Source organism: Perca fluviatilis, chromosome 13, assembly GCF_010015445.1.
Source record: "Perca fluviatilis chromosome 13, GENO_Pfluv_1.0, whole genome shotgun sequence".
NCBI lineage: Eukaryota > Metazoa > Chordata > Actinopteri > Perciformes > Percidae > Perca > Perca fluviatilis.
The window spans coordinates 10,243,035-10,313,713 of NC_053124.1; the positions used below are offsets into that span (position 1 = coordinate 10,243,035).

At 42.0% G+C, this 70,679-nt stretch overlaps 4 protein-coding genes across 11 annotated transcripts; 2 read left to right on the top strand and 2 right to left on the bottom strand.

The window, feature by feature from the left end:
- Nucleotides 1-3,870: 3,870 nt before the first annotated feature.
- Nucleotides 3,871-20,697, bottom strand: ldlrap1a (low density lipoprotein receptor adaptor protein 1a). 3 transcript variants are annotated; one of them, XM_039820098.1, is made up of 10 exons: nucleotides 20,487-20,689; nucleotides 18,503-18,619; nucleotides 15,424-15,566; nucleotides 12,185-12,297; nucleotides 11,412-11,526; nucleotides 10,137-10,209; nucleotides 9,438-9,533; nucleotides 7,775-7,902; nucleotides 6,796-6,830; nucleotides 3,871-4,783 (listed from the first exon to the last, which is right to left on the bottom strand). In XM_039820098.1, exons 3-10 carry the CDS (start codon nucleotides 15,517-15,519, stop codon nucleotides 4,639-4,641), a joined length of 801 nt encoding a protein of 266 aa, XP_039676032.1. In that variant the 5' UTR covers nucleotides 15,520-15,566; nucleotides 18,503-18,619; nucleotides 20,487-20,689; the 3' UTR covers nucleotides 3,871-4,638. The 3 variants fall into 3 exon arrangements, with proteins under 3 accessions (XP_039676032.1, XP_039676031.1, XP_039676033.1); XM_039820099.1 differs by lacking the exon at nucleotides 18,503-18,619 and adding an exon at nucleotides 6,516-6,547 and having other exon boundaries at nucleotides 4,651-4,783; nucleotides 20,487-20,697; XM_039820097.1 differs by lacking the exon at nucleotides 18,503-18,619 and having other exon boundaries at nucleotides 20,487-20,696.
- A 1,554-nt stretch (nucleotides 20,698-22,251) lies between these two features.
- Nucleotides 22,252-35,191, bottom strand: maco1a (macoilin 1a). The gene is made up of 11 exons (XM_039820100.1): nucleotides 34,964-35,191; nucleotides 33,751-33,892; nucleotides 32,499-32,625; nucleotides 32,183-32,306; nucleotides 31,819-31,997; nucleotides 30,147-30,696; nucleotides 29,249-29,407; nucleotides 28,030-28,212; nucleotides 27,795-27,915; nucleotides 27,258-27,432; nucleotides 22,252-24,519 (listed from the first exon to the last, which is right to left on the bottom strand). Exons 1-11 carry the CDS (start codon nucleotides 35,041-35,043, stop codon nucleotides 24,317-24,319), a joined length of 2,043 nt encoding a protein of 680 aa, XP_039676034.1. The 5' UTR covers nucleotides 35,044-35,191; the 3' UTR covers nucleotides 22,252-24,316.
- Nucleotides 35,192-35,215: 24 nt separating this feature from the next.
- Nucleotides 35,216-39,817, top strand: srfbp1 (serum response factor binding protein 1). The gene is made up of 3 exons (XM_039820101.1): nucleotides 35,216-35,349; nucleotides 35,970-36,427; nucleotides 38,117-39,817. Exons 1-3 carry the CDS (start codon nucleotides 35,250-35,252, stop codon nucleotides 39,386-39,388), a joined length of 1,830 nt encoding a protein of 609 aa, XP_039676035.1. The 5' UTR covers nucleotides 35,216-35,249; the 3' UTR covers nucleotides 39,389-39,817.
- Nucleotides 39,818-40,292: 475 nt separating this feature from the next.
- e2f3 (E2F transcription factor 3) lies at nucleotides 40,293-53,003 on the top strand. Of its 6 annotated transcripts, none has more exons than XM_039819490.1 (8): nucleotides 42,084-42,240; nucleotides 42,387-42,517; nucleotides 42,662-42,773; nucleotides 44,111-44,351; nucleotides 44,704-44,835; nucleotides 45,208-45,322; nucleotides 45,582-45,777; nucleotides 48,271-49,037. In XM_039819490.1, exons 2-8 carry the CDS (start codon nucleotides 42,515-42,517, stop codon nucleotides 48,549-48,551), a joined length of 1,080 nt encoding a protein of 359 aa, XP_039675424.1. In that variant the 5' UTR covers nucleotides 42,084-42,240; nucleotides 42,387-42,514; the 3' UTR covers nucleotides 48,552-49,037. The 6 variants fall into 6 exon arrangements, with proteins under 6 accessions (XP_039675422.1, XP_039675421.1, XP_039675423.1 ...); XM_039819493.1 differs by having other exon boundaries at nucleotides 42,086-42,240; nucleotides 42,387-42,506; XM_039819488.1 differs by lacking the exons at nucleotides 42,084-42,240; nucleotides 42,387-42,517; nucleotides 48,271-49,037 and adding exons at nucleotides 40,293-40,771; nucleotides 52,801-53,003.
- Nucleotides 53,004-70,679: the final 17,676 nt, after the last annotated feature.

The window sequence follows — 70,679 nt, forward strand, 5'->3', positions numbered from 1 at the left end:
GAAAAGGGTCTGGGCCCACCTTGCCCAGGGCGTGCTTCAGCTTCCGGTTCCTCTGGCTCCGGAAAAAAATGTGATAGGGATTTTGTACCACTAATAAGAAATCACAAAGACTTACAGAGTAATTGATCATGAAAATGAAAATACTTGTATTGAATCCATTCAAACCTCAAAATTAAACTATCCCAATTTGGTCCAGAGCAGTCCCTTCCCATCGCACTGTTTGCGAGAAGCGTTGAACGCTCCAGGAAAAGCTAAAGCGGACCTTGAGTTAAATATGCAGTTAAACTGCATCATGTCCATTGAATAGGCCCCTCAATGCTTGCCTAGCTCCGATCTTAATTAAAGACCAGTATAGGCCCAATAAATCGGATCACTTCAATGTTTTGGTGAGAGTCAAAGCTGGCCTCCAGCATATGGGGCATGACAAGGATAGATTGCGATGGACGTGGCCCAGGCCTTTAAACTCAAGACTGGTTTATGAGACTGGATTAGCCGCTGCCGTGCATCAATATAACAACACCCCCCCCCCAACACACACACACACACACACTCCACCCATCCTGGGCATCCTGTGGAACCAAAAACATAAATAAGACAGAGAGTGTTCAATCGCAGGTGTTCCCACACTTAGGCCCACACACACACACACACACACACACACACACACACACACACACACACAAGCTAATTGTGTTGTGTCAAATAAAATGGTGAAATTTGCTTTATAATGAATGGGGTAGTGGCAGATGACTCAGTATATTGTCAGAGGAGGCTGATGGAGCCTAATGATGCAAACACTTTGGTTTCTTGGCTCTAGCCTTGGATGGCAGGGAGTGCTGGTGTCTGTCTGATGTGACGTGGACGTCAAAAATGAAGACATGGACACCCACACACACACACACACACACACACACACACATGCATCTCTCTAAGCTCTTCTCCGCTCTATTCCCTATCCAACGCTTTTTTAGTCCCCTGCTTCTCCGTCAGCCTGCACTGCACTCACTGCTGTTATCTGAAAATCTAGAAGAAGGAACAATGCAACATTAATGTCACCATTTCTCCATCCGAATGCAATCCAATACATTACCGTGGCATCTCAGCGTGCATGCTTTTTCATCAAATTTACAAAGAGTGAGACAGAGAGTTGGAGCTGCCTTTGAGAAGAGGCTGTTAAATAATGCAGGTGGTTAAGTAAGCTTGTCGGGACGAATTGTAAAAAAAAAAAAGAAAGAAAAGAAAACCCTGCTTCACTGAGTCAGAGCCTGTTAGGGAGAGAAAGGGGGAGAACCTGCGTGACTTTCAGCCCTCCAGAGTCCTGTTCACATACAGTGAAGTGTGTGTGTGTGTAACGAGGATGCCAGACAGGCTGAAGACCCCTGCCATTATGTCCTCTCGCTGGTGGTTTATAGATCAGTGTGACACAAAGCATCCTGCAGTTTTTACCTCCTCGTGACAACGTTATTGACCGGATGGGCATATTGGACAGAATTAGACGTGTTATAACATCCTCGCCTGGCAATGGAGAATACAAATGACTGACTTGGTCAAGAGCTGAAGATGTGACCAGCATTAGATGCTGCTACAGACTCCAAATAGTGTGGGCTTCACAGGATTGGCTAGTACAGGACTGCCCCCTGCTGCTGGTAAAAACAAACTGCACCCTGATGTCTTAGGACCACATTGTCATTAGTCAGTACAAATACACTACAGTCATTTAATACGGAAAGGATCAAATCGACAAATATAAACATTTGTCAGAAGATGACAGAAGCAAAAACAAGAGCAAACTGAGATTACAGGCCTACACAGTAACCCTCAAACTGTGACTGCAGTGATCCAAACACATGCAGCACTCAGCAGGTGGCCTATCTTCAGAAATCATTTGGGAAGATCCTTTCAGTTAAAAAAAAATAAAAATAAAAGAGGCTCACTCCATGTCACTTTGATGCACTGTTTTCACGTTGACTCCGGATAACCTGAATTCTCACAAATCAAAGTAACCATTCCAACAACAGAGACATCGTATCTTTGAGCAACTTTGCATTGGCTTTCCTTGCTTTAAATGAATTATTTTTATTACTAGTTTACAAGGCTCTGAATGGTTAAGCAGCTGTATACTCAATGGACTGCCTCTCCCTCTTTATCTGCTGCCTTAGGTCATCAAAAACTACAGCATTAAATGTACAAGGAAAGGAGGATGGAGAGGCAGCCTTTGGAGCTTATTTTTTAACCTTGCTTTTATGCAAGTTATGTTTTCTTGCCATTGCTTATATTCTTTTGAAACACATGTTCTGCTATGTTTTGTTGTATTTTAAATAGTTTTCCTGGAACATTTGAATCCATTCTAATTTCTTTTGAATGTAATGTTATAGGTCCCATGGCATGAAAATATCACTTTGAGGTTTTTTTAACATTAATATGAGTTCCCCAGCCTGCCTATGGTCCCCCAGTGGCTAGAAATGGTGATAGGTGTAAACCGAGCCCTGGGTATCCTGCTCTGCCTTTGAGAAAATGAAAGCTCAGATGGGCCGATCTGGATTCTTCTCCTTATGAGGTCATAAGGAGCAAGGTTACCTCCCCTTTCTCTGCTTTGCCCGCCACCCACAGCTGCCCAGAGAATTTGGCCCACCCACGAGGAAATAGAGCTACAACCTTGGCCGCAAGCAGGTCAAGGCAATACCCCCACCCTCCACCTTGCCCCCCTCTCTCTCAATAGCATTTAAAGCTACAGACACAGAAATGGCACATACTAAGTAAAGCTCATTGTGGGACTGGCTCTAGTGGCTGTAATTCTGCACCAAGACTGAATTTCAGGAAAGATACTTCAGATACAGTATTAGGGGACCACTAAGGCCTATATAAAAGAGACTTCAGATACAGTATTAGGGGACCACTGAGGCCTATATAAAAGAGACTTCAGATACAGTATTAGGGGACCACTGAGGCCTATATAAAGAGACTTCAGATACAGTATTAGGGGACCACTGAGGCCTATATAAAAGAGACTTCAGATTCAGTATTAGGGGACCACTGAGGCCTATATAAAAGAGACTTCAGATACAGTATTAGGGGACCACTGAGGCCTATATAAAAGATACTTCAGATTCAGTATTAGGGGACCACTAAGGTCTATATAAAAGAGACTTCAGATTCAGTATTAGGGGACCACTAAGGCCTATATAAAAGAGACTTCAGATACAGTATTAGGGGACCACTGAGGCCTATATAAAAGAGACTTCAGATACAGTATTAGGGGACCACTGAGGCCTATATAAAAGAGACTTCAGATACAGTATTAGGGGACCACTAAGGCCTATATAAAAGAGACTTCAGATACAGTATTAGGGGACCACTAAGGCCTATATAAAAGAGACTTCAGATACAGTATTAGGGGACCACTAAGGTCTATATAAAAGAGACTTCAGATACAGTATTAGGGGACCACTGAGGCCTATATAAAAGAGACTTCAGATACAGTATTAGGGGACCACTGAGGCCGATATAAAAGAGACTTCAGATACAGTATTAGGGGACCACTGAGGCCTATATAAAAGAGACTTCAGATACAGTATTAGGGGACCACTAAGGTCTATATAAAAGCATCCAAAAAGCAGCATGTCATAGGACCTCTAAAGACTGGAGGTGCATCTTATGTATGTATGCATGTACGGTGCTATACTATTAGTTTATCATCTTTATTTGCAGATAGTTTACCAGTTAGTCATGAAATCGTAGATGTGCTTACACTTTAGTTAAAAGTTCCCTTTTTGACCTTGGCAATATGTTCCCCATCTAACATACAGCTGGTATGTGAATGTAATCACTGGATTGTTAATAAATTATATTTATGTACCAAAAAGGAGTCGATTTGTTTTTCTATGAATATATTTATTTTAATTCTGTATAATGCTGGTGGATTATAATGTACATGAAATGGCCACGATGGAATCCGATAACCATGAACCGCCTGTAACAAAGTGTCCACTGCTATAAAAGGTTCGTATAAATACAACTAGCTTGATTTTCACATTTTAGACATTCACTTTAACAGTCACTTTATGCTCCAGGGAGGTGGAAGACTAAATCCTCACAATTGACTACATCCATTGAAACTTAATGCAGTGTGGCCGATTGTCCTGCTGTTATTAAGGCCTGTTGATACAGTCTGTACATCAGTCTGAACTAAGTCCTACTCTTCATCCATAAAAAATAATTACAAATCTATAAATTATAACTAAACACATATACAAACCATTGTTTACAATGCTACTGAAATAGAACAATGTAAGCAAACAGGACAACAAATGCTGACATAAGATGAACTTGGTAAACAGGTTTGTACGAATGTTTGCGGTGTAATACTAGGACAGATGCAGTAACCGTAAACATGATATTATTGCTTTGGTGTGCAGGGGCAGCAGCCCGTTCCGTTTCCACAAAAACGGAAGAATTGTCCATGTGAAGAGTGCAACAATAAAGTGAGGAGGCCAAACGTCATCTCACAGCTCCACACTTATTCCCATACGGACTTAACTGCTGCCTCATCTTAAATGCACAGTGACGCCTCCATAGGAAGACATCAAGCCACCCATCCTCCCCTCAGTTGTCGTCTCTTTCTCTGCTGTGTTGTGGTGGTCAGAAGCCGAAGGTATCGTCCCCGAAAGGGCTGAGACCGTTGGAAGGGTTTCCATTGGTGGGGTCACAGTCGGGTTCAGTGAGCCAGTCTTGGGACGTCACCCCAATGTCCAGGACCTGGGGGTTAGTACGTGACACTGCCAGCCTGAGAAGACAGGAGAAGATGGATGAATGGATGATTTGAAGAAAAAAAAAAAAAAAAAAAAAAAAAAAAACAATGGCTGGTGTTATTCACCACGCTGTAGATTTTAGCAAACATTACTCACACTGGAGTGAATGGTGACCATTTTTCAGCCACAGACTGACTTTTGGAGCGCTAGTGAGAATTAAGGATTCAAGGATTGGGTCATGAAATGCAACGTAGCGTGCTTCTACAGTAGTGCTAAAAGGCTAAAATAGGTACAAACAAGAAATAAAAACATAAATATTCATGATAAAAAAAACCTTGTGTATGTGGCCGGATTGGCTCAGTGGGTAGAGCAGGCGCACATATATTTAGAGGTTTATGACTCGACTCAGAGGTCCAGGGTTAGACTCCGACCTGTGACGATTTCCTGCAGGTCTTCCCCCTCTCTCTCTCCCCCCACCCCCTTTTCTCACCTGTCCATTAAAAAAAAAAAAAGGCAGAAAAAAAGCCCCCAAAAATAATCTTAAAAAAAATAAAGAAATGTGTAAAATACATAAATGTACACGTCTCAAGTGTAAATTTGCAATGTTCAAGGCAGTTCAAGGGATTGGCTGAAGCCTTTGCTAGACAGCGTACAGAGGTCAGAGCTCATCATAGAAGTCTCTCGGTGTTGAACTTGTAGCTTTGGAGGAATTTGTCCAGAGCAGAGAAGCTGGAGTAAACTACTGAGGCTTATTAAGACAAACTACATTATTTTATCACAGGAGGGCTCGTAATGAACAGGCCTGGGAGTCTATTCATAATGATTATTTCTAATACAAACATTTTCCAGAGTAAAAGCATCACGGGAGGTGGGAAATTATCTTCTTAGTTTATTTGAAGTTCATTTAGCTAACTAGTAAAATGAATAGAAATAAAACTAAAAAAAAACTGGAGGTCTAACAAGCTGGTTAACGAGCTTTCCAGCTAACAGCGTAGGCCAGTATTGGTAACACAAGTACTTGACGTCCTCTTCTTTTTCCACTTCAGGCCTAATGTCACTCAGCCAGAATAGCCGTTTGCGCCTTAGCTCCTCTTTAAAGTTTGTGCTCGAGTAGGGATTTTAGTGCTGCCTCCACAGCAGCTTAGACCTCCCAGACACGTTTGTGTAACTAAAGCCTCCATTCTCTTCTAATTAAGAGCCCTCGGTTTGGCTGCAAACCGCCTTTTCCCCCCTCTCTGGGATAACAAGTGGGGTGGAGGTCAACAGGATTCCTTCAAGACATCCGGTTCACTCGATCCGTGGGATAAGTTGTTTAACCCACTGCTCCCACTTCCACACCAGCGACCACAAACAGAGTAATTGCTCAGCAAAGCCCTCGGTGTGTGTAGCGAAGTCCCATTACTCCCACTGATTCAGTCCAGTCAAGACAAACAATATACTATAAAGAGGGTTATCGGGAAGAAAGAAAAAAAAAAAAAAAAAAAAAAAAAGCCATTACTGGTTATATGAGATGGGAAAGGATGTCATTTTTCACTGACTGAAACTCCGTACTGTGAATCCGCTTTCTTTTCTGAACCCATTTGACAATTATTCCATCAGGGAGGAAATAAAAAAAAAAAGGACACAGGAAGAGATTGATTACATTACTGAGTATTGGGTTTGGCGGTGAATGAATGGAATGGCTTACAGTTAGGTTAGTACTGTAATTAGGCACTACGACACTACAGTAGGAGGCTTTTAACAGCCGACAGTGGTACTCAACTTTACCTGGACATGAACCATAGCTATCCAGAGCTCAGCTGGAGACACAAAACACACAATAGATTGAGTTTAGCTATCAAGTTATTTCTCATGTAAAAAGAAATTAATTCTGCAGTACACCAAAATCGTCAGTCAGTGGCGCTGTAAAGCCAAGCATTATGAGAGCGGACTACAGTATGCTGAAGGATTTGACAAGGCAGAGTTTGGGGGATGTATTATTTTAACAAGCAGCAGAGAGAATCAACTAGAATTAATTTCAATTAAACTATTTAGACAAATATCTCACCTGGAGAAGGCTTCATCCAAACCATCTTCGATTCCCTGGAAAGACGTAAAAGAAGATTAAGTTTAATATTCACCCAGTGAATATTATATAAATATGTGTGGTGATGCAGTTTTCATAGGACTACATTTTAGACACACCTATTTAAGACTTAATCTAAGACATCTCACGTTATTTTCAACCGTGTTTGAACTTTATGATTTGAGGTGTTCTTAAAAGGTCCCATGACATGGTGCTCTTTGGATGCTTTTATATAGACCTTAGTGGTCCCCTAATACTGTATCTGAAGTCTTATATAGACCTTAGTGGTCCCCTAATACTGTATCTGAAGTCTCTTTTATATAGACCTTAGTGGTCCCCTAATACTGTATCTGAAGTCTCTTTTATATAGACCTTAGTGGTCCCCTAATACTGTATCTGAAGTCTCTTTTATATAGACCTTAGTGGTCCCCTAATACTGTATCTGAAGTCTCTTTTATATAGACCTTAGTGGTCCCCTAATACTGTATCTGAAGTCTCTTTTATATAGCCTTAGTGGTCCCCTAATACTGTATCTGAAGTCTCTTTTATATAGACCTTAGTGGTCCCCTAATACTGTATCTGAAGTCTCTTATATAGGCCTTATTGGTCCCCTAATACTGTATCTGAAGTCTCTTTCCCCAAATTCAGCCTTGGTGTAGAATTACAGCCACTAGAGCCAGTCCCACAATGAGCTTTCCTTAGGATGTGCCATTTCTGTGTCTGTAGCTATTGAGGAGGAGAGGGAACGCATATTAATGTTAAAAAAACCTCAAAGTGAAATTTTCATGCTATGGGACCTTTAATACATTCAAAGACAAATCAACTTGAAACACAGAAAGACTTGCGATCTAAAATCTCAAAATAGAAAATGGAATGGAAGTTAAGAGAAGACTTAGGGGAGTTGCAACCGCCTCACTTGTCCATATGTGCAACATAGAGCCAGAGGAGGTGAGGCTCTTACCCAGGCAGAGTTGTTGTTGGTCTCAGAGGGCCTGCGGTTATCCAGCGGATCCTCCTCTCCATTCCCATTGGTCTCCACCACCACATTCCTGCTGTCCTCAAAGCCCAATAGGTTGTCTGTGGCAACATCTACTTGAGGTGAGAGAAGGACAAGCAGTTGGTTGTTTAAAAAAAAAAAATAAATAAATAAAAAATGGGGATCGACCGATACTGGTTTTTCAAGGTATATACCGATACCAATTATTAGTAGGTAATTAAACTGAAAACAGATATTTGGAACTGATATGCATATATACAGTACATTGTTAATGAACATTTTTAAGTCAAAATGAAGAGTTTGGAATGAAGCCAACGAAAAACTTTTAAATGCTTTAAGCAATTATTTAATAAATGAGAAACTTTCAACATAATACACAGTATTAGCGCACTTTCTAATTAAAACACGGATACAGATAATCTACAAACTGCCAGAAAATGGCCCGATAATCGGCCAGGGCCGATAATCTGTCTATCCCTAGTTAAAAGTATACACAGGTAATCTGTGTGTATTTTGAAGGGACTAAAAGTCTAGCCGTCCCGTTGGGTTGTAGGTCACTACATAACAGAAAACTGATTTTTTTATTATTTTTTTTACCAATAGTGGAGCAACAAATGTAAAGCGTGGCCTCAGGGTGACACCAGAAGACAGGCCCTAAACCGTATTAGAAAAAGGTTTATCCTCATCCTTTAAATTTTCTAAGTAAAAAGGTGGAATAAGATTTTTTTATTTATTTCTCTATTATCTTATTCTTTGTTTCGTTTTTTGTTTTGGATTTTTAGGCATTTTAGGCCTTTATTTTTATATGACAGATGGACACATGAAAGGGTAGAGAGAGTGGGGAATGACATGCAGCAAGCGCCCAAATGACATTTTATTTGATTAAAGTTGACTGTGGTGTGCTGCACTTTCCTTGAAGAACTAGACTTACAACCCGTTAAATGTAAAGGACCACGAAAATCAAGACTACATAACATGTATAACGCTACAGTCAAATATTCAGCTGTGATGAGGCTGTGTAAAGCTCCTTTTCTATGAAAACATGCAACCGGTTCAGACAAAGACGTAAAAGAGTCTTATTACATAAGTGGTGCAGGGGTGTATAAGATCCATTGAAAGTGGTTCGGAGCGAGCGCTCGAGTGGTCAACCAAGGGGACGAGAACTTTACCATTCATCAGAATCAAATCATTTACATCGTGTACAGAATATATGTCTTTTATATTGTTTATAATTGATTATCAGTGGGTTTTCTTGCCACATTTGCTCGTGGAATGTAGAAAAAGAAATAGACTCGATGCCAAAACAATCCCTCCAGATGGTGAAACCGGCGTGTCCTGTGTGGAGACCACAATTGGTTAACATGGGCGCTGAAAAGAAGTGGGCAGCGCTTCCCGGCTCAACTTGCTAGTCTCAGTTTCAAACTCTAAGAGCTTAACGGTCATTGCTCAGCTGCCCAAGAATGAAAGAAATGAAAAAAAAAAAAAAACACTATGTGGCTCCAATGATTTGTGTGAATCAGCCACTGTTGGTAATTGTTTTGGGCATTTTTAGGCCTTTATTGCCACAGGTCCGATGAAGACATGAAAGAGGAAAGACACTGTTTTGGTTTTTTTTCTTTTTTTTTACCTGTCCCTTTCAGGCTCCCCAGGCTGTTGGACCTTTCTGAATGGGAACTACTGCTGCCATCTCCAGCTGAACCGGACTTCACTCTTTTCCCTTTCTCTAGAATAGAGGAGAGACATTGCACAAGCAGGCCAAAACGGGTTTATTGCAGCAGATATAAACGTCCTTGGAGCATCAAGTCTGATTCAATACAAACACAAGCCGTCTCAGATGCTGAAAAAACTACTTCTAAATAGAGTGTGTGTGTTGTGTGTGTGTGTGTGTGTGTGTGTGTGTGTGTGTGTGTGTGTGTACACCAATAATAATTTAAAGTATGTAAGTACCATCAGGAAAATGTAAAAGTAATAAACGCAGAAAAATCCTCACATTTTAGAAACTGGAAACGATCTAAACTGTTGGGTGTTAATCAATCTTCAAAATCAGTGGACTTGTAGGCTATCTATTGTTGGGTAGTTTTAATTTATGATAAAACGACCTATAACTAGGTGTTTCATGTGCAAAAATCTTTGTAAAGTAACTGGTAACTAAAGCTATAACAGATGAATGTAGTGGAGTAAAAAGGACAATATTTCCCTCTGAAATGGAGCGGAGTAGAAGTAGAAAGTGGCATGAAAAGAAAAGACTCAAGTAAAGTACAAGTCCTTCAAATTTGTACTTAAGTACAGTACTTGTGTAAATGTACTTCACTGCTGTGGTGCTTACCTTCTTTGGCCACCTGCCAGAGTTCAAAAGCCACTGTGAAGGCCTGGGCTACGGTCAGAGCCACTGCCTGGGCCTGGAAAACAGAATGAAAATACACGTTGTTCCAGACCATGGCTGCATTACCAACCCCAAGTCTGAATAAACAGAACGATAGGCACGATCTTCAATAAGTCTCCCATTTCATGTCCGGATACATTTTTGGATCGCTCAAGGGAGACATACAGTATGATGTTGTGAACTGTGCTTTGACTGAAGAGCTGTTAGAGCAGAGGACATAAAGAGGTTACCGCCAGTCTCTATAACCACGATAAGAGAGAGGCAAGTACTAAGGAAGTAGGGTATTATCATGTTATTCTGGGAGAGAAAGGGATGAGTGTGGATGCAAGTAAGAGGAGAGGAAAAGTGCCCTTCTGGTTTTCAACACACAGGAGGAGCACAGGAAGATGACAGACGGTTTGGGGAGCGGGACTTCTAGAGTTTCCTCTTAACCCTCCTGTTGTCCTCGGGTCAAATTTGACCCATTTTCAAAAAAGTTTCTAGAATCAGAAATCTGGGTTTCTTTCAACCAAATTGTCAAAAAAATTTTACATGGATGGTTCCATAAAACACTCTTCACAAGTAAAATAAATGATAAATTTGGGTGTTTTATTAAATTTTTTAGCATTAGAAAAAAAAAAAAAAAAAAAAAAATAAATAAATAAAATAAAGAATTCGGAAAAAGTGACAAAAAAAACTGCTGACAAAAGTAACAAAAACAATTTCAATTTTAAATTTTGACACAGGAAAATAAAAAGCTGCATGGTTGACAGGAAGACAACACAAGGGTTTACGTATGGATGATGGGAAAGGAGTGCTATGGTGTCAGGGAGGCACGGCATGAAAAGCAGGAGAAATGATGTCTACTCACCTTGGAGAAAGAAGCAATTGGACGAGTAAAAAAAAAATTAAATAAATAAAAAGCACATGGGGACATGCTTGGCGTCTTAAGTTTATAAAGGATCAAGAGGTCACAAACTCAGGTAAGTGAATCTAAAGCTAGATTAGATAACACCCCCCCTCCCCCCCAGACCATAAAGAGAGGTTTACACCCTGTCAAACTACAGACAAAAATAAATAAATAATTAAATAAATAAATAAATAAATAGTACACTTAACTCTCAGTTAGAAATTCTAAATAAACTGATGCCGACCAAGTTTAAAAAAAAAAGATCACTGCATGGGAATTTAAAATGATACGAATTATGAATTAAAACACTGATACTGTAGTCAACTCACCACTTTCCTTTTGGAGCAGAGGTAAGCGTGGCACTCCAGGGTCCCATTGAGAGTGTTTTGAGCGATATAAGCAAACACTTTGTCATGCAGTTTGTCCACTGTGCAGTAGGATATTCTGCAGGCCAGAGGGGACAGGTTAGAGGGACAGCGGACCAACAAGTCGAGGAGAGTTCACAGGCTAAGCAACGTAATTGTTATTTATTTGAACAGGGACAGTGCACAAAAAAACAATAGATGTCTTGTGCCTTGTAGCACATTGCTAGTTTCCGCCCGTAGTCCCTGGGCAGGTAGATGGCGCAATAAAATACAGACAAAGTATGTAGAGTATACAATACAGATACATAAAGTCATAACAATCTACAGACATTGTCCCCCTAACCCACCCCATCTAGAGCTAGAACTAGACTCCACCCCCCATAAACACAGTAATTTAGCACATCAATTCACTGGTGGGAGCAAATCTGCTTTGTTAACAACCAATGCTTTGCTAAGAGTGAGAATGATAAATGCAAGTTAGTGCATGAAATTAGCTCTGGAGGAAGAGTATTCCACTGATTTAGAGCCACAAAAAGGAGAAGGAGGTCCTCCAGAATGCAGTTTAGCATTGTGGCTGATCTAGTTACCCGTGTTGTTTTTCCAGAGCAGAGTGTAACAAATCTTTTCAGAGGAGGAGCAGAAGCATTATGAATTACCACGTCAACTACAACGTGCCACATCAACTACACGCCGACGGCCTTATAAGGCCGTGAACTTGCATTTAGCCCTCCACATACCTGTATATGGAGACATTTTCCAGGAGTTTATCGGTCAAGCGGTCATACAGGACGATTCCCCGTGGGGAAACCTTAAGAGCAACCTTCTTAGGCTTCTTCCCAATGGCTTTAGCCTGTTACAGAAACAATTATCAAAAGAAGAGTTTGTTTAATAGAATGTTAGCGTGTTGAACTATGGGATGGGGCAAAGTACATACAGTGGCTTTTAAACCATTTGGATCCACAATTTACAAAAAGTACTCAAAGTGAAGTGGGAATTTAATAAATGTAACAGACATAATGACATCCCAAAGGGATATATTGTAACCTAGTTTATTAATAACCAAATTTAATAAACTAGCACACTGGCAACAACAAAGAAAAAAACACATCTTAGTAATTAGAGATGTTAAGTGTGTTCCTGTCCAGCTGTTTTAATGCACATCATTTCATATTTCCTGTGTCTGGAAACACAGGAAATGAAAAAAAAGAACAAAAACCATTGGCTGATGTGCATCAAAAAGCAACAAAAGTGCAATGGAAACCATAAATCGTACAGGTTACGTGAATGGTGTGCTCCACTGGAGAGACGAGAAATCGCGCCCCCCCCCCAAAAAATATATTTGTTACTTTTCAGGCATCGACCGAGTTGCCTCCTTTAGGATAAAGTATCGGAAAATGCTTCTTCATTCAGGAGTAAATCTCAACAGCGTCAGTGAGCCAATGCAGCATGCTTCTACCAAGATCTAATAATGCTGCTGATTGGCTGTCTAGCGTCACATGTCAGAGACACGCAGGAAAAACTCGACATTACACGCACAGAGACAGGGCTCACATAGTAGGAGCTGAAAAATAAAAAGATTTGTACCGCAATGTGTAATGTAGGGCTGTTGGAACGAATTCCGAAAGTCCAATATAATTTGAATAGTAAAAAAAAATAAAAAATAATCAATACTATTCGAATGCTGAAATAACTATTAACAACAATCCCATGCTTATAGTGGCATTGACAATGCATAAGCCCTAGTAGTGTAGTACATATTTATAACAACTGCATATGAGCATTAAATATTCAAATATTTATATAAAAAAAAAAAACAGTTACCCGATTTGTCAGAAATCTCTTTTCTGACAATTTGAAAACAAAAAATGTATATTATGCTTGGGTAAATTAAAGCCAAATTTAAAGCGCCCATATTATGCTCATTTTCAAGTTCATAACTGTATTTTAAGGTTGTACCAGAATAGGTTTACATGGTTTAATTTTCAAAAAACACCATATTTTGTTGTACTGCACAGCTCTCTCTCACTGCAGCAGATCCTCTTTTCACCTGGTTTCTGTTTTAGCTACAGAGTGAGAACTCTTTTCATCTTCTTCTGTACTACCTTTGATTGCACTCGCACATGCTCAGTAGCTCAGATGTAGAGCATGTCAGCTAGCTAACTCTAGAGACAGTAAAAGAAAGCCTGTTTCTCCAACTTTGGTCAGTTAAAAGACAGGATTAGTTGGAAGACTTCTAAATGAGGGAGCACATGTAAGTAGTTCTTTTGTAGATTATGGTGAACTTGTGTGTTGTAGCAGTGCTTTGCTATTGAGAACGACGTAGCATGCTAGCGTTAGCATGCTAATGCTAGCGCTACGAGCTAACGGTTGTGGTTAGCCAGCTCATTTCGGACTGTGACGTCACAGTCCGAGGCCGATTTTGAACAGCTCACTAGGAGACTGAAAGCAGGACACATTCAGAAACCGTATCTCACTCAAAACAGCATGGATGGATTTTTTTCAAAGTGTGTATGTGTGTGGAAGCACCAGAGACACAAAATAACACCCCAAATCCCAGAAAAAGTGATTTTTTCATAATATGGGCACTTTGAAAAAAAATCATTAAATAAATCAATCATCAGGAGACTCTGGACATAAAACTGAGAAAGGCGCTCGTATTCAAGTCTATGTTCTGCTTGTTGTGGTTTCTTTGGGGCTGGCTAAAATCTCTCTATGCAGGAAAACCCTGCCAAGTCACGGTATTGGTACCAGTACCAAAGAGTTTTGAACAATACCCAGCCATAATGTGGACTGTATGACATCCTGAATGACATGGTCATTGTTACTCTAGGGCCTCCTGCACACTGCCTGCGTGGCGTGAGCGTGGCGTTTCTGTTGCATATCAGTTGCGTGGCGGCAGCGTGGCGTTTTCTATGTCTTTGCACACCAGAAACATGTCTGATGCAGCGCTGCTGCTGCTAGCCATGTCTGGACACATGTAGGTTTCCCATAAATATATATATACTGATTTGATTACAGCAAAGACAACGTCAGCAGTATTGACGGCTAAATAATCTACAGAATATTTTGTTCTGTATTGACAGGTGCAATATTTGAAAATCGATAATTATTTATTATTATTTTTTTAAATTACATTTATATCTGCATTTAAAACAAAACCTAGAGACTTTCAAACATCAAAATGTCATTTATTAAATGCATTTGTGTCAAAATGACATATAGACATCTTTTCCTATTCCATTTGCCTGGAAACGCTTCCAACACGCTTGCGTGTCGCGTGAAAAATAGGCGTCGGCCCTATTTCTAGCGGTACAGATCCACTTCTGCGACACGACTGTCGCGACGTCATAAAACCATGGTTGATGCTCCACGCCCCTAACCAGCAGCTGATTGAACGAACGCGTGACGTGGGTGTGTCTACTCGAGAATTTCAACAGAGTGTCATGGCGGCTCGTTGAGAATACGATCTCGTATTTTACAAAAAAATAGTTCACCGAAATGTGTTTCTGAAAACATTTTAAGCGAGAAATAGGCCATGCAGTTGCTGAATATGTCTTCATTTCAGATCAAGAAAGGTCAGTTTGAAAGATTTTCGTCTACTGGATAGTCGCGTCGCGTTCAACGCGATTCATTTGCATACAGCTGGGCATCGGCGAGCTTTTTGACGCGCAGCACTTTTTTCAAATGTAGCGCCGCCTTCCCGGAATGCTTTGCAGGAGCGTTGAAGTCGCTTGACGTCACCCATAGGAATAGAGCGGGGCGCGACGCGACAGAAGCGTCGCACGGACAAGTGGATCTGCACCGTAGCAGGCACGCGTTTTTGGCGCGCCTGAGACGTGCGTGTCACGCAGGCAGCGTGCAAGCTCTAACCGGTTAACATGGGAGCCGAAATAATAATAATAATAATAATAATAAAAAAAATTAAAAAAAAAACAGACACGCCATGCAGCCTGTGTGAAAGAGGCCTAACTCTCACCGTGGCAACGATCCTCTTAACCGCAGCAGCGGACAGCTCCTCTCCCTTGGCCTGGTCCACTAGAGTCATGCCGAGGTGACGAAGGTTAAACGTCATCCCCTCTACGACGGTCTCCCGTGTGTCAGTCCAGTTCTCTGGGAGCTCTACGGAGAAACATTTTTTGTAGGGAAAAGTGGGTCAATCAATTGATCAACAGGAAAACTGTTTGCTAACCACGCTCTCGTTGGACCCATGCGTCGAGTAAAAAAAAATAAAATAAAAACCACAAATATTTGTTGGCTACAGTTTCAGAGATGCTACGACGTGCCTGCCTTCCCTTTCCACTTCAGGTTCCAAAAAATAAATAGCGTTGATCGTGAGAGCATTCAAAGAGCTTTGAGAAAAACACAAATTAGGAGGAAAATGTAAACAACCCGTGTTGAACTTAAAGTTCAGACATTTCATCTGCTCGCTCCCTGAAGTGGAAAGGCAAAACAGGGTATCTAGGTCAGAGGTACTGTAAATATTTCAACTCCAAAAACAACTTTTAGCGCTTGACAATATATAAAAAAGGCAAAGAGTTAGGAGCAAGTATACGTGGAATCTGACACACTGTGATAAGAGGGAAGTGGGAGTTTCCTTTTCTCAAAAGTACCATAATAAGATGTCCCTCGGAGAAGTGCATTAGGGGTTTCGACCTGTGTGTTCAAAAGTTAGCCCTCATATGTTCCCTGAAAAACAATGAGGAGTGTAAACCGGTGAAGGAGCAGCTGCTATCTCCATGTAGTTCCTTTCTTATCAGTATTTGTGTGTGGTGCCGGTTGGCCCTGACCCTCTGGCTGTGTTTACAGAGATGTCCTCAGAGAACGAAAAAGGAGGGGAGAGGGGTTAGGGAAGGTAAGAGCAGAAAAACATCCCCTCACCCCCCTCCCATTACCTAGAAATCTATCCTCCAAGCATTTACCTCCTCTGGGACAGACACGGACACACACACACACACACACACACACACTGACACACACACCTCAAAAAATGTCTGACTTCCAGCAGTCAACCTGCAGTTGAGACGGTTTTACAACTAGTTAAAAACCTCTCGTTAAATAGTAGTCCACTTCCTTGTTTTGGTACGGTTGGTGTTTACAATGCAATGTTCCCACTAATCAAACAAAATGGTACTTTGGGGGGGGGCGTCAAGTGTACTCTGACCCGGGCCCGGGTCCCTGATGTCAAATGCCCCTTACTGCATTATATTCCCTTATATCTTTTATTTTTGAAAATGTGGAAACCACCAAGTGTGGCCCTACAACGGGGTACGATTTTTTTTCACTGAAAATTAGGGTCTATGTTCCCACAGCCCTATGTTCCCACATTTCTAAGATTTCTCTTAGAATTAGGCCCTATGTTATCACAACCCTATGTTAGGGTTAAGGGTTAGTGTTAATGTGGGAACAGGGCTGTGGGAATTGTAGGCACGCTCCCAAAAAAAAAAAAAAAAAAAAAAAAAAAAATACAGTACCAGGCACTGCTCAGCCAGAGAATTAGGGAGGGCTTTGTGATCAAAAGGTCAGCAACTGGGACACCTGAGAGGAAACAGCTGTGTTCATGTTTGAACCGAGACCAAGTAAAACCATCTGACCCTGCTGTAAATACAAGTCAACCTCAACGTCTGTTAATGTTAGGAGAATGGAAAAAAATAAAAAAATAAATAAAAAGAGTTGCCTCGTCTTGGATAAGAGAGGAGGGGAAAAGGAAAGATCGAACACCCCAGTCCTCAGCTCCCTAGTCATCTATCAAGTCCAACACTAATGGAGGAATATCCATTTCATGTATCAAAGTGCAACAACAAAAACAAAAAAAAAAAGCCTTTGTTGAACACTGCGACAGCAAACGTGCGGATCCAAAAGGGTCCAACTGACAGGCAATTCACGCTCTGGCTGATTTGTGTGTCTCCACCAAACACTGAATCGCTGTGGAAACCACCAAGTATGGCCCTACAACTTAGGGCCCATCCAGGACTCTGAGCCACATAACCTTTTTATTTTATAAAAACAACTTCTGTCACCATTTAACTTCTTTTAAATCCAATGATCTACATCCACACACAGCTCCAAAAATCAGGTTTCAAGGAATCCAAATTCATCGGAGGTGAAGTGCGGGATTCTACGGATGGATGCAGGAAAAAAAAAAAAAAAAAAAAAAGAAAGTGATAACGTGTTTGTCTGGAAGTCTCTGCAGCTGCAAAAAGTTAAACAAACATTTCGGAGGCATTTAGCCTCAAGTTCACTTATCAGGCTGAAATGTAAGAGCTGAATTCAAAAGTAGACCAACTTCCACAACTGTTACAATGCAAAACAGACTCCATCCTACCAGGCCTGGAAGCCAGCCTTGCGGTCTCAGAGTCTGACTGGTGGCCTTAAAGCACATCTAATCAGAAAACAAGGTTGAGTCTGAATAATCTAGCCTATTGCGTCAGATACCACCTCCTGCATCTGAGACCAGGGAGAAATACAGTACATTAATCCCATGTATGGTTCTTATTGCCAGAAGGGTTTTGGTTCTAGACGTTATGGAGGAAAAGTTACATTCAACTGTTTTTTTTATAGCCATCAAAAAGACCACGTTGGCAGCAGAGCGTCTGACTGATAGTGGGAGAGTAACAGTGGAAACAGAAGGGGAAAAGCCTAATCCATAAGCAGAATCCTCGCCGAAGTAGAAGAGCTACGTGGAGAGCAAATGTCATGCTTAAGTGAAATAACGACTTCATAAATCAGATGGAAATATTGCCATTGTGGCAATGATTTGCCAAAAAGGGACCACGAGTGTGTGCTGGCATTATCACATGCTTCTATTTGAGAAGGTCCCAAGAGAAAAGGCTCTTTTGCTGCATACAAGCACCCTCTGGCTGGTCCCCGACACTGGCAGTGTGCCGGTGAGGTTCGTCTAGGGCGACCAAACCGGGGCAACGAGAGCAGAGAAGTGGATTAGGAGCGGGGGAGGCCTTTGCCATTTAAAAAAAAAAAAAAAATAAAAAAAAAAAAAAAAAAAAAGGCGTAGTCCCCATACGCTTCAATAGGTTTCTCCTCAATGCAAACTCACTCACAGTAGGCGGATGTGAAGTTGAACGTCTAAGCCAATAGAGCCCCATCAATGGCAATATCTGTGTGAAATGCTGGACCTCAGGTGCAACAGCCCTGTTGCTTTGCCGTCTGGTCAACCCCTGAAAAGATACAAAAATGTAGGTTGATCCCGACTTTGTCCCATAGGCTGGAGTAAGACTTGGAAGTCCGACATGGGTCAGCGGTGGTGAGGAATGTGTGCCCTGCACTCTATAGAAGACCTGGTAATCTATACTACAATTCTTCTTTAACAAGTGGGTCACTAGCTGCATTCACAGGAAGCTTTAATTTTAACCAATTATCAAAGTAAGAGCCCAACAAAAGTAACAATGCCTCTCCCAAAAAATAGCAACAAAACAAAAAAAAAAAAAACACCTGAGTCCGGATAAATTAGAAACATTTCACTGGATTTAAAAAAAACAGGCTGGTTTAAAACCTTTACAATAAATAAAAAAAGGAGTTTGGGTTTAACATTTAAATGCCAAGTTATTACAGGATTCTGTGTTAAAAAAAAAAAAAAAAGGGACAGTGCAAAGCGCTCCACGCGGGTTGTGCATGCAGGAACTGTGCTTTCCGATTGTTTACAGTCGGGCGTTCTAACAGGACATGTTTACAGTACATCGGTCATGTATTGCAAATATATTCCATGGAATTATCAATTTGTATTGATCTCATTTAGAGTGACAAAGGTTGGCCCATGTGACTGCAGGCACTGCTAGTAAAGTAAATACATTAACATCTGACCGTCATCCATTAACACAGAAATGTGCTAGCAAGATATATGTCTGCATGCAAGAGTGTATCTCAAACTCCCGAGGCCTTTTTCTATTTTTCCAGGTGAGCTAAGTTTACATATAGTAACGGAAGGATATTTATGTAATCCAGTGTATTTTCTAATGATCATATAGGCTTTGCGATAGGCTCTCTGACGGAATTTAAAATAGACCTGCTTGAACTCAAGCAAACAGGAACCTTGCACTGACTGACTCGCAGCATTCCTGGCTTGCCCTAATGGTTACAGGCAGGGGCGCTTTCAGCCTGTCTAAGCCACCCAGTCACTCCCCAGAACTTTACAGCCAGGATCAAGTGAGATTTATCTTACAAAGTGGCCCTTGAGTCCTACAATGGTCACCAGAGTGCTTTAAAGGGAGTTTCATGTTAATGTTGCAGTGTGGGGCAAGTCCCTGACCTACTGAAGGGCCCTTGAGCAAGACAAAAAAACAAAAACAAAAAAAAACTGTAAATCCTAGTATTACTGACCCTGACCTCTGCACTCTTTGGAAGGGGTTCTGGGAGGTTGGGATTAGCCACAAATCCAAAAGACTGCTGTAGTCAGTAAAAGAACAAGCAACACAAGGCACTGCTCCTAAAAACAGGTGATTAAAGTATACCGTTGAGGGTGAGATAACTTAAAAAAAAAATGTTTTTCAATAAACATCATGATTTGTCACAGCACCAGTTTATGTTGGTGTTGTGGTCTACTTCATTCTGCCTGGTTTCAAAATAACAATTATTTCCGGAACATTCCTGAAACAGGATAAACAACAATGTAAACCAAATCTCCATGGGATAAAGTACATATTTTGCACAAAACAGAAGAAAATACCAGAAAAAAAAGAAGAAAATAAATCGCTTATTTAAAAAGTAGCATTTTTAATCCCTTTGTCAAATAAAATGAGACGTAACGTTACTACCTACGCAAGTTAAAATATGTCAACATTAACGGTAACTTCAACGGTCCAACACCGGGGCAACGTAATACTATTTCGCAACGTTTCGGTTTTGAAACAAAACGCTAAACTTTGGTAAAGTCAGCTCACAAAAGTAACGTTAAATGTGCGTCATTTGGGTGTTTAAAGTAAAATGGGGACAGCGGTAAGCAAAAGTCAACTTTTGGCTAGGTGAAAATGTAAAGGTTAAAACCCTTGTGTCTACGCTTTTCTGTCAAGTTAACCAACTGCTTCTTACTTCTGTGTCTGCCGGCAGTCCAGGACTGTTTCGCCATACTTGGGCTCCGGATAATAGCTCTCCCAGCCGACTTGAGGGCATCCATGTCGGTGTTAAAATGCGGTGGTGATCGAGTCGATGAAGTTTGCTGGTGAGTCTCGCAGGAGAAATTCTGACCAGACTGCTGATGGGGAGGATGGACTTGTGGTGCCTTCCTGTGCTGTCAGAAATCCCGCTATTTATGAGGTCAGCGCACGTGAACAAGCAACAAGCCCACCAGAGAAGTTATGCTGCATTTGGGTTTAATGGGACATTAGAGAGCGTTCAGGTGATACGAAAAAAAATACATACTAAGTAAACACCACACATTCATTTTCATTATGTTATTTCCTAATTCGTGTGGATTTTTTTTTTTATTTCATACTGTATATGAGCACAGCTTGAGCATACGTTTCCTCTATTGTAACCTATTTTGTTGACAATTATTTCAGAATGTTGTTATTTCATTACATGGCATAATAAAGAAAAACATGCATTTTCTGACTTTAATATGTATTGATGTATGTTTCTATGTTCTCTCTTTAAGTCTAAGCAGTCTAGTACTCTTTTGGTCTAAGTAGATGACATGAATAGAGCTTGTACAGCGTTATCTTCCTGAACCTGAGCAGCTGAAAAATGTACCTAACATTTATGTCAACTCATTATGACACAGACGCATAGGCCTAAATAGAACCTGTATGACAAAACAGCTCTGTAACTTGAGGATTTCTATGAAAAAAAGGCCTATTTGGTTGTTTTGTCTTCCTAACAATTGAATGCGTTAAACATAGCGTTTAACATAGACCATAAACCTGCTCCCGACCGGGTTAGTTTCACGGACTCATATGACTGAGGTAAAGTTACCTCTCTTTCTGAAACGGGCTGGAGTAACCCCTCTCTCTCAGGTTTGATTAACCTCCCTTTCTGAAACAGAAAAATCTGAGTTTCCCTCATCTCGGGGTTGACAAACTCAGAGTTTTCACTAAACCTGCTGTCTGAAACGAGCCCCAGGTCTGGGAGGTGACAAGATAAACTAAATGCTTGAAACGTGTATAAGTTGTTGGCTACGTTGAAATACATGCAACTTCTGAATTGAGAAATCTGGCAATTAAAGGTGCCCTGCCACACGTATTTCATTAGTTTGTGGTAATGTCTGAAGTTCTACCATGGACTCTGTAACATTTTTTTGTGGAAAAAAAAATGCCTTGGTTACCTTGTTTCAAGCCATTCTAGCGTGGTATAGAAAGCCTGCAGGAAGACTCAGCTCGATTTGTGCCAGTTCTCATTAATATTCAACGAGCTAAGCTGCTTGACTCTGATTGGCTAACAGCTAGCCAATGAGAGCCTGGCTATCAGCATCCTTTACCCAGCGCAACTGGGCGAGCTCATTAATAGTAATGAGCTCAGGCAACATGATGTCAGACTGACCAGCTTTTGTAATTGGCCTGATTTCTCCGCTTATTTCTTTTCAGTGGCTAGAGCTGACAGAGGAGGTAGCAGTTCATTTTCACATTCACCACATAATAAAAACATAATGGACCTAACATATTAAAAAGTAAAAACGGTTTTGTGTGGCAGGGCACCTTTTAAGGTAAAAAAGTAAATTTGTACTCTCACAAGGTCTTTTCTAATTTGTCCTCAGGCATTAAGTTTCTTTGTTTTCACATCCCAAATGTTGTGCATCACGCAGTCATTATTTCAGGGGGGGGGGGGATGAAAACTAGACACACAGATCATGACACTTACAAAGATTGAACAGCTTGCATTGCCACCAGCAAGACTTTCTTTAATAGTGATGGCCAAAGTGAAAAGTGTGACACAGCCACCATCACTTGGAGTAAAGAAAACAAACATGGTGGAGCAATGAAAAGTTTAAACAAAGCAATTTTTTTTAATTTTTTTTTACCTTCTCTTCCTTCTACACAAACTTATAAAAGCAACTTGAGAACTGAATTCACAACACCAGAGCGATCCACAAACAATACTTTTTTTTTCTTTTGTTTTCTTCCAGGTAGGCAACATGACAGCACAACATGGTCAAATGGTTTTACGGGGGGTTACCTTTTCCCCCCCAACACAACACATTCACAGAATCCTTCCTGGCAGAAAATATAGGAAATCAACTGAATATGATGGGAAATATCAAGGAGGTGCCACTCAATAAAAAAATAAAAATAAAATAAAAAGTCTGTAAGAAATAAATAAATGTGTGACTAACACAATTAGTCCAACTGACCGCCTTGCTGCTTCACCATGATCAGCCTAGAACCTTGTAAACACAACACCATTCCAATAGTTTCCAATGACAAAAGAAAGAACAGCACTCGTCTGCAAACATTAGGCTAGCTACATCGATCAAAGTATGGATGGAGAGACCGCACACCAAACATGCGGCACTTAAGAAACTGAAATGAAATAAAACAAAGAAAACATTCCTCAGTAAGTTAATGTACATTTGTTGTAAACAACTAAATGCCAACTCTAGGGCATGATAATAGACAATCAGTTTGGTTGGTGTTTGGCGTACCAAGACTGTGTCACTGTGAAATGACGTGTGTACAATGTCCAGTGTTACGTTTTCCCTTTTAAGCCTGTAACATTGCGATCGACTTGTTAAAAAAAAAAAGAAAAGAAAAGAAAAAACGCGTCTGAGGTGACACTTAATTTTTGAATACTGTGAGAATTCTTGAATGAACTCCAGGCTGCATGAGACACAGCTTTGAAGCTTGATGCGTTTCAATCCCAGGATGGCAGGATTGTTTCTGCATGTTGAAAAAGAAAAAACTGCAAGGCACTGTAAAATCTGCAAATAATGGTAACGACCAGTTAGTTACCTCGACATCAATAAATCCAGCGAACGATATGGCCTAACGCGTTCTAATTTGGTCCAGAGGGAGAGGAAAAGGTGTCTGCAGCAAACAGGTGAGCGTTAACATTTTGGCAGTGCCAGGTCAAATCTAGCAGTAGCATTTTTTATATATATATATATATATTGTTTTTATTATTATTAGGACAGAACTACATCTGCTTCATCCACTGACTGATAATCCTGGAGACTTTGCTATTCCAGCATTTCGAGGATACATTGTATTGGGAGTATCTGAAGAACACAGCAATTTATCTGTTCAATATCTATCTATTTTAGAAGAAAACGTACATTCTCATAACTGAACTGAAACACTGCAAAACAAACGAACACTGATTTTAAGATAAAAACATGAATAGTTTTACATTCATGTATCTCTCAGTGGGCTTTACTTTACAGGTGATTTTCAGCCTCAAACTGAGCAGTCTTCGGTCTTAACCCTCGGGAAAAGCCAATTGTTTTTAAATGAAAACGTCTGTGTGTTAGTTCACTATAGAAGAAGATATGGCTCTGGGGGGGGGGGGGGTGTTATACTGACACCAAAAGAAGACGGACATGAAGCGATGGATGGCGGCTCTTGGCCAACAGGATTTTGTGTTCCTTTCTCCCCGTTCAAGCAGATCACGCTGTCTAATGGCTAAATCCCAAAACTCAACACACACACACACAAAAAAAAAAAGTCATACTGTACACAACCCTCTGAAAAGAATAGTTCTCATAATAGAACCAAAAAAAAGAGAGCCAAATACACATTATGTAGGGAGGGGTTGTGTGCACTGTGTGTGTGTGTGTGTGTGTGTGTGTGTGTGTGTGTGTGTGTCGTACATTGGAGTGTCGGGCGGGGGCTGGTAAACTAAAAAAAAATAAACCCAAACTGGAACCGAGAGCTTCACCAAAGGAAAGCGAGAAACAAAGTTCTGTCTGACAAAAAGTGTAGGTATCAGAGTCACTTTTTGAGGGGCTGGTAGACGGAGGCGTTGGGGTCCAGGGAGGAGGGACTATTGTCCATGAACTTGGAGGAGTAGTGCGGGGCGACGGGGCTGAGGTTGCTGCCGTCTGATGAGTAGGACAGGCTGGGCATCACCGCCATCACCTCGGCTATCTTCTGCTTCAGCTCGGCGATCTCCTGCTCCCTCTGGTGGATCTGGCCTGGGGGGAGACGGAGCAAACAAAGACAATCGATATCACAGCGTTGAGAGAAGAGTTAACGGGGGACAGGAGTTCTGAAAGCGCCCCATTTGCAAATCGAATCCCCGACAGCTCTCGGATCACTCGTAACTTTCCTGTGGGTGGGGGACAGTCCTTCCTTCATATTGGCATTGGGGTGGGCATTATGGATACAATCCTACACTAAACACACCACACTGCTATTATTAATTACACGGCAAAAAGAAGAAGAAATATAATGCGTTATGATCTGAATTTTCCATTTTCAATATGGTCCAGTACGTCACATAACATTTCTGCATTTCACCGTTGTGATTTCTAATTCTTTCCTTTTTTTGTTTTTTTTCTCCCCTTTATTTAGAAGAGCTTAAGAGAGACAGGAAATGGGAGAGAGAGAGAGAGCGAAGGGGGGGGGGGATGACATGCAGCAAAGGGCCTCGAGTCGGATTTGAACCCGGGCCGCTGGCGAGGACTGAGCCTACATGGGGCGCACGCTCTACCGGGTGAGCTAGAGGCCACCCCCACTGTTGGGATTTCTGAAGGGGAAGAGGGCTGTTGGACAAATGTGTGAAAATCTATGGCTGAAAAGAGAAGATGCGTAGCCACTGTTAAAAGTTGTACAGCCATACTATAGTGGTGGTGACGCAGTGGATGTGACACATTCCCACTGTGATACATCAACCAGCGTGTCCCTGAGCAAGACCCTTAACCCCTAGTTGCTCCAGAGGCGTGCGACCTCTGACATAGATAGCCATTGGAAGTCGCTTTGGATAAAAGCGTCAGCTAAATGACACGTAATGTAATGTAGTCAAAACGGCAATCGCATTCTACATGTCCAATTTTTCACACTACACCGCTCCTCCGCTCTCTTCGGGAAAAAACAGCTTACTTTAAAAAAAAAATTAAAAAAAAAAAACCATCCTGGACATGGTCAAACCCTACCCCCCAACTCTGCATCAGCCAACCCGCTCGCTGCCAACTCACAGCGAGGGACAACTAATCACTCAACGAAATCCCGACTGTTTGCTGTCCTGGCTCCTAAATGGTGGAATGAGCTCCCCATTGACATTAGGATGGCCGAAAACCTGCGCATCGTCTGCCGAAGGCTAAAAACACATCTCTTCCGACTACACCTTGGATAAAGGTGTAGTCGGAATGAAAAAAAAATATAAAATTATATATTTCTTGATGCTGCACTTTGATATGGCTCTTTGTAGCGTTACCTATTTAAAGCTAATGTACTTGCACTTACTACTTGTTGTCTGGAGTTTGCACCTTCAGGGTTGAATGCACTTAACTGTAAGTCGCTTTGGATAAAAGCGTCAGCTCAATGACATGTAACGTAATGTAAATACTGTAATGTTCATATTCAGCGTTTTGGATTCTTGACTTGACTCATTTATTTGCTATTTATTCTAGTCTAGTCGTATTCTAGTCGGGAGAAAGTATATGGTGTTTCTATAATTGGCATATTTCATATTCACACCACTTTAGTTCTGGTTTGAAATAAACAAAGCAAACAAACAAGCAGACGTGTGATCTCTGTAAACATTCAGATGTAATCACTTGGATCCCATGGAGCTATGGTTAGTGCTGTTAGCGGTTGGGGCTTTGTGGTGTAATGGTAATAGCTCTGGGTTATCGACCCCATTTCTAAAAGCAGAAATAATTATGTTTAGACATGAATAGGTTACATATGATTAGGGTCAGATTTCAATCTCGGATAACATGATGTTGACGCTGGCAAAGAAAGCTTAGCAACAGCAAACTGTCTTTTACTACCTTCTCACCGTCAGCATGTCTTGCTGATCAGTCTTCTTCATCAACCCTCTGGTCATTTTTTTTTCTTGGTGTAACCAAACACGTACACACTATTGATTCAGGGCATTTATTGATTCAGGGCATTTGTAGACACATTATGTCTTTTCAGATGATAATGTATCCCTGGCAAACGAGTGACTTCTGACAAGCGCTCCATTCAAGAGCTTTGCACCATTGACGCATAGTATGCTCGGACCAAACTCAAAAGTATGTGTATTTCGTGTGTGTGTTTTTTTTTTTGTAGAAATAGTCTGGACAAATCATTCGATCTGAAGATTTCATTCATTCAGATACTACAGCATTACCCAGGAAATCCAGAGTTCTCACGAGAGCACAATTTGAATTTGCTCAGCGAGTCACTCTGGCATTCAGCAATGACGCTCATTAACTATGCCCTTGTAGCCGAGCTGCACCAATCACATCGGTGTATCTGATATAGGCGGGGCCAGAGGCGAGCTAAGCAGATGACGACAGCGCTGCGACGTCAAAGTCATTAGTAAACATTGCAAGAAGGCTACGGATGAACACTAGTTGTTTGAAACGGCTCTGGTCGCTACAATGAACGAGTTAGACTTGGCTTTTTATCTAAAGGAGGAACAGAAGACGACGCTCCAATTGTTCCTTTGCAAAGAAGGACGTTTTTGCTGTTTTTCCGACCGGATACGGCAAGAGGGTACGCTCTGGATACGTCAACCCGTGTATTGTTGCGATTGGTCGTAGTGTTATCCAATTGCGTGCGGTGAGATTTTCAAATGCATGCTTGGTGCCGCCCCTCGAGTTGGGCCATTTTCATTACTCGTTGCCAGACCCTTGATCTTTCGGATTTGGGTCAGGATTTCCAGGCTACTGCAGCATCTGAAATGATAATGATTACACAACAACGATAGCTGCATCCCTACCTTGTGCTATCTCCAGCTGCCTCTTGGCATCCCCCAGAGCAGAGAAGAGGTCAAGTTTGATCCTGGTCTCGGCACTCAGGCTGTTCTCCAGGTGCTGGGTCTTCTCCTGCATGGCCGACAGCGCGGACATCAACACCTCGGTGTCCTTCTCATTCTCTTTGTACTTCCGCAGCTCCTGTATGCGACAGGATGGGAAAGAGACATTTAAAAGCGACTTAACCGTCTTATTTTCAACAACAACATTTTCAAAAAAAGCTGTGCTAAATGCTTGATGCGCCAGAAGACACAGGGCGCCTATTTACTTAATTACATCAATTACTCCAGCTGAAATGGCATATCATTTTAGTAAAGTGATCACATTTGTTGTTGTTGTTCGAATTTCCAGTAGAGCAGCAGCATGTTAATGAGAGCTTATTCCCAATTACATTCACAGAATTTACATAATATTCTGCAACCTCTTTAATGACCTAGGAAGCACACATTTAGCAATTCAAAGCATTATCTGATCAGAAAATGAGTCGTGTTATTCCTTCTCACCTGACACTTGCCCTCTAGATCCCTAATCTGCTCCTCCTTAAGTTTCATGTCCATGCTGAGCTTCTTACACTCCGTCTCCAGCTCTCTGATGCGACCACGCAGAGAGTCCGTCGACTCCACTCTGTCGGCCAGAAGAGAAAAGCAGCACTTTTAATAGTGGAAAAGGCAACCGATCTTTTTCTCTTCTTGTATTGATATTTACTAGGGCCGTTAACGGGTAATACGCTCATAGTACCTGGTGGCAGCAGCTAATGCTACGGCTCTGGCAGCAGTGGCCTCCTCCATCTTCTTCCTCTTCCTCTCCTCGGCCAGCTGTTTCTCAGCCAGCGAGCGAGCCTCCTGCTCGGCCTTTATCCTCTTCTCCAGCTGGGAGATGGTCTGCTTATCCTTCTGCTTGGCCTGGACGGCACTGTGGAGCCTAAAGTATGGAGAAGAACATAGTCAACCCTGGCTGGATCGCGAGATGAACGCTTCTTCTACTGATGGCGGTCCCTGTGTGCCTTCTCGTCGTTGTAGTAGTCATAAAACATCACTTACCTATGACGTGTCAAGATTTTAATGGTTTAAGCTTCAAGTTTGTTCACTGATAACACACCAATACCATGACGCTATGGGGCCCTATTTTAACGATGTAAGCGTACGGCGTGAAGCGCCTGGCGCAGGTGTCCAAATCCACTTTTGCAAGTTTGACGGCGAAAAAAAGGGTCCGTGTTTCAGGGGTTGTACTTAGTGTCTTCATTAATTCATAGCTGTGTTTTGGGCGTAACATGCAATAAACCAATCAGAGGGTCATCTCCCATTCCCTTTAAAAGCCAGGCGCGTTCGGACCTTGGCGCGTTGCTATTGTGATGGCGGGTTTGCACCATAATATTTTTATTTTGGAATCTTTTACATGTTTGTGTGCTGCTGCGCTTCCCTGTGTGTGTAACAAGCATAGTGTGCGCGCTGTGCACGAGCCTAGGCCGCTGCTGCAAAGAACTCAGCCTACATGGGGCGCACGCTCACAATATTGGAGGGAATGATCAATTTTGTATCGTTATTCTCATTTTCATTGAAAAATATAAAAAAAATTAAATATTGGTAATCTTTTACGAGGATCTGTACCGAGCAAAGATTTTTTTCTTTAGTCTGTAGGATAGGATCTGTAGGCCGGGACGTCTCTGCAGCGCCACGCTACTTCATTCAGAATGGTTTGACACATATTTTGCCTTTAACAAATATTGCGCCCCCCCCCTGCGATTTGGACATTGCATTAGTCCATATTGCGATTTCGATAAAGTTGCGATTAATTGTGCAGCCCTAATGAAAATACAGTGAAAATGTAAAAGAAAATGCTCCACCTGTTTTGGATTGATTGATGATATTTATTGCATAACAACTTAAGTAAGACTGTTGTCAGAGTTTAGGTGAGTAGCCCACAGCATACTCTGTGTGTGTGTGTGTCATGTACCCACTTGTTCTGTAGCAGCTCGTTGTCCTGGCGGAGCTGGCCCAGTTCAGAGCGTAGGCTGCGGTCCTGGCTGCTCAGAGAGGAAAGCTGACTCCGCAGCTCCGACTCCAACTGCCTGTTGGCCTGAAGATCTGCCTTCAGTCGCTTTACGTCCTGCTCCAGCCTTTCGGGAAACAAAAAGGAAAGGCGACTTCATCCAGAGGCAAACAATTCTTCTGTAGCTAGTCCGGTATAGAAAGCACTCTTTCATTATTGTATGGAAGGTCATGACCACAAGAGTTAGCAAAGTGGTATTGGCTTGTATCCGTCAATAAAGTGGAAAAGTGAAAAAGAAAGCAAGAAAATACAGTAAAACAGATGTTGGATGACATTTATAACTAGGCCTGGCTACCGAATTTGATACTTTTCAGGCACAGAGCGAGTTGCCTCCTAAGATACAGTATATCAATATTATATCGTGATATGAGACTAGGTATCGTCTTAGATTTTGGATATTGTAATATGTCATAAGTGTTGTCTTTTCCTGGTTTTAAAGGCTGCATTACAGTAAAGTGATGTACTTTTCTGAACTTACCAGCCTGTTCTAGCTGTTCTATTATTTGCCTTTACCCACTTAGACATTATGTCCACATTACCGATGATGATTTATCTAAAATCTAAGTGTGAAGATATTTGGTGCTTTAACCAATTTTCAACCCTAGAATATCGCCACAATATCAATATCGAGGTATTTGGTCAAGAATATCGTGATATCTGATTTACTCCATATCGCCCAGCCCTATCTGTATTAAAAATAATTTGAACGATACCCAGCCCTTTTTTATAACTGCACAGAGCAGCAACAAGATGCCCAATCAGAAGAATAGTGGGTGCGTGAAACAGTGCGATGGTGTGCGTCTTACCGTACGAGAGCGTCCGGCTTGCCCAGCTGGTTGTTGGGGATGCAGTTCTCCGCTGGGTCCTTCTGCCCCCTCCCTGCCCCCTTCTGCTTCTTCTCGTTCTTATTGCTTGAGGGACCTGGCGGCACGCTGCCATTTGAAGAACTGTGATTCCGTGGAGACGAGTTGGAAAGGTTACCCCCACCTCCGCTGCCATTTTTGTAGTTCTTCCCTGTCCCCCCAATTTCCTCTTTAGAAGCGGAGTGTGTGTTGGTGGTGGCATCGGCGTGTGTGTTCTCTCCTGCCAGCTCGTTATTCAGTCTCTTTGCGCCGACGTAGTTCTCTATGTACTCTGTCTCCTGTAGTTTGGAGTCCAGTGTGTGTATAATACTGTTGTTATTGATTCCGATTGTGTTTTGTTTTTTGCCCTCGCGCTCTTTAATAGTACTGTCCTTCCCTTTTTCCCGGTACTCCAGTTCTGGTAGCGGGACTGAAGTGCTTTTCTTTCCAGGAGGTGCTCCGTTTTGGGCTATAACTGCGGGTTCTACCTCGGAGATCCCTTTCGCTAAAGCAGCTGAAGGAGAGAAAATGTAGGCAGCGTTAGAAGACCATACAAACCTACTGGACACAATCAACCAAATTCCACAGCACACTGGGAGCATTTATGACCATAAATATAGACTATATATATACTATATATAATATGATTAAGTGTGAGTCTAAAAAGAGAACATTCCTGACAACAGCTTCCTGCCAGCAGGCTGTTACAGGATTACTCTATTAACTTCCAAATAGACAGAAAACCTTATTGGGGTCCTTTCACACCTAACCTGTTTGGCGCAATCAACTTAATTCTGGTGCATTTGAACGTTTGACTCGGGTTGTTTCAAGCTGGTGGTCGAACTCTAGTGCGGACAAAACATCCGGAAGGAGACCTCGTGAAAAGGTAAGTCTGATCTGCTTCCATGTTTGTTTGTTGTTTGAGAGCAAAGCAGGCCAACCACAGCATTACGTGATAGTAAATGGCCAACCCATCACCGTCTTTGTTCCCTGTCCATGAGTGTACTGCTGCCAGCACAATTTTGATGGAGAATTTCTCATTTTCTGTATCGTAATAAGGCCCTGTTTACATGAATACGCTTGCAGGTGAAAACGTAACAATATTTTATCAGAAGTTGCCTTTCGTTTAGACGGCGACGGCATTTTCTGGGCTCAGAAACGCAAAAAAGTGAAACCACCCTCCAGAGTGGAAATCTTAAAAACGCTCCACCGTCGCGTTCTCGTCTAAAGGGTAAAAACGCACCTTGCGAGTGTGTGTGTGCCGTGCGTGTGTGTGTGTGCATTGTCTGAAGCAATAACTCCACCTCCTCGTCTGTCCAGACAAAATTGTCCGCTTCTGTTGTTCGCTTCGCGCTACAAGGGAGAGAAGTAGGAGGAAGGTTCTACGCAGGCGTGCGGACTTGGTGGTGGTGTGCGGCAGGGCTTCACACTACCACCTAGCCGCCTGCATACTACATCGAATTTCAAACACTTTTGCGTCACCATATGCACGCAGATCCCCCCCCCCCCAAACGCTCGTCTAAACGCGGAATAGAAAGTGAGAACGCAACGCCACTCTTGCGTTTTCTCTTCAGATCGTTTCCGTCTAAACATAGCCTAAGTTTTGAGCTTCAACATGTGTGTGTGTATATCTCACCCTCCTCTGCCTCCCTCTCCTGTCTCTGCAGCATCTGTTGCTCTGGCGGTAAAGCCTGCAGTAGGAGCTGCATGTAGAATTCGTTCTCCTTCTGCACTTCCTTCTGTTTCCTCAGCCGCATCTTGTAGCTAACGTAGCTCTTAAAGCCGAAGCCCAGAGTCACCACTGGATAGCCGATACTTGGAGGCGAAGAGAAACACAAAGCAAACTTATTTCTATAAGGGTATCCTTTATATATATATTTTTTAGGAAATAAATATAGAATCATCTGCCATTTTATCCTGAGTTTCTTTACTGTTTATCACGGGCATTACAAAGAAAGAAATGATAGGGCATTGACAGAAGACTCTACTATGACGTTTACCAGTGAGCAGCAAAGGGTCGACACAGGTCTACGTGAAAGTTCTTCAGATCTTTGAACCGTATGGCCGCTTCGATGTACACAAACAGGATCCACAGCGATACAGTGGGTAGACAGACTCCTCTTTCTGCGTGAAAGTAAGAGATGAGAAAAAAGAAAGAACAAAAAAAAGAATTCACCCTCTTGAGTCTGGCACTAAAGAAACTTGGCAGCTATGAATTTTCTTGTGAGTCTTTCAGGTGAAAGTGGCTGTTTTGCTGGCAGAGATATAAAGGGTCCACACACACACACACACACACAAAATTAAACTTAGACTAACCTGTGTGCCAGACATACTGGACCCATACGTAGGTGCTGGCAGCGAAAAACAGCCATTGGACAGGGATGAAGAGGAGGCAGATGATGTCTGACGTAAACGCCACACATACAAAGAACACAGAGAACGCCTAGGTGTAGGAGACAGAGACAGACAATTAAATATGCCATAACAACTGTGCATAAATACAGTAGTTTATGTAGAGGCATGTGCGTACACGCATGCCCCTATTACACTGTAAAACACACTCAAAAAAGCTGGTCTTGCTGGTCCCTCGTCCACCACTACCATGTTTGACAAGCATCTACTGTTGCGGCTGTAAGCAGTCCAACAAAGTGCTGCCGCGAGGCACTAAACACTGAGAGATGCACCATCACACTGTGACGCGCTTCCAGATTGTATTGCGATGATTTGTTCCTCCACACGTAAAATACAACTAGCACTGCAGTTACCAAATGTAAAGTTACTTTGTGAGTCGAAATAAGTGCGTTGGTGCGGCGGTCAACAGAAAGTGTTCGCTCCCCAGGCTCCCCCTCCTCTCTGTCAAAGCCCAAAAAACCAACAGGTGAACAGGTGTTAGCAAACAAATACGTTATCACTTCCGCTCAAACTGCGATGAAAACGCCCACCACCTACAATATAAGTGCCCAATATAATAATCAATAAATAATATAAATGAGACGATAAACAGCATACAATATGTGGCTCCTTACATCTACCTTAATCCTAAATGGCTTGAGGGTTTCTCTGCTGCATCCATGTACAGTACATACTGTTATTATTTTGATTGTATACGTTGTGTAGATTTGAGATGCATAGGGGGGTGGCAGTAACTCAGTCAGTAGGGAGTTGGGTTGGGAACCGGAGGGTTGCGGACTGGTGGTGGACTGGTAGCTGGAGAGGTGCCAGTTCACCTCCTGGGCACTGCTAAGGTGCTCTTGAGCAAGGCACCAAAACCCCCCAACTGCTCGGCGCACCTTTCCATGGGCAGCTCCCCTCACTCTGACATCTCTCCATTAGTGCATGTATAGGTACTGAGCATGTGTGTGTAATCCAGGCCTGTGTGTAATGTGTGTAATAACAACAGAGTGAAAACATTGTAATTTCCCCCCTTGCGGGATTAATAAAGTATACATTGTTAGCATTTCATCTTTTTTTGTTTAGCTATTCAAATCACCTCCAGCTTAGGAAATAACATGCAAGTTAATGTCTGGTGGAAAAGGGGGGGGGGGGTCATATATAAACACACTCTTACCAGTCCCTGATATCTGAAGGAGTCGTAGACACTTCGTATGAAAAGCCAGAAAGGCCACAGGTACTCGAACCTGAACTCCAGAACAAAGTCGGCCAGCAGAACTAAAACCCACACTACCAGGAACTTCAGGTACAGGAAGGTACTGCGGGAGAAGACAAGGTAAAGAAATAAACATGGAGGGGAAAAAAAAAAAAAAGGTTAAAAAGAAAGCCACAAGAAAGAAAACAAAGAGGGAGACTAAATGAGGTTTATCGTGACAAGAATCAGGTTTATACAACAGTCCCATACGTATAAGAGCCACGTCTCCAGTGTGATTGCAGAGTGTTACCTCGAGCTCTTACTAGATTTAAAAAGGCAGATAAATGCCTATTCAACACTGCAACATTGACCATAAATACAAATCTAGATATTCCCAACAAGTCTAACAATGTGTTTCTATTATCAAACACAACTAGTGAGAGAGATGAGGATAGATAGATATATAGATAGAGTATGTATCATGGTATGTACAGTGACTGTCTGGACATGTTGCTTCCAGCACAGCTGGTTTCTTTTGCTTTCTTGTCATCATCAAATCAATCAATAGGAAAAGACATATGCTATTTTGATATTACATCTTATCTGCTGGAATCTTTACATGTTCGAGCTAGACCGGATGACTTGGTGGTTATCGTTTCCTTGGTGTTAAGTTAACGTTATTTAAATGTAGCTAGACCTTTGCCAGACAAAGCACAGGTGAGACCCGCCCCCCCCGCCGTCGGCATCACCCCGGACGTCAAAACGAGCGCATCGGACATCGCTGCTGTTCTTTATTCTCACAAGTTCACGCTCTCTCTCTCTCTCTCTCTCTCTCTCTCTTTTTTTTTTTTTATTAGCTGAACGGATTTCCATTTTGCGGAATGTGTTACAATTTATACTTATTAAATCCCACAGAGTCACGGCCACCGCTCATTTTAATTTAGCCAGAATTTGAATGTAACTAACCGTTACCAAGCCAGAAACAATAATGTACGAAATACCACACAAGTAACGGTAACGTCAGGCCTATAATTTTGACAATATGCGGGCATATTCATTTAACGTTAGCTCGTTGTGTAGCTCCAATCAAAGCGTGCCTAAATGTGAATGTAGCGTAGCCTCGCAGCCCTGTCTTGACATATGCAGAGAGGCGCCATTGTTATACAATAACGTCCCTCCAGCCCCTTTTTTGTACCTGCTATATATACCCTCGGTGATTCGGTTCCGTTTTAACGGCCGTCGGAGTTTGCTGCAGTCCGCATTGCGCCGCTTCATCCTCCCCCTGTTGATTCACTTGTGATATCGGTCTGGTAACTGGAAGCGGAAATGTCATTCGCTCATCATAATATTCACACTTCTTCAATTATCCACCATTGTTGTTGTTTTATGCACATGAAACAAAGAAATAAATAAAAACAGTCCGCTGAAGGCCCTCCCCTTTTCACGACAAGCTGCGTCCCCTTGCTGTGACGCTTGACGTCATGCCGTCATCGGACGGAGGCGTAGGAAACAAACATGGCTGCCCCCTAAGAGTCGAGACGTTTCTCTCAATTTTAAACGTTTTCTATTTACTTCGGAACGGTAAGTGGGACAATGACGGGTGACATAGATCTTATTTAAGTTAATGCGCCCGCAGTTTGTTATGTTAACGCCATTGTTACTTCAAATAAGCCTTTATACACAGTACGTGTGGTAAACGTTATCCATGCTGGCTCAACCACGTTTGTTTGGCAGTCAGGCATTTAACCACATTTTGCTCCCTCAGCAGAGATGCATTTTGTCTAAAGTATATTCAGCTGCGACATCACATCATCAAATCTCATATCAAGTCCGTGGTGTAATACGAATGTTTTTTTGGGGGGGAGTTTTGATGCTGCAGGACACGTCTTTAATGATCAAACTCGATCGATAAAAAAAAGTTTGGTTTTCTGGTCTCCTGAAAAAGTATGGATGTAACTTTGACATATATATATATGTGTGTGTATATGTATGTAAGTGTGTGTGTACATATATATATATATATATATATATATATATATATATGTATATGTATATGTATGTATGTGTGTATAGGTGTATGTACTGTTTTTACTGTGTTAGACTATTTTATGAAATAATATAGTTCTTATATAGATAGTTGTCGGTGAGAATAAGTGAATTACAGTCAGATATCAATCAAAGATGGGCTCATGTTTCAACAGATAATATATATACCATGGATAAGGTAGAGAAAACGGTTCCATCTGCTGAGGAAAAAGAGGAGGAGGAGGTAGAAGAGATCGAGGAAGAGGAGAAAGAAGGAAAAGATGACGCTGGAGATGTTAAGGAAGAAGAAGATGGAGATGATGAAGAACAGGACGAAAAGAAAGAAGAAGCGGCGCCACAGGCCTCAGATACAGTTGAGAAAACCGTCCAATTGCCTGCTCAACCCCCCAAAAAGGAGAAAAAGCAGAATGAGGGCCTGAACCTCAACAACGAGGTGGTGAGGATGAGGAAGGAGGTGAAGAGGGTGAGGGCTTTGGTCATCCGGAAGCTGACACGACAGATGAGTGCCCTGAAGAAGAAGAAAGGGACGGATATGGAAATTGAGAGGAATCAGAGGAGAGCCACCAGACTGCTGGACGAGATCCACGCCATGAAGGTCCTCTCACCAGACCTGGTAGGTTTCTGTTTGTCCCCTCTTTTTGGAGTGCTTTATTCCTCAATATTCTCAGTACAAATTCAAATAAGTGAAAGATGTACTGAAAATGGTGAAATGTCTAATTAGGGCCGGGCAATATATCAATATTATATCGCCATCGATATATGAGGCTAGATATCGTCTTAACATTTGGATATCGTTATATCATGAGGAGGGATGGGGATCATTAATTTTTATTGATATTGATACCATTTTCGAGACTGCTTAATGATCCGCGTCTTTATTGATACTAGGGCTGCGCGATATGAGGATAATATCTAATTGCGAATTATTTTGACTGATACTGCAATTGCGACATGATTCACAATATTGGAGGGAATGATCAATTTTGTATCGTTATTCTCATTTTCATTGAAAAATATAAAAAATTAAATATTGGTAATCTTTTGCGAGGATCTGTACCAAGCAAAGATGTTTTTCTTTAGTCTGTAGGATAGGATTCGTAGGCCCAGGACGTCTCTGCAGCACCACAGTACTTCATTCAGAATGGTTTGACACATATTTAGCCTTTAACAAATATTGCCTCCCCCCCCCCCTGCGATTTGGATATTGCACTAAGTCCATATTGCGATTTCGATAAAATTGCGTTTAATTGTGCAGCCCTAATCGATACCATTATCGATACTTTTCTATTATTTGGTGAAAAGACGAGACGACAAATTCTTAATCTTAACAGAACTATTATTGCTTTTATTGCCAGTCCGACTATGTTTTCAATGATTTGCGGTGGGGGGGGGGGCTAGGCTTTACCTATGGTCTTGGTACGCGCACACTGTGCTCGTAAATAATGTTTCCGGTTTGCGCACATATCTCTTTTTAGACATACCGTTATATGATCCACTAGTCTCAATAGTAGGGCTGCACAATTAATCTCAATTGTATCGAAATCGCAATATGGACTAGTGCAATATCCAAATTGCAGGGGGGTGCAACGTTTGTTAAAGGCAAAATATGTGTCAAACCATTCTAAAATAAATTATTGTGGTGCTGCAGAGACGTCCCAGCCTACAAATCCTAACCTACAGACTAAAGAAACAAATCTTGGTTTGGTACAGACCCTCCCAAAACTCACACTATAATCATTTCAATTTCTTTCAGTGTCAATAATTTTCAATGAGAATAGTGACTTAAAAACGATCATTCCCTCCAATCATATCGCAGTCGCAGTATCAGTCAAAATAATCGCAATTAGATATTTTCCTCATATCGTGCAGCCCTACTCGATAGCAGTATTGATAAGCTCGGACCTTATTGATTTTCGGGTTTTAAGAAATTTGGAACCGGGCCTCGAGAGCCCATCCCTAATCATGATATGACACAAGTGTTGTCTTTTTCTGGTTTCAAAGGCTGCATTACAGTAAACTGAGTAAAGTGATGTCATTTTCTGAACTTAACCAGACTTACTAGCTGTTTTATCATTTGCCTTTAACCACTTACTGATTGTATCCACATTATTGGTGATTATTTCTCAAAACTCTCATTGTGTAAATATTTCCTGAAAGCACCAATAGTCAACCCTACACTATCGCCGCAATATCGACATTGATGTATTTGGTAAAAAATAGTGATATTTGATTTTTTTTCTTCTTCTTCATATCGTTCAGCTCTATGTCTAATCGGATGAACTGATTCTCCCCCTGTTGCCAGGTGACCAAGACAGCCTTGCAAAAGAATCTCAACTTTGAACAGGTGTGTAAAAACCCCAAGTCGACTATTTCCGACCGGGCCACAGCGCGGATCGCCACCCACCCTCAGTTCAACAAGAAGATTGAGAACATCAAAGCTGCCGTGCAAGCCTTCAAAGCGGAGCGGGTGAACGGCGGGAAGCAGCGAGGGAAGGAAAAAGTGCAAAACAAAGCTGGGAAGGTGACTCCGCAGTCGCCGGACAAAAGGGGAGAGGGAAAGAGTGAGAAAGAAGAGGACATCGCGGGTAAACAAAGGGAAATCGTAGACCACGAGGAAAGAGATGGGATTCTTAAAGAGACTAAAGATGCAACCGTTGCTGAAGCTGAAAAGGAAACGGTAAAAGCAACTCCCTCCGCCGAGGATGCTGACGGTCCAAGGAAAGCAGTGCCAGAGTCTAAGGATGCAAGACCAGCATCATTGAAAAGTAGTGAAGGAAAGGACAGCGTAAAAACTACACCTCAAAGCAAAGGTGCAGAAAGGAAACCTGATCTCACGTCTGCACCTGAGGTGCTTGAGAAGAAGAAGGCCGAGGAAGAGAGCGATTTCGAGTCCTCGGAGGATGAAGAGAAGGAGTACTTTGACGACAGCACAGAGGAACGTTTCAACAAGCAGTCCTCCCAATCCGAGGAGAGCGACGATGACGGCTTCTTTGTTGGAAAAGTGAGCAAATACAAGAAGAAGAAGAAGAAGCCGAAAAGTGCAGAGGAGGAGAAGGCCGACAAGGGGCACGAGGCGAAGAGTTCGGACCCGGTCCAGAGTGAACTTGATGAGCTGGAGTCCCGGCTGAAGTCCAAAGCGACCTCGCTTCAGTCCGTTTTCTGTTCATCCCTCTCTAAACCTGGTGGGGGCCGAGGCGCAGGCCGAGGGAGAGGTGGAGATAGATTTCGGGGCCAAGGGACACCAAGGGGTGGGAGCGGCCAAAATAGAGATTTTAGTAAACAACCCAAGTTCCAAAAGCAAGAGAAAGGCGCAGAAAGAAATTCCGAGTCAAAGGGCCGACATCCTGGGTCGTCAGAGAAGGGCTTTCCCTCTGTCGGCAGAGGGAGGGGGCGAGGCAGAGGTGATGGTGCAAGGCACAATGATCGCAGGGGTGGGGGTGGGGGTGTCTTTTCCCATCATGCACCACAGCAGGCACTGCATCCATCCTGGGAGGCCAGTAAGAAAAGGAAGGAGCAGCAAGGACAAATCCTGGCGTTCCAGGGAAAGAAGATCAAGTTTGACGACGATGACTGAAAAGTGTTTTTTGCGTGTTAATTAATGCTGAATACACACCTTTTGGTTGAGTGTCTTACATGCCATATTATTTGGGTTATCTGGCCCACTAGTGATGTGTAAAGGTTGTCACTTATTCTGTGTGGTTCAGCGATGATGTGTCCTGGTGTAAACTGCTTTTTCATCCTTATGGCTGGTAAAAGACCACAAACCTGGAGATTTTTGTACAAAACATGAAGAGAAATGTGTTGTTAAACTATTTTTTATTCCTAAACATGATTTAATTCTAAATTGGGACTAATTGTTCATGACATAGGTTTACCAGTTAACAACAGTTTGAGGAAAAACAAATTTGTAAACATGACATTCCTGCGAGAAATGTGTAGTTGGGGATTTGGGAAGTAATAGTTAGTGTATATATATATATATATATATATATATATATATATATATATATATATATATATATATATATATATATATATATATATATATATATATATATATATACAAAAATGCACGCATTACCACACTACCTCTCGCTTGGTCCAAAATGGTAATTAGGTCCCCGTTATTATATAGTTCCCCTGTATACCATCTCTGAAATCGATGTATGATGATACACATGATTATCTTTAACAGCAAGATCTTTAACCAAATAACTTCTCCCTGTTTTTGGTACTTGTCCCTCATCCCAATGTATGTGTTTTAACAGCATACAGTTTATATACTATTATAGTTTAATGTACTTCGCTGTCTTATTTTTTTTTTTTCTTCAAGAAAACTTAATTACATGTTCAATGTAATTTAAAATGTCATTTCAATCATAAAAAACAGAACTGCAGCACATAAAGACTGTAAGCAATCCACTTTGTTGCAGAGCTCTGTAGCCATTGGTCGGTTAGAGCTGCGTCAGACGTACACGACGTTGCGTACACCGTGATGGCCAACAGTAGTTTACATGCAAATCTGGTTTAAAACTGTCCCGGGGAATCTTGAGTTTCGCGCGTAGAATATCCTCGCGCGCTTGTTTCAGCGGTGGCTCTCTGTCACCGAAAATAAATATTTTTCTGCGTTAGTAAAGGAGATGGTTGAACTAGATAGAGATGGATATGGCCAGTTTTATATTGTACAAGCGGTAGAAATGATAAAGAGTGGCAGCAGTCAACACGGGACAAGATGAGAAAAGGGGGTTCCTCGGTCTCGGAGGTCTCTGTCGACATTAGGGTGGGTTGGTCCGAGAATAGCTCGACCATACGGACCGATAGCCCTTCGCCCTACGTTGTCGGGGCCGTTAAAGTGAAACTCTCCGAGCCGACTCACGGTCCCAAGCACGCTAACGTTACACCCTCCGGACCCTCAACAACGGGGACAAGGCAGACATTTAAGCTCGAACGAGTTCAGGTAACGTTAAGCAGATTTAACCAGATGCAAAATGCGTAGGGAGCTGGGTCAACTTGGATAAAGTTGACGTTATGTTCAATGCTGATATGCCAAGTGGTTGCTGGGTAATGTGCCATATTAATCGTGACACCCACCAATGTGTGGTCACGTTTATTTTGTTTTTATGTATTATCTAGCTAGGTGTGTCCATACGTATGTAACGTTACACTATGCACATGACGTTACTAGCTATTGTTATATTAGCTAGGTTACGTTACTGTTTATTTACACGTAACATCACTCATTTAATCTTTGAACAATTAATGTAACGTTAAGGTATGGCTAGCAAATTTACACATCTGGACGTGTTTATTTCACGTTGACCCTTCCGAGCGTGTCCCTCATGGTAGGTTCTTTTATTTTTTATTTTAATTAGGTTGGATTCTTGTTAACACATCTAGCGACGTGTGTTGTTTGTAAAATTAGCCACCCGGGCACATAGCTACGTGAGGACACGATGTATTTTCTCAGTGACATTTTAGCCCCACCGGTTACTCGAAATGCAACATTAGTTAGCTGCATCAAGCACGCGATGGTTACCCTGCTTGTTAACGGAAGCGCTAAATCTGTCTTCAGAATAAAGGCATTGTCCTTCCAAGTAAACGGAGAGGTAGCGAAACAGCGACTGCTTCTGTTTAAACGATAAACGTGAAATGCAGTGGAAAGATAATACTACCTGTGTGTGGACTTATTGTGTCCGTGGGTTTGACACATAGAAAAGGGCATATAGCATTGATGTGTGAAATACAGCTCATAATTAAGCCGAAGCACGACACTATGTGAAAAAAATTTTTCCCCGGGGCAAAATGCTAATGAATTATACATTTTGTTCCTTAAAATACAACAAAAACTTGCCACAACCTGGAATTAGGCCAGACAACAAGAATATGTATTAATGTTGATTGATCGATTTGTAGCACTCACTGACCACAAGGCTGTCTGTTAACATAATTCTAAACTTTGAAACGCTACTCGATAATTCTAGGCCCACAAAACTGGATACCTTTTTTAATCTTTGATTGAAAAGCTGACTGGATCTGTTTTTTTTTGGGTACTTTAAATACTAGCCAACATTTTTACAACCTTACTGATCACTATAGCTGACTGCATACAAACTATTTTGAGTTTTATGCTATGGATATAATTATGTCCCACCAATTTAATTTTTGACAGACTATGATAAGACAATCCTGTCTTATCATAAATTATCAAACATTTCATTTGAATTGCCTGCTTTTATTTCGAAGGCGAATTTGTGAAGCTTCGACTACATTTATGTATTTCCGGTAACTTTACACTTGTTTTACCTTGGCTGAGGCATCACACCGCGCCTTCTCGAAAACATACTTTTGCACACTTTGGTCTTCGAGTGCACACGCTGCCAGCGCTCTTAAACAGCCGAGGTGCTGTGGGATTACACTGTTAAGGAGGTAACTGTAAATTCCACTGTATTCATTACTGCCAGAAGCAAACTACTACTTGGGCCTTGGGTGAGCATGGGAGGGGGATGGGGAGATGTTGTTCCAACTAGCTAAACACACTGGTGAGGGAAGCTATCTTCTGTCCCAATCCCCAGGTAATGACAGTCTTCAGTAACGGTGATTAGCCAGCTCCAGATGACAAGATCAACTTTAGTTAACGCAGAGACCCATTCAATGCTTCTAATTACCTGCAGGTCAAGTCACAAGTGAATACAGTGGGTTCATGGCAAGTTTATACTGTATTACTGGCCAAAATGGCTGCCCTGTTAGCCACATGATTCAGTGAAGATAATTGCAAACTAAAAGTCTAAGTTGCATGCTATTGTAATACAAAGCATTTTACCTGTACATGCTGCTTCTTTTCAATCAGGCAAAGAGAAGGCTGGAGCTGGAAGCCGCAGATCCCCAGGACCTTCAGGATGGTGGCTGGCCCGCCAAAGCCAAAAAGCCGATGGCCTCTCTGTCCCACACAGGAGAAAAGGGTAAGACTTTTAACCATAATTTTAACCCAATTAACCATAAGAGCCAGTGTTCCATTGCTGGCCAAAAGAAGTAGTAGATCCCAACCTGCACTGTGGTATTTTGTGTCAAACTGTCAAGCGGTTGACATGTAGTGTTGAGTCTGTAAACGAATAAACCCACAGTCAAGTTAGTAGAGCAACGATGCTGTGATGTTTTTGACGTTTGTCGGTGTCTTAAACATATTCTCCAAAGTGGTGGTGACCGAGTTAAATGGCCTTTTGAGCTGATTTGCTTTTGTGCTAGGGCTGCAACTAACGCTTATTTTCACAGTCGATTAATCTGTCGATTATTTTCTCTATTAATCGATTAGTTGTTAGGTCTATAAAATGTCAGAAAATGGTGAAACATGTGGATCAGTGTTTCCCAAAAGCCCAAGATGACGTCCTCAAATGTCTTGTTTTGTCTACAACTCAAAGATATTCAGTTTAGTGTCACAGAGGAGAGAAGAAACTAGAAAATATTCACATTTAACAAGCTGGAATCAAAGCATTTTTTTACTTTTTGTCTTAAAAAATTACTCAAACCGACTAATCAATTATCTAAATAGTTGGCGATTAATTTAAAAGTTGACAACTAATCGATTAATCTTTGCAGCTCAAAATTCACTTGATTCTTCATGTGTGCTATCCAGCACCACTTTTCAGTGTTGTTTTTGAAATACTTCTAGTCTAGAGTTTTCCAAAGTTGCTTTTAGTCTGTTCTGTTTTTCTGAAGACCCTGAATCTGTTCATCACATCACCTCCGAGAGGTTCCCAATACAATTTTTCTTCTTTCTCTCGCCATATTCCCAGTGAAACATTGGTAGACTGCTGAATTATGGTCCTGCTATTCATTCGCATAACTTTTACTACATCATATTCTCACAGAGTATCTGGTTTAAAATACAATTAGGGAATTTATGATGGAGAAACAATGTCTAATATCATATGGCATTGAAAGTTGAAACCCATAGGGTAACCCAGTCCTTGTTCCGCGCAGTGGCAACAGAAGACTGGCAAATGTTAGCAGGGATATCATCAAAATAAGCACATTACAATATGGCATGTTAGAACCGATGTATAGAAATCATTAAAGGCTCTTAACCCTTGTGTTGACTTCAGGTCACATTGACCCATTTTACATTTTTGTTTCATATCAGAAACTATGGGATGTAGAAATAAGCGCTGAAAATGTATAGAAGAAAAATTTAACAATTTAAAATGTTGGAAAAAGCAAAAACAAACTATGAAAAAAAAGGCGTCAAAAACGGACAACACAAGAGTTAAAATAATTCTAAATTCTCACCCGTTTTTTGCAGCTCCCGCCCCCAATCCCATAGCACGCAAGTCCCTGTTCGAGAAGACGCGCTACGACACCTCGCTCGGCTTCTTGACGCAGAGGTTTGCGGAGATGCTGCGCCGCTCTGCTGACGGCGTGTTGGACCTCAACCTAGTCGCCCAGGAGCTCAATGCGCCTAAGAGACGCGTCTACGACGTCACCAATGTCCTGGAAGGGATCCAGCTCATCAAAAAGAAGTCTAAAAACTTCGTGGAGTGGTTGTAAGTATGAGTGGTAGTGTGTGCTTTTTATTTATATATATGTATATGTATGTGTATGTGTATGTTACGAGTGGTGTGTAACACTACCTTTTAAAGACGGTACCAGCTGCTGGTGGATACTTGGCATTCAGCTTTTTAGATGTCAGACTTGATTTATTGTGTGACTGTATTATTCTACGTACATTTAGCCGTATTGTTTTTCCACAGTTGTCTTATTAATTTCCTCATGATCATTAAAGTTTGAGTGATGTCTGTTGTGGTGTTAATCCTGTGTTGCTGCTCGTGTGTGTGTGTGTGTGTGTGTGTGTGTGTGTGTGTGTGTGTGTGTGTGTGTGTGTGTGCGTGCACACAGGGGCGGTCAGATGACCGTGGACCTAGATCAAGAGCTGAAGACTCTGGTCGAGGAGGAGAGGAGGCTGGACGAGCTGATCCAAAGCTGTACGCGGCAGGTTCACCAGCTGTGTGAGAACCGGAGCAGTCAGAAATATCCTTGGGTTATAATTTCAGCTTCACTTTGTACTGTTGTTGTCCCCCAAATTGACTGATTGAGGTCAATTCGATGTTCCCCAAGCGTTATGTGAAAAGCATTATTGGTGGGGTGTCTAAAGGCCAATCCAAACCAAGCTTATGATGTGAATTTTGGGTTTAGTCCTTGAGCGTATCCCCAGCTGTACACAAACACATCCTTACAACTGAAAAGAATGAAATGCGAAACGTATGGGAGTATTGGCAGAGTGCGGGCGTCTCATTCTTTTCAGTTGTATCCAGCCCCTTTTTGCCCTGCACCTCACCGGTGGGGGTGTGCACACTACCGCTGCTGCTCTACGTGATTATATCCCTTAACCATGAGGATCACATTTGCCTATTTGACTTACGAGGATGTCCAAAGGATTCCCAGCATGAAAGAACAGACTGTGATCGTGATCAAAGCCCCTGCCGAGACAAAACTGGAGGTGCCACACCCGGAAGAGGTATATTTATATATAAAAAAAAAAAAAACACATAATCAGTTAATTTTTCTTTCTTCCCAATGACCTATTTTGACTTGAAACCCCAATCAAACAATACAGTATGGTGTAATGCTTTAGTTTTACTGATGCAGCATTGGCTCAAATTAAATTGTTTTTGCCAATATCCTCCCAAGACACCGTTCACTGTTAAGTGTCTGCTGCTATCTCCTATTCATAGACCAGTCAATAAAAGCACTTTGTCTACTTCCGCTATGTTCAGAGCCTTCAGGTCCACCTCAGCAGCACACAGGGACCCATTGAGGTGTTCCTCTGCTCCGATGACCCCATCCCTATGGAAGCCACAGACAGCTCTGTGGCCAACGGTGCCAATAGCAGCCACTTGGACTCGTCCGCCGATAGGAGCAGCTCCACCCCCCTTGTGCCTTACTCGTGCTTCGTCCAGGTGTCTTCCAAAGGTGAGTCTGGCACTTGCAACATCCCACGGTCTGTCTCAAACAGGTACTTTGTTGCCAGAGAGAAGGAAGCAACCACCCACGGGCTTTTCCCCAAACAGGAACCTTTTGATAAGATGACGCAGGGTTTCCTACAGGTTGAGAATTGACTTGTGGTGATGGGTGGCACGGCATGTGATAGCTGGGTTCAGTTAGAAACTAGTAAAACAAAGGTTTACTACTAAAATTACTACATAAAATAATTTAGAAGGAAATAACTATTCACATATTAAACAAACCAAGCTAGAACATGATACAGATGGAGTGTAGCTGGGCTTTTTCAACTAAATCTGGTTGGTTTGTCAAATGAAATGTATGGTTCAGCAGATAAAAGAGCTGATTAATGTTAACCAGAGCTGACATGTTGTATTAAAAACCCTTAAAACCATAATGTGATCCATACAGAAAGGTACATGTTATTGTAAATCTCAACACTATGCACACGTCATGTCTCCTCCTAAATCTCCTTTAAATCATATTACACTAAGGCTATCCAAAGTTAATTCTGTTCTTGATCATTGTTCATTTTTGAAAGTGTTTTAATCCGTCTTTTGGGGATCCTAATGTTAAACACACCGTTTTGTACTTTACATGTGTGTGTTGCATTCATTAAGTTCTCATCTGAATAGTTTCCTGTCATTCAAAGAACTCTGGGTTGTAGTTTACAACTTTTGACAGCACACTTAATAAAATGTTGGGTTTTCTTCGGGCTCGCAAAGTGGCATCATGACTTTGCGTAAACATACACGTCAGTTTCCTAAAGCCACGTGGCGTGTTATTTGTACGCATTTTCAGCTGTATGTCTACGCTGTATACAGCGGACGGCAGTCTGCAATGTCACAGCTTAAACGGACACGCCACTTTCTAAAGCCATGTGGCGTGTTATCGCGGGACTACGGGTTATCGCGGGACTACGGGTTATCGCGGGACTACGGGTTATCGCGGGACTACGGGTTATCGCGGGACTACGGGTTATCGCGGGACTACGGGTTATCGCGAGACTACGGGTTATCGCGGGACTACGGGTTATCGCGAGACAACGGTTGGAAACGTCACACGCAGGTTGGGTTGAAAAGAAAAACTGGTTGGGATTAGGAAAAGAAGAACTGGGTTAGGGTTAGGAAAAGGACAAACGGGGAAAGGGAACGCCACACGCGGGCCGAGATCCCCACTCTCCTGGGTGTAAGTCCTGTGTTTTACCCCTCCGCCACCTCAACCAACCTCCCTACGCGGATTTCCAGTCTTTCATACGGCGTCAATTCACACGCAATCGCAAGGTAATGTAACTCAATGGAGGCCAAACGGCGTTGATAAACACGCTAAAAAAACGAGTATGCGTCTTGATAACAGGCCACTAAAGGCATACAAATTCACATGTCATACATACGCCACTTCATGAGCTCAGTCTGGGGCTCGAGAGCATAAATAACGCTACAGTCAATGGCTACGGGCACGGCGAGAACGTTAACTGAAGGCTCGGTTGGCAACGATTAGCTCCAGTTAACTCCAAATAGAACAAGCTGAACACACTTCCGCGGAGAGACTGTAAATGACGTTTGGGGAGCTTTCACAGCGGTGTGGCCGCAGCGTTTTTACGGTTTATCAGTACAGTTAATCCCACAGGAAGCCACAACACCGCAAGTAGCATGCGCTACTACTAAAGCTTGATTTATACTTCTGCGTAAAATCTACGCTGTGGCTACATACGTAGGTACGTAGAGACACTAACCCACGCCGTAGCCTGCACCTCACGGAAAATGTAACCCGTCGCAGCAGCGCAGGTCACTTGGCCGTGGCTTGGTAGCGTTGCATTCCCCCCCCCCCGACTCATTTCCTGGTTCTCCTTCTCCATAAACAACATGAAACCAAGGAGAGGGTTAACTTTTCCTGCTACAGATTTCCCACCGTGGTCAGAAAGCACAGGGGAGACACTTTGTTTCTCTCACTCGCTCCGAAGCTACTCACCGTCACTCTCTCACTTCTCCCTCGCTCTCACACACACACACACGCGCCGGTTCGACGCACACACCAACGCACAAGTACAATCTTGACTTACGTAGGCTACGGCTAAAGCTCTGTGCGGAGCCTTTGCAGAACCATAAATCACGCGTAACGTGCTACTAACGTGAGCCTGGCTCTGAAGAGCCTGAAGTGAATTATTGTCGCTGTGACATCACGAGTGGGAGGGGCTGGAGGCCGCTGGTCTGTGTGCGCTGTAACATTACACCTTTTTTGATGGAAAAAGAAATGTAATGCAAAATGTGATTTTTGTCTACCTGAACGGGTATCAATGTATGGGAAACACCAGATGATGTATTTAGCTCCAAGCCTGCTTCTAGATTGCTGTCTCACATTTGCTTTGGGGGTTGTAAAACATTCACCGCTCATGTTTTTTCCTTCCTCCATGTCTCCTCATCCACACCCACACCTTATCCACACCCCCCATTATCTTCCCAGACAATGATAACCGCACTCTCGGAATCGGCAGTACCTCCAACCCGCTGTACCAGCCGACGCGACACTCCTCGCCAGTTACTGTCACCCCCGTCTCCCCCATGCACACCTCCCTCCAACCCCCGTCTGAAGATCAGCAGAGCTTTGTCGGCCTCACCCCACCTCTAGGTTTCTCTCTTGGTGGGGATGAGTACCTCATGAGCCTGGCTGAGGATGAGGGCATCACTGACCTCTTCTCTTCTTATGACCTGGAACAATTGCCCCTGGATATGCCCCTTCTCTAAGCAGCTGTTTTGGAAATTCTTTAATTTTGGAGGCAATTGCCATTTTCTCACAAACTGGATACCAAGGGGATACAATAAAAGAACAAAGGGCTGAGCCGTATGTAAGTTTTCTATATTTGCATTTGCCTATCCTGGATGGATGTGACTGGGATTTCCTGACGCTCAGGTATGTGGAGGAGTGAGCTCTTGTTATGGCTTCCTTATTGTCTTCAGGACTTGGACTGACGTGCATGCTGTTACACAAACTACTTTGTTTCAGAGCTTTAATCTGTTGCATGGTTGGGTGTCCTTAAGTGTCCTTCTCAAAGGTCTGAGCATTTCTGTCTCAACACAGGACTCGTTCTTGACCATTGGCCATGTCCGTGGGAAGATGCCGTTTTGTATTGTGATCACATAGCCTTCACAACAAAGCCTGATGATTGAGACACCCATTTAGTGTCAAGAAGTGTTGATTTAAAAGCATTAAAAAAAAAAAAATGCAAAGAACCCACATGTCTTGTCTTGACTCGGCTACAAGGGATCCACCAATCCAACTTTGTTCTCACCCGATCCAATTTGAATACCTAAACTCAGGGTATCTGCTGATACGGAGTATAAAATCTGTTAACCTCTATGTGTGGAATTCTCTGGAATAATTTTTATGTAAGCTAACACAAAGCCAGGAATTGCTGTGGCACTACAAACTGAGTTGGTGGCACCGGAATAACTGAATGAATGTGTGAATAATCGAACGTTGGATACACTGAATTTGATAATGACACGGACGCTCTCATCATAAGATGTAATATTGATCGGTGACAGCTGGTACAAGCTCCATTTATTATGGTAAGTATCGTCTCCAGTTGTGGCTTCATAGTTTCCTCAGGGCTCTAGTGGCTTTTACAGTGCAGTTTTGTAGATGCAGACTTAATTCTCACAAAACGTTCATCGAGTTCCCCAAAGTTTGTCATTTAACTTTTTTTTTTAATTCCTCTTTTGTGGGGAGTGGTTTGCCTAGATTGTAACAATACTTGCTGACTATTACGGTAAAACTCAATCTCAAGTTGCATGTACCTGTTTAACGTTGAGGCGAGTTACTTGTGCAGGTATTGGAAGGCAGCTTGTCTTCACCATGTAGCTGTTTAAAGGCATGGAATTGTCTACTGACAACACACTGAACAACTGACTCTTCTTTGTGTGTGTGTCCTTGATTGCGGAGAAATTGAAACTGCGATCCGTGTCTGGTGAGCACAGCTCTGTCAATTTAGGTAGGTGTACATTGAGGCCATCAAACTGACTGGTCTCAAGTCAGTATTTGTAAAACTGTGAAACTGCTGTGGATAATTTTGTTTTTCTCACTCATTTGTTTTTATAATTTCTTCATAAAAAACCAAATGTGGAATTTCTGCCACTTTTGATCTTCTTAGCAATTAAAATCCACTACGAGGAGCTGAACAGCGAACTGTTGAAATCCAAGCTCTTTTAATGTATTCTTTTAATAGCTTCATCTACCCCAGTCAGTTCCTATTTAGCCACAGACCATTGTAATCTGTTCCTGTTTTTCTCTAAAGTTCTGGACTTTGGCCTGTTTGTGGTTAAAATAACTGTAACGTGACTATGAAGGTTAACACATGTGGACCATAAGCGTTTCCATAAAATGTCTAATCTAGAGGTTTCATGTCATCCATTTTCCTGTCGCTCTCAATGACCTTAGATGCTTCCTTACTTGAAAAACCACTGTTACAAATATGTGCGCAATTTGTGCCTCATGCACTTTTTTTTTGTTTTTAAAAAGGGGATGAAGACCTTAAGGGCTAATTAGCTCTCAGGTAGCTTTAAGTACATGCATCAAAGGGCTGCAGGTCGGAATTAAACCTGCGGCACCGAGGGCTGAGCCTCTGTACATAGGGTGTCACCTCTGCCAGAAGAGCTACCCAGGCGCCCTGATTCCTCCTTTCTTCCCTTTCTTCCCTTTCTCATAAAGCTAGATTTTCCACTACTCCAGTGCAGTTTTATTGTAGTATTTGACCACCGTGCTACATTGACCTCAATACTTATCTGTAATCTTTAACCAGTCATCATTCACATTTGTGTTGTTCAATCTACTCTCAAGATCAGTTTTTGTGGTAACCATATGAAGAAAAATTAATAAAATATATGGGTTTGGTAAGGAAGTGCATAGCATTGTTTTCACTAGCTGAGTGAGAAGGTGGTTGGATTACTTACTTTTTTTTTTTAATTTTTTTTATAGCGGTCTACTGGCTGAAACTGGAGTGGTAAAACTTTGTGATGTCAAATGTCATTAAGTTTAAAGTGTGGAACTCTTCTATAGACAATGAATTGAAAGAAATGTTAATGGATGAAACAGAGCACCCAGGGTGCTTGAGTATATGGGTAATATGTCAGGCTGTCTGAGTATATTGGGTAATGGATACATTTTCTCCTTTTTGGAATTGAGAACACTAATATAATAGAATAAAGCTTATTTGGGTATATTAAAAAAAAAAAAAAAAAAAAAAAAAAAAAACTCAGTCTCCCATTCATTGTCTATGGAGCAGCTCTAGACTTAATACTTGATGACATCACAAGTTTGAGACTTCTCTGGTTTCTGGCTCAGAGAGAGTAGCTTATGCTCACAAATACTAATTGAACTTTCTTAGGCCATGGAAATAAAATAGGAATTCCTAATTGTAGATAGTGTTTACTTTTAAAATCAGATTTGGTTTTTTAATCAAGTCTATTACCTTTTTAGAAATCTAAACTGGTGCAGTTTGTTTTAAGAATTTTTTTTGGGCTTTTCCGCCTTTATTTTGACAGGACAGCTAGGTGAGAAAGAGAGAAGACATGCAGGAAATCATCGAAGGTTTGATTCAAACCCTGGACCTCTGCGTCGAGGCATAAACCTCTCAGTATATGTGCACCTGCTCTACCCACTGAACCAACCCGGCCACACTAAACGGGTGCAGTTTAACCACTGCTACATGGAAACATCTAAAGCATTGGACTTGACTAGATATTATAGCTAGAAAAGATTAGTGAAAATCCCACTTTCTAACATTTCCAAGTGTCCTAGTACAGACTTTACTACCTAACTTACCTGCAGTGACTCTAGCTGACTATATATATATATATATATATATATATATATATATATATATATGACATAGACACTAGGAGGCAGTGTGAGCCCACCGAATCCCTGCCACAGTCACAACTGTGTGGTTTTGAAACTTTAGTGATTGAAGTGGTACCCATCTCTTTCCGGGAATTTAATATTATGAGTTTGGCATCAAGTAGAAAATACTGATACATTTATCAGTCTAATTGGCTGCCATGTCAAAACATGACAATGGGAATGTTTAATGTTCAAATTCATTACTAGACCCGGAGGAAGGCTCAAGCCAATATGCGTTGGTGTATTTTTTTGTTTATCTTGCCCTGTTAATTAAAGGCCTTTTATCACTTTTTGTAGCCAACCTTGAGTGCCTGGACATGTTTTGTTTTTTTTAATGACATTTTATAGTCATGATTCATCTTCTTTTCCATGACAGTGGACATGTTTAATGTTCAACTACATCAGTGGAGAAAGTTTTAAAAAGAAGTAGGCTCCTCAAATGAAACGCCAGTGTGTAATGTTTGGTTTCAGCTACACAACCTCACCTCCTGAGCTAGTAGGGCTACAGCAGGACAGACGCCTGCTGACATGGTGATGTAATGTGACAGTTTGTGCTCTCCTTGATGTCCAAACCATTTAGGCATTACTGCTGATGAATTGCATTTTGAAATGGAAGGTCAGGTCTATGTGCTGAAGTAAAGACACTGAAAATAAACCAAATACATCCCCTTAGAGAACCCAGTTAGAAGACTGGAAAACAAGTTTTACTGACCTCATTGGTTCTGCTGACATGATTACCATTCCTTTAGCCTGTTTACTGTACATAGCCAGGTTAGTGTATATAGGATAGTTTTGACCAATTATGGTGGATATACAGTATTTGTCTGGCTATAATAATTTGTGTAAGCAGGACACAGTCGGATTCAAATTTATATGACACAATAGTAAAGATGAGATCTGTATCTATACTTTTCAGCAGAAGACTAGGTGGTTGTTTGGGAATGTAGTCATTAGCCCAGATGGCATTTATTGCCAGTTGATAGTGCAAAAAAAGGCATTTAAAATATTCTTCATATGTTTAAAAAAAAAAGTGTTTTTCCTGTATACATCCACATCCACAGCTTGTAATTTTTCTCCTATCTCTTTCCTATGTAGAATACAACTATCTCCATTTTTGCTTCTCTTTGTCTGAGCCACAGCATCTTAGAAAAACACATCAGCGCCCTCAACATGATGATGTAATCGGTCGGCAGCCTGCAGCATCCGGACTCGTCCATGGATGGCAGTGTTGCACCTCAAAACCCCACGTAAACCCATTCAACCCAGTTCCCCACCAGTTGTGAGCACACACACTTTTGAGTTCATGGAGAGTCACTGGATCACTGCTATTATTGATTCATGTGTGTGTTTCTGTTGTTTTTCCTGTCCTCTCTGTGCCACAAAGATTTGCACGTGAAAAAAAATAAAAAAATACAATAAATATAGAAAGTGAATTTATCAAATGGGCTGACGGTCAGCTAGTCTCCCGGTCTCACTTAAAGATCTGTCATAGCTAGTCTATCAGCCAACTCTTCAATAAACTTTCCATTTTGAGTGCTTTAATCCCTCAAAGCCAATGACGTACAGTGGGAGGTTTTAAAGCGCTGAACAAAATACACCGATGGCTGGGCTTAAAGGGCGACACAGGACTAAGTCACCACTTAAGACTTGGCCCCTGAGGGGGTTTAGGAGTGACTTGGAGCAAGTGCAATCCACTCTGAAAGTGAAGCTCGATAGGCTGGTCCAGCTGTCTCCTCTCACTAAAACACAGCACTTGTTTCTACGCCGCGCGCTCTTCAGCCAGGCTGTTGTTTTGACTGCTGTAATGCACTGAGGCAGGGAGTGTGAGAGAGACCGAGAGAACAAAAATAAGAGAGGGTTAAAGAGGGAGCATGAAAGCAAGAGAGAGAGGCAGCGAGCGTACTACTCACCTCTCATTGGCTACCGAGAGCACGCCGTCTTTTTGCGCAGTGCGCTCCCAGCCAATCGGCTGCCTTAGCAATATTTTGGGTTTATGAATGAAATGAATAGTGAGAGTGCAGGACAGGAGTAGTTTGATTCATCGCCCGTAACTCATAGTGTGCGAAGTATGCCAAAGAGATAGGTGCACTGTGCAGCCTGACTGAAAGGCCTCTGGATATATTGGGAGAGATCCACAGATGACTTTGGACAGCACATGCAGAAAGCACCTGCAGGCACACTTCTACCTGTCTGTAGCGTCACATGAAGACGTACAGTGGCGCTCATAAGTTTATGAACCCATGCTAAAGGTGACTAAAAAGAGGAATAACAAAACAAAATCATCTTTTGGAAATTGATCTTAATGCCTTAATTTAAAAAACATTAGGAAAAAATCAATTCTTTAAGGACACCTTTCTTTGTGAATGAATAATGTCTCGTAAATAAATAAATGTTCTTCCTTAAAATACAGGGGTCAGAGATTGGCATGGGGTACTTTCCATAAGATCATCTCTCAATACAAATCAAACCAGCTATTAGGCTAACTGAAATAAAACCATGCCAATCTCTAGGTATGGTGAAGGGTATGTGATGATGTGGGGCTATTTTAATTCCAAAGGCCAAGGGAACTTTATCAGGATGCATAGTATCCTGGATCCATGAAATAACTGGCCTTTAAAAATAAAAATCTGCCTGCCTCTATGGGAATTTAACATAGGGGTGTACTTACTTATGACCCCTGTATTTTAAGGAAGAACATTTATTTATTTACGATACATTATTCATTCACAAAGAAAATTGGTGTCCTTAAAGGTTGCATTTTCCTATTTTTTTTTCTATTTTAATTTTTTAGTCAACTTTAGCATGGGTTCATAAACTTATGAGCACCACTGTAACTTTAGTCTAAACAGATGTGTCGGTGCAAACCTGTGGCCTGATTAGCACTGATGGACTGGGATGTAGACGAGCAGCTTCTTTAGTTACAGACTTTATTAGGATTTACAGTCATTTTTATTATGCTATCAATGGATTCTGCTGCCAGTCTATCATATTAATTAAAATGGCAGTTTGGGCCTTTCTCCAGAAAAAAGACCGAGCAATGCTGCCCTCTAGACAAAACAAATCTGTGACATTGCCTTGTCCTCCACACCCCCAAAGTACAATGCAAAGTGAGGATTGGGAGTTAGTACTTTACATTGTTGAACTAAAGGCTTGTCTCAAATAGCGTATAAAACCCCTTCCCCTTACTCTCCACCATTGGAATTGTGGGGGGGGGATGCATCATACAGTTTAAAAAAAAAAAAAAATGTATTTCTGAAACTGACAATAACACCCACTTCACACAGAGTTTGACTAGTGTGTGAAGGAGATATTTGAGCTTCCCTGTCAAGCGCTCCTTATTCATTCTCCACGCAACTTTGTCCCACTTTTCGTATGTGCAACCAAGTGCAACACCATGAATGATACGGGCTGTGAGGGAGTTGGGATAACCGTGGATGTTGGGAGTTTCTGGGTTTGAAAGCATTTTGAATATGTATAGTAGGGGTGTTCAAGCTGAAATGGGTTGCTACGTAAGTTGCTCTTTGAGTGAGTCGTCCATGTGGCCTTCCGGTGAAGAGTGCATTCCGTGCGGTGTCCCTTGTTTGTTTATGCCTTGGAACCTTTGTTGCAGGTCATCCTCTTTGCTCTCTCGTCAAGTTTCCTGTCCAGCTTTACTGTCAAACGTTCTAATTGATGCAAAATGTTTAAAGATAACCTTTAAAAAAAAAAAAAAAAAAGTTTCTCTTGAAAGGCCAGCCCCATAAGAAAGTAGCATCCTTACAAAATAGACAGTGCTAAAGGCTTGGTGATGTAGGGACTACTTGAAGGGCTAGTTGGTCAACAAGTGCAGCTGGTTAGCTAATGGCTAATACATTCCCAAGCTGGGATATGCTATTGCTAGTTAGTCACAATAGCTCTCCAAGATTCTTTGTTTACATATTTTACACCCCCCTGGCTTTTTGTTCCCACGATTGTACATCATTTCATTCGACAAAGACAAGTTCATTCAGGAGACCTCTTTCTGTCATCAAATCGGGTCTCATAAGTTATGCAAAGCTTTCCTCTTTTGTGGAGCAGTTTACACTCCCAACAGGAAGGTTAAATGAAAGTTGAAATGCTGGTGTTAGAGGGACTTAAGTGTAGTCCAAAAATATATCGTTGTGAAACAACCGTAATGTTTCACATTTTTCCTCAGTATCTTCTTCTCAAAGCATGCCATTTTATCGCTCTCACACAATGACACACTCTGTAGAGATAACTGAGGTTGCACAAGGCCAATGCTTGTGGATTTTCCCTTGTTACTGTAGTACACACATCAACAAAGTTCAGTTCGGTACATGTTATCTAAGGTAATGTCCACATGACTCATTCTTTAGCTGTACTTCTTCAGGGAGTTGGCCTTCAGAGAATTAAAGGCAAGTAGGCTTAGACTGCACCTCTTCCCTGGAGGAGTTTACAGTGGATTTAGTGTAACATCACTGCATGTGTCCTCCTTTTGCATAATTAATACAACTGACCAGCTTTGGGGTACTTAAAACCTGATTGTGTCCTCCAAATTCACACAAAATACATGCAGCATTCGGAGGTGTCTTTGGATTGGGACAGACTTTGCAGCCTGTCATTACATACTTCCTGTTAAAATGTGGGCTTCGATGGAGGTCGAACCTGCAGTGTGGAACACTGAAATGAAATGTCAAACGGTAAAACTCGAGTGTGTGCATAGAGCTCAAAGTATGAAAAAGGAAAGTGCAGGATTAAATGCACACAAACAAACGAGCTAGTAGCTCAAGCACAAGCATGGATGGTTGAGAGAGATTGGAGTGGAATCAATGAACCGCTCCTGTCTGCAGTAATCCATAGTGTAGGTTGGCGTATGCACTGAGCATTAGATAAAGTGTTTTTTCCTCTGTCACATCATGGTCTTTAGGGGCTTGTCTTTACAAAGGTTTGACCTCTTCACAGGAGGCTTTGGCCTTAGATATACCCTCTGTCAAGTGTTAATACGCCTCTGACCAGATTGCCATATTTATATGTGGATCTTTTAAAGGGCTCCGTCTCAGAAGTGAATATATGAGGCATGGCTCCAGATGATGTAGAAGTTGGCTGGATCACACGCACAGCTGGGCCTGGGCTTTGGTAAATGTGGAGCGGTCGGAATGTAATGTCTGCTTCCCTCTTGTTCTCTTGGTTTGAGGTTTGTATTTTTCCTCTCTTGCGCCGGTCTGCGCTGTGTGGGTGTATAATGCTTCAGCTGTTGTGATGACAGCCTCCTGACCTGTTGTGAACCTCCTCTGCCACTCCACCCCTCTCTCCAGTGGGTATTTACTTTTTTTTTATTTTTTTTAAGTTCCACTTGGATACATCAAATATTTGCATAGACAAAACCAGCCGTGAACCCAAACCATAGGCTGCTACCCTTTAGCCAATAGAGACAAAGACGGTTAGTTGTCATTTGCATTGGATTCCCCCTGTGATTGTTTGCAATGTCAGGAGGCCAAATTAACCAGTGTTCCGTTTCAGCTAGATTTGCATCTGATTTACATTAGGAGTTGCTTAACGAGGGTTACTTAGCTGAGTGACCCCCGTGGAAGCTCCTTACCTCGCGTACAAAGGAGGCAGATAGTGCGATCAGCTAATTTCATTAAGGGAAACAGCCGTTTGACTGAGAGAGTGCCTTTGGATGTAATCATTAAAAGGGACCAGGGTTTGCAAGCTGTTTGTAATCAGGCTGTTTTCGCCCGCATATGGACATTGTGTCATATTTACTGTAAGGATGAAAGATTAGGCATGGAGGGGATGGCGGGCAGCATCAATCTCACTCAGCATCTTAGAGCAGACGCATTAATCACCCCATCTATGGAAAAATCATCCTCGTCATACTCAGGGTCTACAGTGTGCACACATGGTGATGATCGCTGGATGCAGGAATGGACAGAAGGAGAGTGAGTGGCTGACTGAGCAAAAGCACCACAGCCAATACTTCTTCATTGATCCTAGGGACTTGGACTGGATGTTGAGACGGTTTTTTTGTCCTGCTAATGTGTTCATATGCTGGTGCCTGGCTGCGTAAACGTCCCTGCACGCCCAGTGGCTTCACCCGCGGGCCAAGTCGTTTAGGTATTGCATCCTCCCAGGTTCATCGGTGCCTCATTTTCCAGAGAGACTTTCCACTTCCATCCTGCTATTTTTTTTTTTATCCTTTTATTTATAGAGGGCAAGAAAGCTTCACGGCCAGACGGATTCCCACAGATATTATGTGGTGGATTTCAATAAGGAGAATCAATTCTGGCTTTGTTTGTAGAATCTACCCACACAAATACACAGACCTCAAACAGGGCAATATATCATCCACGGAAATTTCATCATGTTGTTTGTTTGCCTTAAAAAAAGAAAAAGGCACAGAATGGAAGTCAGAAATCAGACCCATATTCCATAAGGAATTGTGGCACCATTGCTCAGTAGTGTTTTTCTATAGACATTACCTCCAGTTCTACCTCAGTTTTCTTCCATGAAAAGAATGTTACATCCAGTAAAAATGTGATTAAATCTTTTTTTTTTTTTTTTTTTCTTCTCTTTTGCTTAAGGATTTATCAAATGCATTCATACACATTGTATACACTCTTTGGGCATGGTTCCAGCAGCATTTTCTCTCCTGTTGAGTGGTTTTATTAGGAAAATGTGACTCCTGTTTTATGTATGTACGCTAATCCCATCTATAGAGGGGAATGAAAATGCCCTTGTTGGTTAAATCTGCAATTATTTCCTCTGTAAGCAGACTAGCCAGCACTCATTCTCATTACCAGTGTTTAAGTGTTCAGTGTGAGGTGCTAAGCCATGAACATGTACATACATACACAAACTGTGAAGCTGGTGGTAGGTTTAATGGGGGAGAAGGCCATGAATGGTTCCTATGCTGTGATTCATTAAAGCTTAATAACCTTTCCTTTCAGCTCGCTCTTAAGAACATGCTCTAGAGCTGATAATTGGAAAGATATATTTGCCTCTTTCTCTTGCTCTCTCGTCTCTTTTGTCTAATGGCTGCTTTCAGTTCAGTTGGGTCTATTATTTGTCCTTGAAAGGTTATTATTCTTTTCTCCAAGTAATATTTTGTCTCCGTACCCAGAGCTGAGTTTATGGATGAGGTGAAAGTGGCATGTTTAGTTCTATAGTGGCTGCTACCCAAACATCAGTCACATTTAGCCTTACAGTGAGGAATGCAAGCCATTCAGGAGTTGTCAAAGGGAAGTTGTGCCATTCAAGTGTTTGTTTTATCACATAAAATCTGCAGCAAACTAAATCAACCATACTCACCTCTCTCATAACAAGAATGCTATTGTCTCCGCTGGAGGTTCTGTTGATGTCTGTTGAAGCCACTGAAGGCCACAACAATTGGTTACTCAAAACTTAACTTAATCTTGATAGTTTGTTGAAAAGGACATAATAGTAAAAACAAAAACCAAAAAACTCCACTGATTGAACATTTTGCTACTTTGGAATTTTCATTTTTAGAATCCCCACACCACATTGATTTAAATGAATAATGATGCCCCATCAGAGGAATTCTCATATTAGAAAAAACAAAAAGGCTACTCGCTCCCTCACTCCTCCCTCTCGTCTAAAATCGTCACATCCACAACCAGGATGGCTGCGCCCGTAACGGCAAACTCGACGACTCATAGCAGATCTCCACAAACCAATGGTTGACATCACACACGCGCTGTCCAGTAATATTATACAGTCTATGGTTCTTATTTCAGTTTTTATTTAAGTTAACCCAACACGCTTGTTACACTTGTCTGCACGGTGCATTAAGACTTGGCAGGTGTAGGCATTAATCCGATGTGACCTACGATTACCCATCACATCCTTCTCTGTGTAGACCGGCAGACATGTTTATTAGTATCTTTGGAGAACCACAAATAAAATGGATTCTAATGGATTTTATTTCTATGATAAATCCAACCTAAGGCAGTTTTTAAAGGGGAATTCCTTCAATTTTGTTGTATTATGTCAGTTGGATAAGGCCTGAAGGAGTTTTTGTAAAGTTTTTGTGAAGTCTGAGAAGATACATTTTCACACAAAGCCTACAATACTAACTGGGGTTGTTGAGTTTACCAGTAAGAGACGGGTCTGACAAAAACATGCAATCAGGATGCATCATTGGGAACTGTCGGATCCAGCATGAGCTTGAACTTAATCTGCAGAATACCCCTTTAAACCATCAGGAGTTTGTTTCATGTTAAATGGGGACGATTTGGCAAGAACCCTCAACGTGTAATTCTTTGCTGCGTCAAGGTCAAGGTAACTTTATTGATACCCGAAGGTAGATTTGGCTTACAGTGGGTGTTGAGTGGGTCAGCCTCCTTTTACACACACATCTTGTGTGATCGTCATCCCCTGAGCACGAGCGTAACTGGGCTAAACTTGTTTCTCAGGCTACTCGCAGGCTAAACAACCTTAGGAATGTGCCATGAAAATAAATTACCTCCATGCAGTCTGACCTGTTGAAAACTCTGACTTGGAAATCACTCTTGTGTCATGTACTGTATATTCCATACCATGTCCTGTATCTGGTACCTCCCAATGTTTATGCCTTCAGCTGTGTTCCTGGGAACATTACTGATGAGAGTTGAGGTTAACATTCGTGCCAGTCAGCCCACACACACACACACACACACCCCACTGCCGGCTGCCGGCTTCTTAGATGTATTTCTGTGTGTGTCCCTTTTTATGCTGTGGATTAGAATAAAGGGCAACTTTATGTGTTGACGCCCTGAGCAGTGCCTGTATGGCTCGCAGTTAAGTGCCTAATGTGTGGTCACAGTTGGTAGAAGCCTGTCCACATTGCCGCGTCGCCACGGGGCCGAGGACGACGGCTCAGCGCGACTGCTTGTTTAATGCGCTCTGACCCAGAAACTAGCAGTCTGACCTCTTTATCTTCTGCTTATAGAAAATCACCCTCCCTGCCTCTCTCTCTCGCTCTCTCCTCTACAGTACACCCATTCCTCTCTTGCCCTCTGTCGCCCTTGTGTCCTCTTGAGATGTGACGTTTCACCCACCACCCCTCCCATGTACACTGTCTTTCTAAATCAGTCTTGGACTTTCCAGATCCTGTTTGTTTTGTCCTTTCATAACACCTCTCTTGCAAACCAAGTCTGTGCTTATTAAGTCATGCTGAGATTTTGACTGTCTTGTCTGTCCTCACTTCAGTTTAACAGCAATGCTATTAGAACTAGAGCGATCAACAAAAACTTTATTTTAGTTTCTTTTTTCTTTTTAAACACTGGATTGTTTGCCCTCATTAGATGAATGTTGACAAAGTACATTTTCTTTGGGGTATGTATGGGATTTATTTTACTTCAATTTTACTGGCTGATAGTGTGGCAAGAAGCCACACTTAAAAATGAAGAAATAAATCAATATATACATTCTTTTGCCTTGTGTGCCTATCTAGTCAATATTGTAAATGCCACAAAGAAGATATTTAAGTTTTGTTCATTTCTCTGCAGTGAAAGCACTCTTTGCTCATTGTTTTGGTCCCTGTCAGTACCAGCTGTTTGATTGGTGCAATATCGATGTGAACGGGCACTAATAGTTAGTAATATCACATCAATTCCAACATCCACACTGGAAGCCGATGTTAGCTGTGAAGTGATTTAGCAGGCCCTACTTTACTCCATAACTCTGAATGTTATTTGCTTAGGTTCGTGATTCGTGTCGCAGAGTATGGTACGGGCTGCCGAGGTTACAGGCTGACCAGGCTATCAAAACTCACAGCAACAGAGTCCATCTGTTGCTGTGAGTTTTGATAGTCTGGTCATTTCTCATCAACACTGGCTGGCGATGACTCAGCAGCATGGAAGTCAATTGTCGACAAAAGATGTGAGAGCGTGCAAAACAAGTTCTGAGCACTACTCTGCAAGTCAACGTTTGAGAGCGCACAGTCATGGATTGGTAAGAGCAGAACCAGATTTGATCGCACATGTGTGCAACTAGGTTGCTTGCATCCACTTTCTGAGTGGAATACAAAGCCTTAATGTGATGGGTCATCCAAAATGACGATTTTTTTTTTAAAAAGGGACTTGTTATAAAATAATACAGTCAACACTTTTCATGCCCAACCAGAGGCTTGAATCTCCCTGTTTCCAAACTTTGTTCAAAAATAATTTAATAAGTTTTCTTTTCTTTTTTTTTTATGTTGGAAATAGCCACAGTACTTTTATTTAGTTTATATTTTCTTGCACAATAGGAAGGATCATTCAAATGCTGTTTCTGAACATGAAAGATGATGCAACTAGAAGTTATGGAAAAGCAATATGAGTGTCTAGGTGTAATAACTGCTTTCAGCGATTATTAAGACAATTATTCAGAAGCTTACATAAAATCCTTTTTTTACTCTGAAAATCTCTCTACACATATTCACACATGCCCCCCACCCCTCTTGTCCTCTCCCCCCTGCTCCTGTTATTGTGACTTATATAAGCTGTGTTACTGTTTCTGTTTGACCTCTCACTGTGCTGACAGTTAGTGCTGTGAGAACACCGCCTAGTCCTGTTCAATCAGGCTCAACAGGTGTGTGCGTGTGTGTGCATGCGCTCGGGTGTGTTTATGTCCATAAGCCGGGAGGCCTTCTGAAATATTCAGCTCAAATAGAGCAAACATTACTTTGGTAAACTATAAGTTAACCAGTAGTGCTAGTGCTCTTATGGGAAATAATATTTGAGTAAAACATAAGAACTTCATGCACAGACAGAACTTTTGTAAACGCTCCAAGCCTATGAAGTCAAATAAGAGAAACTTTGACTGTTGAAAATGTTTCTTTATTCTTGTGGGTGTTTGCATATGTTTGCAAGTATATATATATATATGCCGTGACTGTATCATGCGAATGAGTAGGAAGTGTACATAAAACCCACTCAAGTTCTAAACTCTCAGCTGAAGTGAGAGAGTGTAGAGGCCTGAGAGCTTGAATGGGAAAGAATATGTGTGCAAAAAAGGAAATTCTCCAGAAATATGACTGCAAGTTGATTGAAATAAAGTTTACTAAAAGAGTGAATGCTTACACGGAGAATTGAGTGTGCAAAGTGTGCGTGTGTGTGCGTGTGTGCGTGTGTGTGTGTGTGTGTGTATGTCAACATGTGTTTATTGACACTTCGGACCCCCTGTCTGGCCAATCCTAAATGTCACCCCCCCCTCCCCTTTGCACGGCGAGGGAGATGTTATGCAACTTTATCCCGACGACCGCAGCGTCAACAAAGCCTGCCGGCTGCAGGTCTGTCCTCGGCAGCCTGTTGTTTTTGTTATTTCTCGCTCTCTCGCTCTCTCTCTCTGTGATTACCGACTCCATTAGCAAGTTAATCATATGACCTGACATGTACCGCTTGGTGAGAATCGAGTCGGGAGTGCCGGCACACGATAGCCAGAGAGGCCATCTTGCATGGCTACCGTAAACGAGCTGAAAAGAGGCAGGTTAAAATGACAGTCCGCTGTCTGTTTTTGTTGGTTTCTGGTGTGACGAAAACGTGTGTGTGTGTGTGAGTGAGATTTGTCCTCGTTCTAGTTGAGCCCTTGCATGCCTGGGCCGGGAATTGCACTGTTTGATGACTTTCGAGGCCCAGTTCTTTCAGTTCTCTCTCTATGGCTATGTAACCAGTGGCCTGGTTGTTGGGTTCTTGTGCACTGAGTTCACCTCTCTCTCTCTCTCTCTCTCTCTCTCTCTCTCTCTCTCTCTCTCTCTCTCTCTCTCTCTCTCTCTCTCCCTGGATGAGTCATCGCAGGATAATCAGGCCCAGAGCTTTACAAGGATAACTAAGCTCGACAGCATAGACACGCTCTAACTACCTTCACCACCCCTTCTAAACCTAAAAAAAAATAAAAAATAGAGCGACGAGAGTAATAGGAAGGGGATTGATTAAGAAGCATTGATAAGTTTATTTTGTCTGTGTACACACTATTTCATTTCTCCTCTACTGACTTTGTGTATGCATGCATGTCTTTGCATATATGAGCCTGTGTGTGCGGTGTTTCTCCCCTGCTGGTTTTGGTAGGTCATCGGGTGCAGTGAGTTGGCACATCAGGGTTTTCCCCAGGTTAGTGCCAAGGCCAGTGCCCAGGATAATTATGGTACGTGTGTGTGTGTGTGTGTGTCACTTCGTGTGTCTGTATATGTGTTTATTTTACCAGAACATTCTCCTCTTCCCTTCATTCCCCTCACATTCCCGCTCTGCGCTGTGTCTGAAGCCAGTGGTGCCATCTGTCAGCTTTGTGTGTGTGTGTGTGTGTGTGTGTGTGTGTGTGCGCGCATCTTGAGCTTCAGAGGGAGAGAGTATATTATGCAAATTGGAGAGAGGACGAAGGAAAAAAGCAGAGGGTGGCAGTGAGCGGAAGGGCGGAGAAGGGGGAGAAGTGGAATGGAAATGATTCTGTGTGTGTGTGTGTGCATGTGCGACTGCAAGTGTGCATTTGTGTGTGAGCGTCTGCCCGAGAGCTGCAAAGTCAGCCATTAATTTGACCTCTTCCTGGCAACGCGAGTGTGTTGTGGTTTGAGTGTGTGTGTGTGTGTGTGTGTGTGTGTGTGTGTGTGTTTGTGAGAGAGTGAGAGAACTGGAAAGCGGCTGGTACCACCAGTTCCTTTACTGGAAGCACACTGTGAGGCTGGAGCCGTCCAAGTGTTATTTGGTGTGCAGGGGTGGAAAGAGCATCAGCTAAAAAATGTCCCACTTCTGTAGAAGTGATGCTTTGGTGAACTGTTCATTAATTAGAACTGTTAGTTATTGGCCTCAAAATGTTGCAGAGTAAGATGTTAGTTATTGAAAATATACTTAAAAGAGTACTCCGCTAATTTAGCATTGCACACCCAGAATTTCAAAAATTGCACATCTATACATATGTTTTATTCCAAACATTCTTCTTCCCTCTCAAAACATGGCGTCACACTTACAATGCAACTCGGCTGCAGACAGTTCGGTCAGAGATTCAGGTGTTGAAACATGAAAACACAATGTGGTGTGTAAAATCAGTGGAGTTCCCATTTTAAATGTTCTCCTTTCACAAAATAACCACCTTTTTATATCACGGTTGGCAAATGAAAACCTGTAGTTCAAAAGGCTTTCGTGCTTTGACTCTACTTTTTTTTCATTACTTTGCTTTTTCTGTCAGTTGAGAACACCGTAACAACTTTCACAACCCCACCCCATATGCGTTGTTATCGATCTCAAAACATGGCAGTTTATTTTCTGAAAAATTCCCATTTTGGGAATACAAAGTCGAGACACAAGGCAACGAGGACAACAGGGCTGAGTTTCAAGTAGCCGATTTTCATTAAAAAGCACAAAATAAACGGAATAAACGACCATAACTTGGAATTCGCATAATTGACTCAATGTGATTGCAGCTGGCCGATGACGTGTATGAAGAGCCTGCAAGCAATTTGAAACGTGGCAAAGAAAAATACTCAAACAAAACATACCTCTGAGCAAGATTACAAACTTCAAGTATAGAAAAGAAAAAAGCCAGTCGGCTGCAGTCGAGGAGAGTAATTGAAATTTATTACTTCCACCCTCGGGTTCGGGCTCCGGCTACATCACCGCAGCACAAGTCCTGTTTGTTTCTCCCAGTGGTAAAATGTGGTTTCAGCTTTGGTCATGTCAAACTGAAAACATCTTACAGGAAGAACTGCTCAGAGTTTGCCACATCCGCCCGGTGTTTTGACTGAACCATTAGGACTTTGTTGCTCCACGTACTGCGTTTAGACCTAAGGGGTCATTACATGAGATGCAAAAGCTTTCCTATGACACGTGAAGTCAAACATCCTTTATTTGATGTCCGAGGAGTGTTCGTCCAGGTATTCACACAGTGTCAAGGTAACTTCACATCCCATATATTGTATAGGCAGGTGGAAAATTTAAAAGAAGAACCGGAATAAAAGAGTGAAGAAACCTAAAGAATGTAGATGCTTCTGTACGAGTATGAAAATCACATGAATCATATGGTATGACCTCTTAAAGGTCCAATGGTGCTCTTTGGATGCTTTTATATAGGCTTTAGTCGTCCCCTAATACTGTATCTGAAGTCTCTTTTATATAGGCCTTAGTGGTCCCCTAATACTGTATCTGAAGTCTCTTTTATATAGGCCTTAGTGGTCCCCTAATACTGTATCTGAAGTCTCTTTTATATAGACCTTAGTGGTCCCCTAATACTGTATCTGAAGTCTCTTTTATATAGGCCTTAGTGGTCCCCTAATACTGTATCTGAAGTCTCTTTTATATAGACCTTAGTGGTCCCCTAATACTGTATCTGAAGTCTCTTTTATATAGACCTTAGTGGTCCCCTAATACTGTATCTGAAGTCTCTTTTATATAGGCCTTAGTGGTCCCCTAATACTGTATCTGAAGTCTCTTTTATATAGACCTTAGTGGTCCCCTAATACTGTATCTGAAGTCTCTTTTATATAGGCCTTAGTGGTCCCCTAATACTGTATCTGAAGTCTCTTTTATATAGGCCTTAGTGGTCCCCTAATACTGTATCTGAAGTCTCTTTTATATAGGCCTTAGTGGTCCCCTAATACTGTATCTGAAGTCTCTTTTATATAGACCTTAGTGGTCCCCATAATACTGTATCTGAAGTCTCTTTTATATAGGCCTTAGTGGTCCCCTAATACTGTATCTGAAGTCTCTTTTATATAGACCTTAGTGGTCCCCTAATACTGTATCTGAAGTCTCTTTTATATAGACCTTAGTGGTCCCCTAATACTGTATCTGAAGTCTCTTTCCTGAAATTCAGCCTTGGTGCAGAATTTCAGCCACTAGAGCCAATCCCACAATGAGCTTTACTTAGTATGTGCCATTTCTGTGTCTGTAGCTATTGAGGAGGAGAGAGGGGGGGGCAAGGTGGAGGGTGGGGGTGTGGCCTTGACCAACTGCCACTTTGCTCGTTTGAAAGCCATGATGTCTCTCTCTCATGGGTGGGCCAAATTCTCTGGGCGGGCAAAGCAGAGAAAGGGGAGGTAACCTTGCTCCTTATGACCTCATAAGGAGAAGATTCCTGATTGGCCCATCTGAGCTTTCATTTTCTCAAAGGCAGAGCAGGATACCCAGGGCTCGGTTTACACCTATCACCATTTCTAGCCACTGGGGGGCCATAGGCAGGCTGGGGGAACTCATATTAATGTTAAAAAAACCTCAAAGTGACCTTTTCATGCCGTGGGACCTTTTTAACAGTCACCAGATCTCAACTCAGCCCATGGGAGATGATGGAGCAACGTGTTATACAGCACTCTCACTACAATCATCGATACACCAAATGGTACACGACAAGAACTGAATGTAACATAGGGCGAGCAATTGATATACAAATGATAATTTAAAGATGAGGTTTTCCCCTAAATTCAGTTTTATCACAGCATCTGTACCGCTAGCTGGTTTTTGATTATCAGCTGATGGAGATTCAATGAGTCCGTGAACATTGACATTCCCATTTATGATTGTGTTTTTGGAGTATCCCGGTTATGTGTTTGAGCATGTAAACACTATCCTTTTTCGGACAAGCCTTTCAACCCCTTTATGAGAAACCCGAATATGCTAGCTGGTAGGGCTGTGCAATTAATCGAAATGTAATCGTGATGATGATTTTGGCCCCCAGTCATCACAAAAACAGCTCATATTTAGCTCGTTACGTTTTGCAAGTAAACTCTTATTTTCTCTTGTGTTCTGAATGAAAAATGCTTTCAGGAATCAATAGTACGTGTTGTGTGTGCGTGTGTGGTTGAGAGAGTGAAGGATGGATGAGTTCAGAGCAGACAGGTGTTGGCGATCGGAGCAGAGAAGAAATTGTTTAAGTTGTCAAGTAGTAGGAAATGTACAATGTCGGGTTTAAGATTTCCTGTCGCTCTCATTTTCAGTTAGTTTTTTCTTAACACCACAGCAAGCCTGAGCAAGTAGAATGCAGAAAATCAGCAACCGGGTTACTCGTATATATTGTGTATACAGGGAATATGAACGAAAACAGAATTTCTGTGTGCTTATGTATACACCTTATCTCGATTATGAACCAGGATAACCCCCATAAACAGGTTATTCATGTCCACGTAATTAACACTAAATGTCATACCTGCCGGCTACTCGTCATTTAACCAGGTTTCCCCGCCCTTGCCGCTACGTAACAAACGGCACGCAATTACGGCCAAATGAGGCCTTTGTCACGTGAACATAACCATATGTCATTATTAAGCATTTGTGAAAACAACTGAAGCTATCGTTTTTCCCTGGAGGACAGTCTATCTAATCTAGAGATTCAGAGACTTGGAGTCTATGCCAAGGAGCAGTTACATAAGCTGTTCTGGAAGTTGGCCCAACACCTTGCTCAACACACAGTTCAATGGCAAACAACCATTCAGTGGCAAAAATTTATATATATATTTTTCTTTTTACAAGCAACTGAAAATTACTTTGCAAAAAAAAGTTAGCGACAGGAAGGTAGGAATGATAAAAGTAAGGAAACTGCCATGAAAGCAAGGTCAAAGATAATTAGAAAGATAATTACATGACAGCTCCTGTATAGATATGAGCTGGAGTGCTAATATGAAATGACGGTACACTTTTAACACCCTCAGATCCTCAGATAGGTCGATTTAAAGTTGGAGACACTCTTGATTTTAATCTGGACTTAATGCCTACAGTAAGTGGAGATAAGAATGTTGAACTACAGGCAACAGAAGTCCATTTACATTATGGGGTCTTTGTCATACTTTATGTCCACACAGTGGAAATGAAAAGTAAACATCACTGTGAGGAGATGTGGGGGGACAAAAAAAGATACTGTGACAGCGATTAAATGGCATGAAACATTCATTCTGTCACATATAAAGAGTAACAGTAAGGAAAACGGAGCATTGTAATGACAATAAGGTTAGCATAAGGCTTGTCGGCCTACAGGGACGTCATTAGATGAGATTAGCAGCATCAGAGAGGTTATTTTTTTTGGCCTGTGGTTCAAAGTTGTCATCTGACTGACCTTCGACCCCGGCTGTCTCCTGCGGCACGGCCACATTAGTTGGATGTTGCATGTCAGCGCGCACAACTTTGTTGCTTTTTCAGGGACAATGCATATGTTAATTATGTCCACTCCGCCGCTCCTCCGCACGCAATCTTTGTTTGGTAGTTAGATTGCTAGACCGTCCTCTTCAGCAGAGGAGGACAACTGATGAAGTGCAGTGGATGGAGAGACCCAGGTGGAGACTAAAATTCTGTTTTCGTCTGACAAAAGCTCTTGCTTATGGGGGGGGATTTAGTTGTATTTGTTTCACCTATAACACCGCTGGTATCGAGATCATGCCATTTGATTTAAAGACGGAAATGCTAAAAGCTCAATTGTAGCATATCAATGGTAGTTTTTCACTCGGCTTTAAAATATTGTGAGAGAACGTGACCAGACAAAGTGACTGTTTGCTTCTTGCAGATACACAGATACAGATCAGGATCACTCTAACCACTGAGACTGAAGATGTGACAGCAGTGGTGCATGAGCGTGCGTGCGCCCATCTCTCACATCCAGGACTGGGGCGGCCAATATTCTCATCTCCCCACACAGGAGTGTCTCTCTCTTCGCTTTTTACCCTCTGTAGGAGGGGAACCAGTGAACTGGCCTGTAATTGCGGTAAACATGGAAATGCAATATTCATACCAGGGCCGCTCTGCTCGCTTAATGGACAACTTCTGTCATCTGTCTCACACTATCTCACTTCTTTACCCCCTTATTTTTTTTTTGTCTTTCAACACTTTCATCACCCTGGGGTACCAAATGGCAAAGTTATCACCCGGCTTTTTACAGACCCTTTTCAAGATGCCTGTATCACTTTAAACATCAGTGGCAAATTAGTACAGAAGTAAGACCCTGGCTGTGTGGCTAATGGCTCTACTTTCCAACAATGACTTTGTTAGTGCAATATTTTATTCCTCTCCACACAGCATTTCCCCCCCAAAAAAACCTGTTGCTCAAAATGTTATCTTTCCCTAAGTCCTTTATGAATGAAGGAACAGAGGATACTGCTGGTTTTCCTCTTTTCCTCTGCTCATCTATTTTTTTTTTTTTTGCTTTGCTAACTAATTACGATCATAGCTTAAGATTAGGAAGCACCTGCTCACATGGCGTAGAATAATCAGATAAGGTGTTTACACGCCACCGTTTCTGTTCCACTTGCATTAAAACACATTGCTTATTTTAGCACCTTGAGCAGCACATGACGAAGACGGATTGCGTACGAGTTTCTCTACTTTGCTCAGCCCGAGGACTCAGCCCATCATCTCTCGCCTCTGCTCCTTTTCTTTGAGCAATTAAAAGAGTTAGCCTTGCGAGAAGGCTGTTGAGCGGCAGTTCATTTGAATGCCTTCGCCAGACAATGGCCGCTCCTAGTCTGTTTTGGCGGAGGCACGATGTACGGTCGGCCCAGACAAAGGAGGGAAAAGACAAAGTGAGAGACAGCACTGGAAGTTTGTTTCAACAGAGAAATGAACGCTGCTTGTGTAGCATTCGTCATATCTGATGCAGACGGAATCATTCTCTGTCTGAAATGTGTGTGTGTGTCTGCTTACATCTACCCCCCCTAATAACTGATTCCGATCACCGTTCCAGCATTGTCTTGTAGTTGCCTCTCGAGAAATAAAGCAGGAAAGATAAAAAATGATGGCAGAGAGAGGAGTCCTAATTAATTGTGATGAATATGCAGATTGAGTTGAATCCTCTGGATAGCCGGCTCTTTTTTTTTTACCAATCTTCTTCAATATTTAGACAGAGCTTAGGGACAAAGCCAAGTCTATGCCGAGAATACAATCAGCCTCAATTTAACTGCACTGCTAGTCCTCGGACTTGTGTCAGAGTGTGTGTGTGTGTGTGTGTGTGTGAGAGAGAGTGTGTGTGTGTGTGTGTGTGCCTTCAGTCTTTTTGTTAGTCCGTCTTTTTGTTGTCTCCTCTGCTGCTTTATCCACTACAAAACTGTCCAT

Coding starts and splice junctions, on each gene's coding strand:
- maco1a (XM_039820100.1), bottom strand. CDS start 35,043: ATGAAGCGGCGCAATGCGGACTGCAGCAAACTCCGACGGCCGTTAAAA. Junction 31,998..32,182: donor CGACCCTTTGCTGCTCACTG/GTAAACGTCATA, acceptor TTCGCCTCCAAG/TATCGGCTATCCAGTGGTGA. Junction 24,520..27,257: donor GCAGCTGGAGATAGCACAAG/GTAGGGATGCAG, acceptor GTCTCCCCCCAG/GCCAGATCCACCAGAGGGAG.
- srfbp1 (XM_039820101.1), top strand. CDS start 35,250: ATGCCGTCATCGGACGGAGGCGTAGGAAACAAACATGGCTGCCCCCTA. Junction 35,350..35,969: donor TTTCTATTTACTTCGGAACG/GTAAGTGGGACA, acceptor ATGTTTCAACAG/ATAATATATATACCATGGAT. Junction 36,428..38,116: donor AGGTCCTCTCACCAGACCTG/GTAGGTTTCTGT, acceptor CCCTGTTGCCAG/GTGACCAAGACAGCCTTGCA.
- ldlrap1a (XM_039820097.1), bottom strand. CDS start 20,571: ATGGATGCCCTCAAGTCGGCTGGGAGAGCTATTATCCGGAGCCCAAGT. Junction 12,298..15,423: donor TTAAGAGGATCGTTGCCACG/GTGAGAGTTAGG, acceptor TTTCTGTAACAG/GCTAAAGCCATTGGGAAGAA. Junction 6,831..7,774: donor CCAACAACAACTCTGCCTGG/GTAAGAGCCTCA, acceptor ACGTCTTTCCAG/GGAATCGAAGATGGTTTGGA.
- e2f3 (XM_039819487.1), top strand. CDS start 40,547: ATGAGAAAAGGGGGTTCCTCGGTCTCGGAGGTCTCTGTCGACATTAGG. Junction 42,774..44,110: donor GTCCCACACAGGAGAAAAGG/GTAAGACTTTTA, acceptor CGTTTTTTGCAG/CTCCCGCCCCCAATCCCATA. Junction 45,323..45,581: donor AGGTGCCACACCCGGAAGAG/GTATATTTATAT, acceptor CGCTATGTTCAG/AGCCTTCAGGTCCACCTCAG.